Source organism: Odocoileus virginianus, chromosome 6 (assembly GCF_023699985.2).
Source record: "Odocoileus virginianus isolate 20LAN1187 ecotype Illinois chromosome 6, Ovbor_1.2, whole genome shotgun sequence".
In the NCBI taxonomy this organism is placed as follows: Eukaryota; Metazoa; Chordata; class Mammalia; order Artiodactyla; family Cervidae; genus Odocoileus; species Odocoileus virginianus.
The window spans coordinates 55507955-55580043 of NC_069679.1; the positions used below are offsets into that span (position 1 = coordinate 55507955).

Here is a 72089-nt window from a genome sequence, read left to right on the forward strand (position 1 = left end):
AAATGGCAATTGTCTGGGGCGGTAGCGTCATCACTTTGTAGTGCTCTGACTGGAAGTTGGTTCTGGGCACTGACCTGCAGAGGGCTTTGGGAGACCTGAAGCTTGAAACTCACTACTTAGAGCCATTTTTCAGGGACCAGGCACAGTGTATGTTGGTTCAATTGAAAAGTTAGTTTCCCGTGTTTAGTGTATGTACTGTTAAAGAGAAGCTAATGTGTGTTTTGAAGGCATCTGTAAGGCAGCTTTAATATAAATCAAGTTAAGATCATAGTAATGGTTGTTATTATTACTGATAAACACTGGATATATAACATGTGCCAGCTGTGTGCTTCTACATGGATGCTCTCATTCAACTCCATAAGCACTCTGTAAGATACTGTTGTTATTGCCACTTTACAAATAAGGAAATAGGGTCAATAAAGGGTTATGCAACCTTCCCATGGTCATAGAGGGGAAACTTGGAGCAACCACAGTAATCTGGTTTTTAAAAACCTTCTAAAGATAATTTTGTGATCTAAGGATTGAATTTTCATTTATATTAAAATTCATTGTAATAAATGAATTCTAACCATAAGACCCAACTCTGGGGGCTCCAGACACATCTTCAAACAGTCTAGCTGTGAGAAAAGATACATATCTGAGAAAAGCGTTCAATAGCAGTGTGAGATCAGCTCCTTTCAGGAGTGTGATGGCGCAGGGAGTATTTGCTCTGCTTATTGGTCAGCTTAGAGGAGAGCAGAGGGACAGCATTGGGCACATGAGAGCCGATATGCAGGACCTGGACCACACACAGGTAGTCAGTTGAGACAGGAATATGGAAATTTTGGAAGGAAGAGGCAGTGGGAAAGAGATTGAAGAGGAGGAACCCCAGAATCTAGTGGTTAAGTCTTGCTGTTTTTGTTCAGTCGCTAAGTCAAGTCCGACTCTTTGTGACCCCATGGACTGCAGCACACCAGGCTTCCCTGTCCTTCTCTATCTCTTGGGGTTTTCTCAAACTCATGTTCATTGAGTCCTTGATGCCATCCAACCGTCTCATCCCTTGTCACCCCCTTCTCCTCCTGCCCTCAATCTTTCCCAGCATCAGGGTCTTTTCTAATGAGTAGGCTCTTCACATCAGGTGGCTAAAGTACTGGAATGTCAGCTTCAGTATCAGTCCTTCCAATGAATATTCAGGGTTGATTTCCTTTAGGATTCACTGGTTTGGTCTCTTTGCTGTCCAAGGGACTCTCAAGAGTCTTCTCCAGCACCAAAAATTCAAAAGCATCAATTATTTGCTGCTCAGCTTTCTTTATGGTTCAACTCTCACATTCGTATATCATTGCTGCAAAACCCACAGCTTTGACTATACAGACCTTTGTAATCAAAGTGATGTCTCTGCTTTTTAATATGCTGTCTAGGTTTGTCATAGCTTTTCTTCCAAAGAGCAAGGGTCTTCTAATTTTGTGACTGCAGTCACTGTCTGCAGTGATTTTGGAGTCCAAGAAAATAAAATATGCCACTGTTTTCCACTTTTTCTTCATCTATATGCCATGAAGTGATGGGACCAGATGCTTTGATTTAGTTTTTTTGATTGTTGAGTTTTAGCCAGCTTTTTCACTTTCCCCTCTCATCCTTATCAAGAGGCTCTTTAGTTCCTCTTCACTCTCTGTCATTAGAGTGGTATCATCTGTATATCTGAGGTTGTTATTTCTCCTAACAATCTTCATTCAGTCCAGCATTTCACATGATATACTCTGCACAGAAGTTAAATAAGCAGGGTCACAATATGCAGTGTTGACATACCCCTCTTGCAATTTTGAACCAGTTCTTTTGCAATTTTGAACCAGTTCATTGTTCCATGTCCAGTTCTAACTGTTGCTTCTTGACCTAAATACAGATTGCTCAGAAGGCAGGTAAGGTGGCCTGGTATTCCCATCTCTTTAAGAATTTTCCACAGTTTGTTGTGATCCACAGTCAAAGGCTTTCATATAGTCAAATAAAGCAGAAGTGGACATTTTTCTGGAATTCTCTTGCATTTTCTATGATTCACAGATATTGGCAATTTGATTTCTTGTTCCTCTTTTCTAAATTCAGCTTCTACATCTGGAAGTTCTTAGTTCACATACTGTTGAAGCCTAGCTTGAAGGATTTTGAGCATTTCCTTGCTAGCATGTGAAAAGAGTACAACTGTATGGTAGTCTGAACATTCTTTGACATTACCTGTCTTTGGAATTGGGATGAAAACTTTCCTCTTCCAGTCCTGTGGTCATTGCTTAGTTTTCCAAATTTGCTGACATATTGAGTGCAGCACTAACAGTGGCAAAGAGTCTGCCTGCCAATTCAGGAGACACAGGTTCGATCCCTGGGTGGGGAAGTTCCCCTGGAGAAGGAAATGGTAATCTACTCCAGTATTCTTGCCTAGGAAATCCCATGGAGAGAGGAGCGTGGCAGGTTACAGTCTATGGGGTCGTCAAAGAGTCAGACGTGACTTTGTGACTAAACACCAACAACAAAAAGTCAATAAATGACTCTGGCTTTTCAAGGCTGGACAAGGAGGATGCCAGCCAAGGATCAGCCCAAACCAGGAACTCAGGAAGTGGGGCAGATCAGGGAGGGGCAGGGGACACCACTGCAGTTCACACTGGTTAGATTTGTGGCACCAGTAGCAAAGCCAGATGGGAAGAAGCACAGGACTAATATAGATCAGATCAGAGCTAGAGAGAAAAAGACTTGGGCAATGGTTGAACCCAGGGGAAAACAATCTTAAAGGAAAAAGAGAAGAAGCCAAGATAGAGCAGTGGAAATATTTATAACACCTTGAACGTAGACGGTCAGTAAATATTTGTCGAATGAACTGGGGAAGGTATTAACTGGAAAGTTCCCATTCGACAAACATTGAGTACTTGCCACCTTTAAAGCACCACACAGGGCCTGTGTGAATTAAACATAAGAACACCTCAGAGGCCTAGAAGGTGCCACAGTGTTTGCCTGCAGGGAGCAGAACCACTAGGACGAACATGTCATGGCAAGGATCTTAAGAGTGGTATAGAAACGTGAGTGTTGATTGCAAGGTCTAGCTTAAGCCTTTCCCATGAGTTATAGATTAGGATGGTCCTTATCATGAGAGATACAGTCTCCAGAAGGGAACATGTTCTGTCTTTGGCACTAATTAACCAATGGCCTCTTTCTTGATTATTGTGGTTGTAGTTGTGTAGGGAGCCATCTCTCTTCAGGCCCTGGACAAGGTGGCCTGAGAGTCTGAAAAGATGGCTTAAAGTAGGGTTACATGTTATTCACATATGTTAATAGTGGTTGAACTCTAGCAATGTCTTTTTCTTTCTTCCCTCAAGAAAACATGACTCTTTTTTGGGGGGGGTGGGTAGCTGCATGGCATGTGGGATCTTAGTTCAGTGACTGGGGTGAACTAGGGTGAACTCACACCTCCTGCAGCAAAAGCATGGCATCTTAACCACTGGGCTGCCAGGAAAGTCCCCCGGAACATGACTCTTTAATGATGTATGTGTATTTTTTTATTCCCAGAATGTGCCTTATGACCTGCCTTTTCCTGGAGGAATCATGCCTCGCATGCTGATAACAATCCTGGGTACAGTAAAGCCCAATGCAAACAGGTAAAGAGCAAAATTAGCAAGTCTAACATATTGATTGATTGGTTTTTGGAATAAAGGGTGATCTGTTTTAAATTTTAATAGAATTTTAAAAATTACATTTAGAATCTTGGCTATACCATAGTTTGTGATTTTCCCATAAATCAATACACAGTCTCACCAAGAGGACAAATCCCTCGCTGTCTTGTGTTTTTCCCAGAACCAGAATAAAAATTTGTGAGGACAAAGAGGAAGAGCAGAAAAACCCGTTCTGTTGGTTCTTCCTGGCAGGGAAAGCCTTAGAATTAAAGGAAAGTAGACCCTTTATGATATAATGTTTGGATATCCCTCCACCTCTGAGCCACAGATTGTCTAAAAAACAAAGCCCATCAAAAATTAGGGTCAAAAAGAAAAAGATGCCTAGTTGATCTGACAGCTTAAATATTATGCCTCCTGTCCTCATATTGGTGCAATCTCCCTGTAGCTGTGAAAGTCATGATACACTCTCAGATTTGTGAGCTTGTTGCCATTTCTGTTTTCATACTGTTGGCCTGGTCTACAGATGATAAGTGACAAGATGGGGAACCCCAGTGTTCTGAGTGGACACTATTTACTTAAAAGGTTTGAAAAAGCTTTACAAGTTAAAGTTTTAACTTGTCAAATTAATTGATCAAAATAAACCAGTCTTCACCACTGGTACTGCTTTGGTTGAGGTGAACTAGAAGGGGCTAAGATTTTGAGCTCACTTTGGAAAATCCATGCTGATTTACAGCTGCGTTGGGACACCAGACTCTGGTTATCACCACTGGTTATATTTACATATAATACAAGCAGGCTAAGGTTATCCTGAAGCTGTTCAGTCTGTCTGTCCTTGAGGTTGGTGGTACCATTAAAGCTCCTACAGCCATTAATTAATCTGTTTCTGGGTCTTTTAGACAATGCACAAAAGGTACAAATTCAAGCTGTGTACACAGGTTTATTTAATTCTGTAAACAGCCTCTGTGAGTGCCTGTCACTTTGATCCTGGTGAATCAGTGGGAGCAACCTCCTCTGTTACCAGGAGGTGGACAGGTTCTGAACAGATCATTTTACATTCAGCCAACCAGTTCACTCCACCTCCAGCCAGCCTCCTCTGGTTCTATGTGGTAGTCACTACCTTAAGTTAGTTCTTCCTTCCACACAGCCTAGACAGCTTCTCTCAGCACAGTACTTCCCTACACAGTAAAACTGGTCTCACAGCAAGTTACAAAACATATACTCATATATCTTCTGTGTACTCATCCACCTTTCCTCCCAAAATAACACAGGACCCACAGCCCTGACCCTGTGCAGGCAGCACTCATAGTTGGGTAGTATCTGCTCTCCCGAGGCAGCTGCTGTCAAGCAGAACCACAGTGGCATCTTTGCCTTACTTAGGACTATCACACTAGAAAGGTTGGGCTTCTCAGGTGGCTCAGTGGTAAATAATCTGCCTGCCAAGCAGGAGACAAGGGTTCTAATCCTGAGTCAAGATCTCCTGGAGGAGGAAATGGCTACCTACTCCAGTATTCTTGCCTGGGAAATCCCATGGACAGAGGAGCCTGGCAGGCTACAGTCGATGGGGTCCCAAAGAGTTGGACACGACTTAGGAACTACATCACCACCACCACCACCATCACCACTAGAAAGGTTAGAGACTGTGGCAGGTTAAAACCAATTTTGGTTGAAATGATTAAAGTGGTGGTAAACTGAGAAATGGATTGCTTTGAGCTGCAAAATCTATGTGAGGAATCACATGAAAGAAAAAAAAAATCCTTAAAGTGGTAGAGATGACAATTACCTTTTCACTGCTGAGAAAGTACAAGCATTGCATATTAAGTCAAATACAAGTTCTATTGCCATTTGACTATATTGATTCTTTCCCTGTGAATTTAATCATTGATAGTTGGATGTATCTGTTACTGGGTGAATGAAAACACCCAAAGAATCATTGTTAATAGGTCTAGAATACAGACCTTGCTTTAAGACAAGAGCTGCTTTTTTTTTTTTTTAATAGAACCAGCTGCTTCTGATATTAGTGCTCTGGGGAGCACACTTTTGAGAAACCGTGTGGAGAGGGTAGTGCTTTAACAGCAGAGAATTTGTGTTTGTATTAACATCCAAGGAGAGAGAACAGGATAGAAAGTTTACCCAGCACTTCCATTAATTCCACTTCACATCACAGAATATTTAACATATTTATTATTATGACTTCACAACTCAGCAACAGGATACTGAACATTAACTATGTTATCTCATTCTTGCTGTTTTAGGACTAGGTTTTCCAGTTAACCATGAGGAAACCAGGGATTTGATAGCACTTTATGTGGCTGGTTTACTTTTAACAGCGGTTGAAAGTAACCTGTCAGGGCAAGAAAGAGGTAGCTGTATTTCCATAATGTCAGGTATAAAGTGCCCTCAAAGTGGCCCCAAACCTCTGCAGGGAAACCTTGACCATGTTTATATGTAGAGATAGTAAAAAGGGAAATACAGGTGAATAAGATATAACCAAAGACAACAAGGCTAAAACCTTAACACCTATTGTCTTGTTTACTGTGGGATACTGTGGTAGTATGTCGAGTATAGTAGTGGCCCTTATCTGAGGTTTTGCTTTCCACAGCATCGGTTACCCAAGGTCAATCACAGTCTGAAAATATTAAATGGAAAATTCCAGAAATGAACAATTCATAAGTTTTAGGCTGCCCACGTTGTACACAGCATGGTGAAATCTCGTGCTGTCCAGCCCCATCCTGCTGTACATCTGGTCTATTAGTTATCAGATCCACTGTCATGGTACCCTGGTGCTGTGTCCACATAACCCTTATTTTACCTAATGATGGCCCCCAAAGCAAGAGTAGTGATGCTGGCAATTCACGTATGCCAAAGAGAAGCTATAAAGGGCTCTCAAAGTGAAAAGGGGACAGTGCTCAATTTAATACGGAAAGAAAACAATTATACACTGGGGTTGCCAAGATCTACAGTAAGTACAGATCTTTTGTCCATGAAATTGTGAGAAAGGAAAAAGAAACTCATGCTTTTTTTTTTTTGGGGGGGGGTCATACCTCAAACTGTAGAAGTTATGGCCCCAGTGCATAAATGTTCAGTTCAGATGGAAAAGGTATTTTGATACTATTCATGGTTTCAGCCATCCACTGGGGGTCTTGGAACACACATCCCATGCATGAGGTAGAACTACTATACTTTGCCCAGTATACTTTCCAGTTTGAACCCATTCTATGATTTATTTGCTTTCTGTTTAGAAAAGTGTCCTGTACTTTATAAATGATTTGCTCTTTAGAAAAGTATGTTCTTCACTTGATACAAATGTACAACTTGAATCATTTTACTAACTGTGACTTTTGATTTAAAACAGACTTGCTTTAGATTTCAAGAGAGGGAATGATGTTGCCTTCCACTTTAACCCACGCTTCAACGAGGACAACAGGAAAGTCATTGTTTGCAATTCAAACCTGAATAATAACTGGGGAAAGGAAGAAAGACAAATGGTTTTCCCATTTGAAAGTGGTAAACCTTTCAAAGTAAGTTATTGCTATTATATATTGATAATGTCTATTTCTCATGGGGAATCAAGCTTAAACCACAACACACTGGAAATTAATTTTCATCAGTTGTCCTGGGACACCTGACCAGTACATCTGCTCCCCATCCCAGGGGAATGGTCTCAGAAATAGTGGCGCATTCCTCAACTCCATTTAGGCACCTCACCATTGTCCTTGTTACCAGCTCTCTGAGTTTAAGATTTTCTGGAAATGAGAAACATAGCATCTTTAATTTAAAAGGCAGAAAATCTTTCTTTTTTTGGCCGTAATGTGAGGCATGTAGGGCAAATCTGCTCCCCCTGCAGTGGAAGCAAGGAGTCTTAACTACTTGCCAGGGAAGTCCCCTAGAAAGTCTTTGATATAATTGGGCTGAGAGTTAATTCCTTAAAACCATAAGGTTAGCATGGCAATCGAAACTAAATTTTTTAAACTCTAAAATTAATTCATGCTTGTTTATGAAAAGAAAAATTTACAGATTTTTTTTTTAACTAAAAAGTTCTCCATCCTTTAACCCTCCCCCATCTTCACAAATGTTACAAACGAATATCTTTCCAGTGTTTTCTTGTGACAAGCAACACATTTTTTATTTTCAAGCATGGCTTCAACAAATATTAGGTCCACAGTGTTGGGTTAGGGTTGACTATACAGTGGGCAATAAAACAGCTGGACCATCCGCTCCTCAGGGGCGGGACCAACAGGGTCTGTATTCTACATCTGGTGGACATTTCCTTCTCAGAACACTGTCACCTAATAACACTTCATTGCTTAGAGATGCAGTCATTCAACCAGTACCCTACTGATGAAAATTTGGAGTATGGAAATATTACAAACAGATAAAACCTCGAAAGCTTTATTTATTTTACTAAAATACTGTGATAACTAGTCCTAATACATCTTTGCTTCCTAGAAGAGTAATTTTACTAAAAAAAAAAGTTTAAGATTTAGATGAAGATATTGCCAAAGTGCTGCTTCCAAAATGTTAGAATTAATGCATCCTCTAACTACTTGGAGATTATGTTTCTCTTACTCTTGCCAAAACTGGTTATTATCCATCTTTATAACATTCACTTCTCTAAACAGAGAATTCCTACTTTAGCATTTTTATTTTTACTTTCAGTGTTTGAGACCATACAAAAGCTTTAAGTTTTTATGTAGAGGAATGATTAATCTTTTCCTCTGTGGCTTCAATTATATATCCTTTTAACAATTTATCATTTTGTTCCATTTAAATCTTTGAATAATTTGGAATTTTTTTTTCTGGAAAGTTACCTTTTCTGACTTTAATTCATTCTACAAAGGATCAGAAAGATGAAATTTTTGACATCCAGAGCTTAGGCTAGACTGGTTTTAAAAGGAATGGGCATTTCTAACAGTTTTGTGTATGTGTCATTTCAGATACAAGTGCTGGTTGAACCTGACCATTTCAAGGTTGCAGTCAATGATGCTCACTTGTTGCAGTACAATCATCGGGTGAAAAATTTTGGGGAAATCAGTACGCTGAGAATTTCTGGTGACATAACTCTCACCAGTGCTTCGCACACTATGATATAATCTTAAATGGGCAGATACTTTTTTAAAGAAATGAATTTGAACGTAAACCTTACACATTTAAAAGTTTCATGTTAAGTATGAGTGAAAAATTTTACCTTTATTCATCAATGTCCTTCTTGTAAATCACTGATTTAATAAATATTCTAAGAGTTACTTGTCTTTACATGTAATTTAATTGGGGCAATTTATTGTTAAGTCCAGGACTTAAAGGAAAAAGAAATATGTGGCAATGTTAATACTGCATTAGAGCCTCCCAGTTTTCAATATTTGAAACTATATTTTTAAAAAGAAATCAGGAGTAAATACTACCACAAAATTTACCTCTCTCTTCTAGAGTTTGGTAAAAACCAATGGATACTACAAAAAAAATCATTCTCCTATTGTCTTACTTAAGGAAACATAATATATTCAGGAAATAAGAAAAGCAAAGTTTATATACATATGACCTTTTGGACTTCTTTTAACTGTTTTATCTTTCTAAACTATACTTCACACTATCAGATCAGTAATTTATACCAACATCAATCTTCCTGTGGGGTCTTTTGGTTTAATGAAATCTCCAGATTTGTAGAAGGAAAAAAGTAGGTTTTTATTTGGAAATTCCATTGTCAATACTGTATCAACCATGCCTTTCTGCCCTTCTTCATTACCAGGAAGGTCAAAGGTTAATATAATTTCAAAACTTGGATATGCTTAGACCACTTCATTTTATAAAAAACCAAAATATTATTTGATCTGTTACTGTTTCTCCAGTACCATCTTCTCAAATAATCTATTGGCACAGGTTGTGTTCCCCAGGAGGCAAAGAGATCAGAACGCAGGAGGTTTATGAGGAAGTATATGCCCCTTTTTTCAACAGCTGTGAAGACAAGAAAGTACCCGACTGGGCAGAGAGAGAAGTGGCGCATCCATGCCTCAGTCTACCCTACAGGGATTCTGAGCTGGGCTGATCCTTTAGAGTTGTCAAGAGGGGGACAGGCCTTCATATTTTCACTTCATCCCATTTCGTTTTTCATTTTTGGAAAAGCTCTGGTTCTACCCAGTTTTCTTTCATTTTATCTTCAAAGGTTTTCTTAATACCTCACAATTCTAGAATCCACTAGCCCAAGGGCAAATTGATGGCTGCCTACCTGACTCATTCCCTGCTACCTAATAGTCCTGGTTTTACCCAGGTATAACCCCAGGTAAAGCAGGGGATCCTGATTAAGTAAATCCCAAATGAGATGCAGATGGAGATGTGGCATTAGTTGGCCTAACCAAACTAAAAGGAAAGACATAGCTCTGATTACCACTAGCAGCCATCTTATCACCCCAAAGGACCCAGCATTAGAGATGCTGACACCAAGGATGCCAGAATGAACTGTGAACAGATGTTGGACCTTGATGTATCATTGAGCCATTGACTATAAAGTGCCTGAAATCACCATGACAACATTATAATAATGAACTTCCTTATTGTTAAGCCAATTGGAGTTCATTGCATTGTTACTTAACAGCCAAAAGTTTTCTAAGTGATTCAACAGTACATCTTATTAAACCTAAAAAAAAAAATCACGTTTACTGACTGACATTGTTTTATTCTCATCTACTTTTATCAGTGGCAACCCACTCCAGTATTCTTGCCTGGAAAATCTCATGGGCAGAGGAGCCTGGCAGTCCACGGGGTGGCAAAGAGTTAGACACAACTGAGCATGCACACACAGACTTTATCCTTGAGGGCAAGTATTATCTTATTGTTATGTTACATATTGCTTTATGTATGTTCTAAGTCTTGGGTTGCTCTGTACTCATCTCTTTTACATGGTCACGGCCCTGGACCCTTAGAAAACTCCCAACTTTGATAATACTATCTTTTCTACAAGCCCAACACAACTTCCTCTGACAACAAAAGTGGATGTGCTTTTCCTTTCTTGTTTGGAAGGCCCTCATCTTAAAGAATTATTCATAAAGTTGCTGCCTGTTTGGTGAATACCTCCAACACTCACCTCATTTGCAAACAGAAATACCTGGCCCCAGGTCTGATGGCAAGCTTTCGCTACTATCAGTCATCTTAGTGCTCTGTTGTACTGATGGCCCTGTCTTCTACAATCCTATAGTCAAGAGTTTTATAAAGGAGAAAGTATTTCAAATATACTGATGGATATCTAAAGAAACTCAACATATGAAAAAGCAATATGCAAGCTATTCAATATCAACAAATTTAAGAGTTCAAACTAAGTATAAAAGAATGCAAATATTTGTTAAAGTCTAACATTATATTTCAATTAAAATGAAGAATGTTAGTAAGCTCTGAGTAGGTATACTTAACTTTTAAGCTTATACATTTTACACAAGAGAGGCAAGGCAAGTATATTTTTATTCTGCATTGGTTAATATACAACATATCCCCCCTTCCCTTGAGAAACAGTATCATATCTAAAACACACTTTGATGAACACTGAGTATTAAAATATTACACAATCATTCCTCAGAATCCTGAGGGGGGTGGCTGGATTGGTCCCAGGATCACCCCCTCCCCTCACACACACACAGATACCAAAATTCAAGGATGCTTAAATCTCTTGACAGCAGGCCCTCAGTATCCACAGGTTCTGCATCCACCTAAGGAGGGCCAACAGTCTACAAGTGGCTTGAACAGCAGTGAACACAAACACTCTTCAACTTTTCAGTATTCTAAGAATATAGCATGGAAAACATGAAGAAAAATGTCTGGATTTATTTTTAAATTCAAAATTCTTCTGGTTGTTCTCCACTGAGAGGCCTCAGAGGTGAAAAGGAAATCAGGTTACCACCAAAGGAAATGTGTCTGGTCTGTTCTTGATGTCTTCTCTCCATCTGAGTGAATGTATTACTGCAGTTTAGGCCTGGCTAGAGAAGAAATTTAGAGAAGCCACTAAAGTAACTATCAAGAGTTTTACCAAGTGAGTGTTCAATCTTTCAAATTTTCAGTGGATTAATTAATAATATAAATGACATTTTTTGTACACAATGATAAAATTCTTAGTAACATAATGTTATGCTACCCTCCATGGATCTAATTTCAAAATATATATATATTTTTAATTGAAAAGTATATTAGGAATATATACCTTATATTTGGAACCTAGAAAAATGGTACTGATGAACCTATTTGCAAGGCAGGAACAGAGATGCAGACATAGAGAACAGACTTCTGGATGCAGTGGGGAAGGAGAGGGTGGGACGAATTGAGAAGTACTGAAACATAGATTATCATATATAAAACAGCTAACTAGTGGGAAGTTGCTGCGTAACACAGGGAGCTCAACCTGGTGTTCTGTGACAACCTAGAGGGGTGGGACGGGGTGGAAGGTGAGGGGGAGCTTCAAGAAGGAAAGCACGTGTGTATACTTACGGCTGATTCACGCTTTTGTGTGACAGAAACCAACACAACATTGGAAAGCAATTATCCTCCAGTTAAAAATAAATTAAAAAAAATAAAAAATTTTAAAAAGGATACATGCCTTAAAAAGTGACAGACTTCAGTAACACATGCAGGATGAGTAAAACTGAGGCCACTTATGCAGATTCCACACATCCTAGTACACATGATTGTAATTAACAGGTATTTTACTGGTGTGATCCTGCCAGGATCCTTCTCTTTGTTCTCCCTCAAGCCCTACTTCAGGTTTAAATGACGCACAGAGCTAGTAATAATGTGGGTCTAAAGGTATACCTATTAAAAAAATCCTAGAATATAAATCCTAATATTTATGGGAATGGAAAATAACTCACAGGGAGACTAAGTTATAAGATACTAAGATTTATCAACAATAAATGTATAACTGTGAAGCAATTTTATTACTAATATATCAAAAACAATATTATGATTAACTTCTAGACTTACTTATAATATCATATATTATCAGAACCAATCATTCAGAGTTCAGAACTGGGAACAAGATTAAATCAGGTTTCTATAAACTGGTCTCATGCTGAAATCCCTGTCCTTTAAGTGTCAGCCTCTGAGTAAAGAAGGCTAAGGCCAAGAATGAACAGTGCACGTCACAGTAATCATTCTGCTCCTGAGATACAGGGAGCCCAGAAGGCTGAATATGGAGAAGGCAGCCTTAAAACATAATAAAAGTCAACATAGTCAGAGGTCCGTAAGGAATTAGTGGCTTTAGAAAGCCAAGCCTTTGTCAGGCTTCGTGAGATTAGCAAAAACTGTTGCTGTTTTATCCTACATTTGCCTTAATGAATTTTTTATATTCTGAGATTCAAGATTAGCAAAAAAGCCCATTCCCTGACTCATTTTAACAATTGTTCCTGGAAAATTTCAAGGTAAGGCTGTAAACCAGAGTTGCTGACCCTGGCTACATGAATTGCCTGGTGAACGTCCAAAACCAGATCACTGAAATAAAAATATCCAGGAGTAGGGCTGAAAAACAATGCTGCAAACACTCAGTAGGCAAGAGAGCACTCTTCCATTTATGTCCTACTATTCAGTGCCAGCATCCATGAATACGAATCAGACAGCTCTGCCCAAAGAGAAACTTATAGTTAATAAGGGAAACAGATTTCTGAAAGCATCATATGTTTTAGGAATACAGTATTGTTTATTCATATTATACTCTTAAAAAAGAGATTAAATGTGTGTACTGCATATATTGTATGCCTGTGTCTACAGAGAAACATACAAGAGATGAGAGCTTTTACAGGAAGGCTTCACAGACAGGCAAATGTTTGAACTAGACTTAGAGGCAAGAAGTCACTAAAAAGTAAAGGTTGGGGGGCTTCCAAATAAAATAATAGGACATAAAAATAGCAATCTAAAAGAATTACAATGAAAATAAGCATTGATGACTGAAGGTAGGATAGACATTTTCTTCTCAACTGTATACTTCAAAAGGGTATAACTCTTGCCTTATCTTTTTCTTGCATCAGTGAGAAATACTGAGCATACTACATATTCAAGTATTCAACCAATTTGTCACAACAAATTTGATACATAAACCATGTAGGGAATTAAATCTTCAGTTTAATACCAAGGCATACTATAAAGTATATGAAAATTTTTTTCCCATTTGGAGAAAAAAATGAACAAAAAAGGACTTCAGAGTAAACACTGACAAGATGTACATTTTAAACTGTGCATATAAACTGAAAAATAACACTCATTTTATAAAACAAATCTAGAATACAAAGAACTTTTCAAATAAATTGAAAACTTACTGAATCAAGAAGATGGCATTCAGTAGTTAGACTTTTATTATCACATAATACTGAAAAAAAAAAGAATAATTTTTAACTTTTTAAAGAATATTCTTGCAGTTAAGAGTTGTTAGAAACAAAGACTCAAAAGATATGAAAACTTCCAAATATCAAAGGCAAAGAAAAGTGTGGGCCATCTTATGCTATAATATCTTTTAAAATGTAGTTAAATTTCTTTGTAAAATCCTCATCCTTAATTTTAGTATAATAAAAGTCTTCTCTAAATAAATCTCATGCTTGTAATTTAAAGGTACCCAAAAGATGCTGTAAGAACATAGCAGGAGTGTATTAAGTGTCTGCCCAATGTTATAAAGTTTATTTCACCTCAGGCCCCAACCAGAACAGCACCATAGGGTAACAGGTAAAAACAGGAGGTGAAACCATCACACATTACATTATAACATAAATACGAGCCATTTCCTATTGAAGAACAATCACAACAAAGTAGGTAAGAAAAGGTATTAGGGCAGAAAAAGAGGATGTTTTTAAAGAAAGGTTTGAGGCTCTTTGATGGAAAAGAAGAGGACTAAAAAAAGTTTCAGGGAATTTTTCTAATTCTGAGCCTTCACAAACAACAAAGGACCCCAGATATTTAGGTCTAATGAAAAGTGCTCCTGCCATCCAACGTGGATTAGTATCTGTTGTTGATTTTAATCAAAATCAAAATCAACCTGTTGATTTTTAATCAAAAGAGTCTGGGGTGGAGAGTAGGGTACCACAACACGAATTAATTCTCATTAGATATTTATAGCAAGTATCCAATTTCTCAACCATCATTCTTGGAAACTATATCCAGAAGTGTTTACTATAATTTATACTTTAGGACAAGTTCATTTATTTAACGAAACCTTATTTAAATACATTAAAAAGACCTCACCTGACTGAGAAGTTTTCGTTTCTTCTTCCCATGAGATGTTATTTTGTGACTGTATATTTTTTTCAGGGCTAATCATCAAAACATCCTGTGTTGTAACTGAATTTAGTTCCATTCCTTTCACAACATCTGAAATTTCTTCCTTTTTGTTGGTATTAATATCATCTGCTACTTTGACAGCATGGAGAGCCAAATTCATTCTTTCACTAGATAAACAACCAATCTCAAAGTTTATCTTATTCATACCCTGGAAGTAAAAATGGTTTTTATATTTAATTATCCAAAATCAAAATAAACATAAAAAGTCTTGTCACTATTTAAAACAATAATAGAGGGATGACATTCTGAGCACAAGCTAAAGAACACTATAAATCCATCCTTCTATCTTGCTTCTTGAACAATGAGATCAGATAATATTATAGCAACAGTATAACTGAAGGAAAGTTTCTCAGCAAATACCAATATCCCAGTTCAGAGATTGACATTCTATGTAAAGGGCCAGGTGTATGATGGACTCTTGAACAATAAGGGTTTGAACTGCAAGGGTCCACTTAGAATCTTTTCAGTGGTAAACACCATAGGATCTGCAGTTGTTGAATCTACAGATGTGAAACTACTAACATGGAAGAACCAATATAAAGAGTGGGCCAACATAAGTTTTATGTGGATTTTCAACTGTGCAGAGGGATGGCACACTCCTCCTGCTGTCGTTTGTGTGTGCGCTCAGTTGTGTCCGACTCTCTGTGACCCCAAGGACTGCAGCCTGCCAGGCTCCTCTGTCCATGGAATTCTCTAGGCAAGAATACTGGAGTTCGGTTGCCATTTCCTACTCCAAAGAATCTTCTCGACCCAGGGCTAGAACCCAAGTTTCCAGATTCTTTACCACTACACCATCTGGAAAGATCTCTTTTGTTCAAGAGTCAACTATAAATATTTTAGGCTTTGTAAGCCAAACAGTCTCTGCCACAAACACTGAACACTCTATCACTGTGTTTTGAAAGCAGCCAAATACATAAATGAATGACGGTGGCTGTAGTACAATAAAACTTTATTTACAAAAATAATCTTGATGTAAGTTGAAATACAAATTGGCACTATGGTCTCAAACAAGCCAAAGGTCTTTGAAATAAGAACTATCATTTCATATGACTAATTAAGATTTCCAATGGAAATTTTGGGGGTTGTTTATGGAGTTACTATATATATTGATACAAATAGAGAACATCCTAGGCTACCTAATGCATCAGAACAGGACTTACATGGTTTATTTTAATTAAATCTTGTAAACCAAGACACTTAGCATCTTCTCCTGTGCTGTTTCTGAAAAAGAAAAAAGAAGCACTGTACTCAGAAAATTAAACATATTGCTGTCTTGATTTGTTTTGAGACTATCCTTTATGGGTCAGAGATGGACCCTCATCTAAGATCAGGCCTGATCCAAATAGATTAGTTTTGGATGATAGCTACTATAGGATGGCCTTAGAAACCAAATGCATTTTCCCCAGAACACTTGCAAGTCTTTGACCATGCTGGTCAGTCTATTGGAAATCTTTTGAACCTCAGCCAAATCCAGAGCCACATACTAGGGAAGGGTAAGCTAAAGCTTACTTCTAGGGGATGGAAGCAGCATGCAAGTGTTGTAAATCTGGAGTTGGCTATATTTACTTGTTAGCTACAGCATGATACATTCAAATCCTGAAGTGCTTAACTCACGTTTTATTAGAAACATCTGTCTCAATCTCTTGGAGTCATTTTTTTTTTAAAGTATACTCTATTTTTCTGGTTTTCAGCTTCACTTTGCCTTGATTGTACAAAGTTGTTTGTAAAAAGGCTCTTTTGAGACTATTTTTAGAAATTAAAAAGTAAGGAGAAGTCCTAAACAGCACTTGTAATATCACTTAAATACAATTTTGGATCTTCTTAGTACAAGATAATGAACTGCAGGATAAGAAATGACGATAAATTGGTATCTTATGATCCACAGATTTTTAAAGATTCTAAAGTATTTTAACTACCACAAATGCTAAATATACTTTGGCTTACATTAAAAACTAGAAATCTTATAACTTGTTCCATGAAATACTTATGAAGAGAAACTTTCATTTGTTTCCCCTATTTCAAGTTATAGGGTGTTCTCAAGGTGAATTTGGGTAACTTACTTTGCAAATTTTCTCATTTTTCAAAAATGGGGATTTAGTACCTCACCTGGTTGTTTTGAGGACTGAATGAGATAATATATGACAGGAACCTAGAACCATGTCCAGCCTATAATAATTTTTTTTTTTCAATTGGAACTAATTCCTTTATTAAATAAGCTTCATTTGGGAGCTGACAGCCTCAGGAGGAAATACATCTTGCTTTTGCAGAGGTCAACATAGTTCAGCAATGCCCAAGCTCCCCTTTCAGAGAGGTGAACCTCAGCTTAGAGGAAGGGCTGAGGAGGCTTCCACCTGAAGGTGACATGGAGAAGTAGTAATCACATGGCAGCCAGTTCAGGAGCAAACCGAGTGCATGGCCACCTGCTGCTCCCCTGTGCCCTGCCAGGAGAGCGCTGCGAAGCAGAGGCATCCAGGTTCCCAAGCGGGCGCCAGCAACACCTCCAAGGCAGACCTGGGGAACCTGAGGATGAGGGTCCCAAAGTAGTCCCTGCAGAGGCTAAGAGTCTGATCGGGAATAGAAGTAGACGGGGGTGGGGGCATGGTGTGTGTGTGTGTTTCAGTCGTGTCTGACTGCAACCCCATGGACTGTAGCCCACCAGGCTCCCCTGTCCATGGAATTTTCCAGGCGAAAATACCGGAGTGGGTTGCCATTTTCTCCTCCACATAATAATTGTTCAGTACATATTAGCTCCCCCTTGTCTGCTCTGCCATCTGTCAAGTCAGGATTCCCAAGGTACTTTCCATAAAGGCTGGTACAAAAGTGCCTACTTCCTAATGACCCTGCAGGGAGGTAACAGCACTATTTTATACATGATGAAACTGAAGTTGAGTTAAAACTTGACTTGAAGTTTCATAGTATGTCTCATGATTGATTTTGAGCTCAGATGTGTCAAGCACCAAAACTGCATACAAAACAACACTATACTGTTTAGCACCAAAGAACACTATATTGTTTCTTTTCTTTTCAGTTCTGCAGAATTTATTTTATCCATATAGATATGACCATTTCCAAATCTGAAATCTGAAGCCTTAATTTCCTCATTTATAAAATAGAAATACTGCCTATATGTTACCGGGTCACGTGAAATTTAAAAATACATGTGTTCCATACTTAACAGGTTAACAATTGGAAATGGTATTTAATGTCTACATTCTGTTAAACTCTTAGTAATAACACATTAAAGAAATACCTGTTTCCAGGAATATTTGAAATCAAAGTCTTATCAACAGGTTCACTTTTGGCACCCTGAGGATCAGGATTCTCTGGTGATGTAGTTTGTCTTAGAAGGCCCATCTCAGCCCTGGTCTCAGACACAGTTTTGCTGACTGACTTAGGTGTTTTAAGTCTTTGAGAAAGGCATTCAGAAGAAAGTCCTAGAAGATGAAAGAAATCATCTCAACACCAAAAAGCTTTTTCATTCATTTTTCACTATAGTTAGACAGACAGTGCCAATTCTTCCTACTCACCTACCAACTAGCCTCTTTCTCCTAGAAAATAATGTTTGTTAGTCAAATGCCTGAGACTTTCCACACACACTAAAGGCTTCCTCTTAACATTTCACTAATATAAACAGTAAAGAGATAATTTTCAAAGGGAGAACACTACAAGGACAAAGCATCCTCTTTTTTTAAGGTCAGTGACTTTTAAAATTTGAAATACCATTTTCAAGGACAGACGAAACTAAAGAAGAGACAACAAAACAGGAAATTCTGGAAGTGCAATATAGATGGATGAGTCATATATTACCTAGTAAACCTGAGAAAATAAAGCCTAAGCCACCAGTCAGGAAAGATGTGAATCAGCCCAGTTTATACCACAGTACCCCTCAAAAAGAATTGGTGGTGTCAAGAATCACTAGGAGCAGAGGTAAAAACAGGAAGATTGGTTCAAAGTCAGTTTAAAAAACAGTTAAGAGTCCAGACTCCTTTCCTCATTATGCACAGCTGGGCAGCTGTGAACAATCCCCTCCCACCATGAAGATAAAAAAAAAACTAGAGGCTTATTTCCCCAAAAAAGTTGAAATAGAGGGTCTCTGGTTTAGGGGATACAATTGAAAGATGAGTATTATATGGAAAAGGGATGAAATGAGTATTTTTAAAACTGTTGATACCCTCAGTTTCCCTCCCTCCATGTAGCTCCTGAAAAGATTGGCAGCCAGAATTATACCCTCCAGGCAGCAGGTTGGAAAGATCTCTGGAGAAACTGACTGCAGCTGTCACTTCAGTCGTGTCCGACTCTGTGTGACCCCATAGACGTCAGCCCACCAGGCTCCCCCATTCCTGGGATTCTCCAGGCAAGAACACTGGAGTGGGTTGCCATTTCCTCTCCAACGCATGAAAGTGAGAAGTGAAAGTGAAGTCACTCAGTTGTATCCAACTCTAAGTGACCCCATGGACCGCAGCCTACCAGGCTCCTCCGTCCATGGGATTTTCCAGGCAAGAGCACTGGAGTGGGGTGCCATTGCCTTCGCTGGGAGAATCTGACTAGCCCATGAGAAAAGACTTAAGTACAGCATAACAATGCAGCTAAATCATCCCACAGTAAAGACCCTACCACCCATGCGCTGCCGTGCAGAGCCCTGCTCATAGTCACGAGCAGGCAGTGAACCACCATTAGACACCCAAGGGAAGCCTCCGATACAAGAGACAGAAACAAAAACCAAAAAGATAAGAGTATTTTGGAACAAATATTGACTCTCTAGGAGAATACATAGAAGTTATCATTAATGTCTACAGAAAGATAAGACAGCACACTTAAGAAACAAGCACAGAATGTTATAAAACGGAACATCCAAAGAATGAGAAAGAGCTCTTAGGAAATAAAAACATCATCAACAGGAAAGTTGAAGAAACTCAGGAAGTAGAAGAAAATGACAAGTACAGGAAAGAATGATAGTCTATTACTAGGAGATATGTGCTTCTCGAAGAAAGATCAGAGAGAACCAAGGAAAGTATATCAAAGAAATAATCCAAGAGAAAAATCTACACTTTATTTATAAAAGGCTATAAATAATATCCAAAGATTCCTCTAAGCACTGGAAGTGGTGGCCTTGAGGATATAATAAATAGGGGCTTCTTGGGGGACTTCTGTTTATAACAAATCTCATATAACCTATGTGTTGTATAATTAAAACTCAATTTCAAAAAGATAAATTTTGGTCAAAAACCTTGATCTCTCTGGTCATAAGTACCAAGATGGGACATGAAAAAACATATAGCAGTGAACCCATGGTCCTGGAAACTACTAGGCTCCTTGGAAAATAAGTAGCAAGGAGTCATGTCATTAGCAGTGAGGCAATTCCTGGGCATCCAGGGAGCGCAGCTGCTTAGAATAAAGGAAACACATCAAAACCACACTCTAGGTGTGATACCTAAATTGATTGGGAGGTTATAAAATACTTGGTGATAAATTTACATTTTAAAGTAAATATTAGATAGCAACTCAAATTTATTGTCAGAAATCTTCCTACTGGACACAGTTAGATAATAGAAAAAAAAAAAATCCCTCCTGCTAATTAGTACTTAAAGAGGACTTGGTCTGTCTCTCCTTGGAAATAAACATCTAGCACTTAAAGCATTAAAGGAAGTGTCTACCAAGATTTAAAGAACAGATTACTTCAACTGTGACCTCTCATTTATGGCTTACATTTAATTTCAATCTAAGTAAATAAATTCAATCTAATAAAGATAGCCTATGAAAAACAGGTACTGAAAAACACAACCAGTTAGAAAATTATAAGAAATAATGACTTCCTAAAGTATTAAGAGCTGGTTACATGGCAGTATTTTAAAATCAGGGAATTGGTACTTTCATTACATTTCAAAAACATTGGAGGAAATTTTTCATTCCAAATGAAAATGAAACCAAACTTACCTTCCATAAGCTATTTCTCAGAAATCACAATGAAAACATATAAATCTTCACATGAAAACTGTTCTTCAACTCTTACACAAGCGTCCATCCAACCCAAGTATTTCCCTTAAGTAGTCTCAGCAGAAAAAACTAACCTGAGAATGATTTAATGGGACTTTCAATTCTGAAAAATCCAGCATCAAACACTATTTTATCCACTTCCTTTGGCATTACAGAGGCTGCTGCCTCAGCCTGTTCCTCCTGCTTAATTCTCTCTCTCATTGCATTTTTTATGGCAGCGAGGCGATTTCTAGCAGCAATTCTTCCACCGTCATCCTGTTTGGGTTTACTTGCTATACTTGAGACAACTTTTTTCTGTAAAGAGAAATTATAACATTTATTAAAGCTACTCATTATCATCTAAAGAATCTGCCTCCAAGGCAGAAGATCCAGGTTCGACCTCTGGGTTGGGAATATCTTCTGGAGAAAGGAATAGCTACGCACTCCAGTATTCTTGCTTGGAGAATTTCATGGACAGAGGAGCCTGGCGCACTAGTCCATGGGGTCACGAAAAGTTGAACATGACTGAGCGATTAATACTTTCACACTTACATTATCATTTTATAAGAAAAACAAATAAAGCATATGTAAAATATTTAACATGTTCAATATGTACTTATCAAGCTCCTAGCATGTGCTAACATGCTGGGGTCAAAAGTTAAGGGACCAAGTTCCTGCTCTCAAGGAGCTCTCAGCCTCATGGTGGAAGAGCTAGATAAAGACAGTGAGAATGTCATGTTAAAACTAAATTCAGAGGGCTGAGTTTATGAATTAATCAACCTTCAGAAGCACCAAGAAAGGTTTCCAGGAAGTCACACCTGAGCTGAAATCAGAGACAGGTGAGCTATGAGATGGGGGGTAAGGGGAGGGCTAGGCAGAGAGAAGGGCCTGTTTGCAAAACCAGAGGTGAAAAAGCACAGAGGAGGTGGCATGAGGTGAGCACAGCTGATCAGAATCCTTCACATGTGGCCACTTACACAGAGGACAAAAGAATAGAGATTGCTGATGAGTTTTAAGCAGGAGGTGAGCATTATCAAATGCTTTTTAGATAGGTCTTTTAGAAAGGTCACTCACTCTGTGTCCAGCCTGGAGAACGGACTGGAGGGTTACAAGCCAGTTAGGAAGGAGACTACTGCAGTGATACCGGAAAAAGATGCTAGTAGTTAAGGTTAAGGAGGGGAAAAAACGGAAAAAAGTAAACAGATTCAAGAGATGTTTAAGAGGAAGAATTGAGAGGGCTTAGCAATCTTTTAGACATGCAGGGGTGAAATGGTGAAAAGCAGAACGGATCACAGAAGATAACCAGGTTTCCATCTTAGACCCCTGGAGGGATAGTAACACCATTCTCTGGAACAGGGAAACATATGTGTGTGCAGATGATTTCAGTTTGGGATATATAGCTTATATATATCTTAATACTTTAAGTATTACTGTGTCAGCAGTAAGTGTAGTTTGAAATATAGATTTGGGAATCACTGCAGGGTGGGTACTACTGCACATGAAGAAAGTGGAAGGAGGGAAGAGAGTTGGAGTAGAAACTTGAGCATCACAAACACTTAAGGGACAAGTGGAAACAGAAACTTGCAAACATGACCGAAGAATGGATAGAGGTAGGAGGAAGATCAGTGGAAAATAATTTCAAGAAAGAGGAAGTAGACTGTATTTAATAATGCAGAGGGACTAGATTTTATAATTAAGTGTCTAATAACTGCAGAACTAGTGGGTCAATAACCTTGGTTATAACTGTTCTAGAGGCCTGGAGATGGTGAAGCTGAATGGCAGTGTGCTGGAGAGGTAAATGGGAATCAAAATAGTAAAGACAGAGTATAGGGAACTTTGTGACTGGGAAGAAAGAAACGGGAATGAGAAAGGGAAGGTACAGATAATTAGAGGGAGATGTGGACCTCATAGGTTTAGCTGTTTTTGTTTTTTCTAACATAAACAAAGATAAGACACCTAAACATATCTAAAAACAGATGGAAAAAAGAGGGAAAGGTAGAAAACAAGGCTAAGTGATGACATGAGAAGTCAATAAATAGGAATCAGAAGGGAATGGTATCAAAGTATAGGTAAAAGATAAATCTTATTTGTTCCATAGCTTAACAGTAGCTTATAAATAAAGCAGGAGGAGAGAGACACCTGGTGATAAAATGCAGAATTACAAGGCTCTGCTATATTGCCATATTGCTACAGCCATGATTTGCATCACTGGTGATACTGATGTTTCAAGGACTAAGTACTCAATAAGAAATATCCACAGTGGCTTCAAAATATTCAAGCATCCTTCATTGTTCAGTACATTTAAAACTCATTTGTTTAATTTTGTCAGTGTCCTTAGAGCCCTTGTCATAACAATTAGCAAAATAATTTTATTAAAAGCTTTCTTTAATACTCTAATATCTTAAATTCCTAAGGAGTCAAAACAGTTTTTTATCTAGACTACACAGCATAATAAAGTACCAATCTAGAAGTCTAATTTTATAACCACAGGCATTTTTCTAAAATCTAAAAGGAAAACTGGAGGTTTAAGAAGTGCTCATCTGAACCAATGAGTTTAAAACATTACTAGAAGGCTTCCCTCAGAGAAGGCAATGGCAACCCACTCCAGTATTCTTGCCTTTAGTATCCCAGGGACGGGGGAGCCTGGTGGGCTGCCGTCTATGGGGTCACACAGAGTTGGACACGACTGAAGCGACTTAGCAGCAGCAGGTTTCCCTGGGGCTCAGTGGTAAAGAATCCGCCTGCCAACGGAGGAGACACAGGTTCGACCTCTGATCCGGGAAGATCCCACATGCCATGGAGCAACTATGCTTGTGCGCCACAACTACTGAGCCTGTGCTCTAGAGCCTGGAAGCCACCACTATTGAGACCATGTGCCATAACTATTGAAGCCCACCCACATATCCTAGGGCCTGTGCTCCGCAACAAGAGAAAGCAGCACACTGCAACTAGAGTAGTGCTCCACTCACCACAACTAGAGAAAAGTTCACAAAGCAATGAAGACCCAGTACAGCCAAATAAACAAACATTACTAGGGAAAAAATCTACAAATATATAACACTGGAATCTATCATGATAAAGTGAATTTCACAGAGAAAAGTAATAGGAAATGTTACAAAATAAAATGTAGGGAAAAAGACAGACATTCTAAAGAGTCATTGCTCCTCTTTTCTATTTAATATTCTTTCATTTTGAAATATATCACTCAAAAGAGACACACAATCCAGTGTACTGCATAAAAACAGGGATTCTGGAATGAGCAAGTCTGGCCTGAAACCTAGCTCCACCTTGGGCAAGTAACTTAATCTATTCTGGGCCTCACATCCCAGATAACAGTACCACCTCAATAGGACTGTTGAGGATTAAATGAGTTAAAACACGTTAAGTACCTGGAACAACATCTGGCGCATACTAAGCATTATATAAATAATTTACTTCTACTATGTATAAACACAATTTAAAGAATAAAACACACACACACATACCCACTATTGAGCACCTCAGAAGCTCTCGGGGTGCCCCAATTCCATCACAGCCCCTATCATTGCTCCCTCCAGAAATAACCATCATGAATTTTATGTTGTTCATTTCCTTATTCTTTCTTCAAAGACAATCATGACATTGTAAGCAATATATGAAACTTATTTTATAAAATGATAAAAAAAACTGAAGCTAAATGTTTTTGAAGCTGGAAAATAAAAATTCTTTAGAGTAGAAGAGTCTATATTAGAAACCCACAGACTTACCCGAAAAACTTTTTTGCTTGTATTGTTATTGTTTTGCCATTCAGATTCCTCAAGTTTGGTTAGATTGCTAAATTTTTGGTTTACGTCTTCTATCTGTTAATAAATAAAGCACAAGTTTATCAGATCAATGAAAAACCACATTAAAATTACAAACTAATAAACCAAAGCTTCAAAAAAATTGAGAATGGCAACATAAAATTAGACTAAGTCATTCTCAATTCAGTATTCAAGTAAAAAACTCTTATGGTAAAATTTTTTATTGTTATTTTTTGTCTTATAAACCTCTAAAATCTACACAATGGATGTCATATATGAATAACTCTCCTAAATTACTTTTTGATTACTAAAATGCTAAGAGAGATATCCTAAATGTTTTTGTTTCCTGAATTACACAATCTGAACACAATCTTTCTCTTTTTTACAGTTTATTTATCCATTCTTTTACTGAAGGACATCTTGGCTGCTTCCAAGTTTTGGCAATTACGAATAAAGACGTTATAAACATCTGTGTACACGTTTTTGTGTAGACATATGTTTTCAATCATTTGGGTAAACACCAAGAACTGTGATTGCTGGATTACATGATAAGAGCATGTCTAGTTCTTTGAGAAACTGCCAAACTGTCTTCTAAAGTAGCTGTACCATTTTGCATTCCCACCAGCAATGAATTAGAGTTCCTGAGGCCTGCCATGCTCACCAGCATTTGGTGCTGTCAGTGGTTTGGATTTTTGCCATTCTAATAGGTGTGCAGTGGCACCTCATAGTAGTTTTAATTGGCAATTCCTTAGTGATCTATGACGTTGAACTTTATCTTTTCAAATGATTACTTGCCATCTGTATAACTTCTCTGGCAAGGTGTCTGCTCAGGTCTTTTCTCCACATTAAAACCATTTTAAAGGTGGTTTTAAGGGTTCTTTGTATATTTTGATATTTGTATCAAATATCAGATATATAATTTGCAAATTATTTTTCTTCTAGTCTGTGGTTTGCCTTCTCATTCTCTTCACACAATCTCACCTTAAAAAATTCAAAGTGATATCCCCATCCTTTTGATATTTCCAATCTCTTCCAAAGAGGTAACCACTGTCAATAGTTTGGAAAATTTGCTTTAAGTACCCTTACTATGTATTTATATTCATAAGTACTCTCAACCTCTCTCTCTCAAAAAAAGATTTAAATGTCAAAATGACTCAGGATTACCTTTATGATTACTGATTTTCAACAAGGTGCCACTGCAGTTCAATGAGGAAAAGACAGTCTTTTCAAGAAACAGTACTGGGAAAATTTTATATCCTCAAGAAAAAAGATGAATTTAGACTTTTACCTACACCATACACACACCAAAAATTCCAAATGGCTCACAGACCTAGCTGTAAGAGCTAAAACTATAACACTTTTAGAAAAAAACCTAAGAGAAAAACTTTGTGGTTTGTGGTTAAGTAAAAAGAGTTCTTAGATATGATCCCACCATAAAAGAAAATTGATAAATTGAACTTCATCAAAATTAAAAATATCTGCACTTCAAAAGAAATTTTTTAGAAAATGACAAGCCAAGCCACAAATTGAGAGAAAATATTTACAAATAATACTTCTGATAAAGGACTTGTGCCCATGATATACTGAAAACACTTACCACTCCATAATAAAGGCAAACCAATGTAAAAATGGGCAAAATATTTCACCAGATATTTTGCCCCCAAAAATATGAACAGCTAATAAGCACATGAAAAGATGCTTAACATCATTATCATTAGGGAAACACAAATCAAAACTATTACATGACGAGATACTTCTCACCCACTAGGATGGTTATTCTAAAAATGACAGACAATAACAAGTATGAATATGGTAAAAAAGGAACACACCAATTGCTGGTAAGAAAAATGCTGTAATCACTTTGGGAAATAGTGTGGCAGTTCCTTTAAAAGTTAAACATAAATTTACTATATGATCCAGCAGTATTCCACATATCTACCCAAGAGAAATAAAAACATAAATCCACACAATATATGAATATTCATAGATGACTTCATAATCACCAAAGAGTGGAAACAATCTAAACATCCATCAGTTGGTTAAAGTTCAGATACAATCTACAACATGGATGAACCTCAAAAACATCATGCTAAGTGAAAAAAGTCACATACAAAAGATCACGTACTGTATTAGTCTACTTAATATGAAATATTCACAAAAGGCAAATCTACAAAGATAGCAAGGTTAGTGGTTGCTTGGGGACTAGGAATGGGAACGTGGATTGACTTGCAGATAGGCAAAGAGAACCTTTTTTTGGTGATAAAAGTATTCTTGGGGATTCTCTGGTGGTCCAATGGTTAGGACCCAGTGCTTTCACTGCTGGGGCCTGGGTTCAATCCCTGTATAGGGGTCTAAGATCCCACATGCTAAGTGGTAAGGCCAAATAAAAAATGTTTAAATAATAAAAATGTTCTAAATTTGGATCATGGTGATATTTGTACAACTCTGTAAATTTATTGAAAATCATTGAACTGAACACTTGAAATGGGCTAATTTTATGATATGTAGATTATACTTCAATATAACAACAACAACAAAAAAGTCCCAACAGCCAATTGGTTGAAGAGGCTCCCAATGGTCAAAGCTAAGAAATGAGCATCAGTAAAGATGGTAACTATAAACAATGAAAACACATCCAATATCTTTAAATCTATAAATTAATAACAATACTAGGAAATGCAAAATTAATTGATCACCATTGAAGTATACTAGTGAACCAACTCATCAATGTGAAAACTGTCAAATATATAAAAACTGGTCACAAAGTAATGCTTACAGTATGACTACATAAACACTATTCACAGGACTCCCCTGGAGGTCCAGCAGTTAGGACTTTGCCTTCCAATGCAGGGGGTGTGGGTTTGATCCCTGGTCTGGGAGCTTAGATTCCACATACCTCATAGCCAAAAAACCAAGACATAAAACAGAAGCAATACTTTAATAAATTCAAAAAAGACTTTAAAAATGGCCCACATTAAAAAAAAAATCTTAAAAAAAAAAAAGAACAAAATACTATTCACATCTGAGTCATATAGTTCTTGAAACAATTATGTTCCTTTACTCATTTTTTTCTCCAGACTTGTGTTTTAATATTTATTTATTTGGCTGCACTGCCTCTCGGCTGCAGCACACAGGATCTTCGCTGCAGCAAGCAGATCTTTAGTTGTGGCATGCAAACACCTAGTTGCAGCATGAGAGATGCAGCTCCCCAACCGGGGACCGAACCTGGGCCCCCTGCATTGGAGCACAGAGTCCCAGCCACTGGACCACCAGGGAAGTCCTCTTGTTTTGCTTTTTACTTGCTTAGTTGTTCATGTATGATATTTATCATTGATTCATTCTAAACTCTGCACAGTAAGTATAAATCTCCTCTGAATGCAATTTAAAAAACAAATCAGTATTTTACTCAGTTTCACTTTCCAGAATCAGGTATGGCAGAGCCTAAGACCCCCTGCTCTGCTTGGAACTGCTACTTCCTAAGCTTGCTGCACACATTCTTGGCTTCCCCCGGCCTCAATTCTCTTGGTCTCTTTCTGGGGATCAAACTCATCTTCTCCCCCATTCTTGGCTCACTCCCTCATTTTTGTGAGATACTTGCTCATTTCAGTTCAGTTCAGTCACTCAGTCGTGTCCGACTCTTTGCGACCCCATGAATTGCAGCATGCCAGGCCTCCCTGTCCATCACCAACTCCTGGAGTTTACTCAAACCCATGCCCATCGAGTCGGTGATGCCATCCAGTCATCTCATCCTCTGTCGTCCCCTTCTCCTCCTGCCCTAAAACTTTCCCAGAATCAAGGTCTTTTCCAACGAGTCAACTCTTCGCATGAGGTGGCCAAAGTATTGGAGTTTCAGCTTCAGCATCAATCCTTCCAATGAACACCCAAGACTGATCTCCTTTAGGATGGACTGGTTGGATCTCCTTGCAGTCCAAGGGACTCTCAAGAGTCTTCTCCAATACCACAGTTCAAGGCATCAATTTTTCGGCGCTCAGCTTTCTTTATAGTCCAACTCTCACAGCCATACATGACCACATTCTCATTTAGCTTCCTGAAAAAGAGTGCTTCAGAGGTAGTATCTGAGACTGTTGTGCTTGGAGAATGCCCATCCACTTGATTGGCTGGCTACAGAACTCCAGGTTGGAAAATTATCTCCTTTAGAATTTTGAGGGCATTGTTTTCCCAGTTTTATATGTTACAGTTGAGAAATCCAAGGCTATTCTGATCTTTGACCCTTTATATGAAACTTGTTTTCTCTCTGGAAGCTTCTAGAGTTTTCTCTTCATCACAAGAGTTATACAGTTACACTTAATGAAGTAAGCTGGTGTGGGTCTATTCTGATTCACAGTGTCGGGCACTCAGTAGGCACCTTCAATCTGGAATTCATGTCTTCCAGTTCTACTTTATTGATTTCCCATTTTTTCTGTACTCTTTTTCTGGAATCCCTATTACTTGGATACTATACTTCCTAGATTGGTCCACTTCCTCCATCCAAATACCTTTCTTATGTTTTTCTTGGCTTCTTTCTTTCAGGTTTGAGGCTTTCTTGAAATGTTTAATAGTTGTTGGCTGTAGGTTCTTGAAATGGTGTTTTATATGCTTATTTCTAAAACATGCCCAAGAAGCTGGAAACTGTCATCTCCTCCCATGCCTTTACTAATCTTCCTAGTGATTCCCTCTCTCACAGCACTTTTTACATTAGATTGGAATTCCTCTGGGGCAGAAAATGTGCCTTATTTTATCAACTCCTAGTACAATGTCTAGCACACAAAGGAACTCAGTAACTGCTACATGAACTCAACTACTAAAGACTAGATTTCATTCTCTCACATGTAGAATCATTATAGATTATTCAACAGTTGAATATAACTCAACTTCCAACCCAAATAGAAAACACTGATTATATGAGGGAGAAGAAATCGGTCATCACATTTTGACAGCACTTTACAGTTTATAAAGGTACTAACATCTCATTTATTAGGTTGGTGCAAAAGTGTGGCTTCAGACTGTGAATTTTAAATCATCATAACTAGCTCAAACACATCTTTATTAATCAAAATAGGAACCATTACAATCAACACATTTTTGCCAACAAGAAATAAGTTTGCTTATTCCTGTAGCATAAAAATATGTGCTTTGGGATTTGATGAACACTTGGAACACATTTTTTGCATCCTGCTGATTGCGAAAGTGTCTTCCCTGCAAAAAGTTGTCGAGATGCTTGAAGTAGTAGTAGTTGGTTGGCAAGAGGTTGGGTGAATATGGTTGCTGTTGTTTAGTTGCTAGGTCATGTCCCATTCTCTGCAACCCCATGGACTGCAGAACACCAGGCTTCCCTGTCTTTCACCATCTCTCTGAGCTTGCTCAAACTCATGTTGAGTCAGTGATGCCATCCAACCATCTCCATCCTCTATTCTCCCCTTCTCCTCCTGCCTTCAATCTTTCCCAGCATCAGGGTCTTTTCTAATAAGTCAGGTCTTTGGCCACCTTTCTAATAAGATGGCCAAAGTATTGGAGTTTTAGCTTCAGTATCAGTCCTTCCAATGAATATTCAGTGTTGATTTCCTTTAGAATTGACTGGTTTGATCTTCTTGCTGTCCAAGGGACTCTCAAGAGTCTTCTCTAGTACCACAATTTGAAATTCTTCAACATTCAGCCTTCTTTATGGTTCAACTCTCACATCCGTAGATGACTACAAAGTCAGGCTAATATGGTGGATGAGGCAAAACTCCATAGTCCAACTTGTTCAACTTTTGAAGCACTGGTTGTGCAATGTATGGTCGGGCTTTGTTGTGGAGAAGAACTGGGCCCTTTCTGTTGACCAATGACAGCGGCAGGCATTGCAGTTTTTGGTGCATCTCATCAATTTGCTGAGCATACTTCTCAGATGTAATGGTTTTGCCAGGATTCAGAAAGCTGTAGTGGATCAGACCAGCAGCAGACCACCAAACAGTGACCATGTACGAGTTTGGCTTTGGGAAGTGCTTTGGAACTTCTTGGTCCAACCACTGAGCTGGTTATCACCAGTTGTTGTATAAAATCCACTTTTGGTTGCATGTCACAATCTGGTTGAGAAATGGTTCATCACTGCATAGCATTCTAAGAGAACACAACACTTCAAAACGATGATATTTTTGATTTGTGGTCAGCTATTGAGGTACCCACTTACTGAGCTTTTTCACCTTTCCAATATGCTTCAAATGCCAAACAACCAGAGGACGGTCATCATTGAGTTCTTTAGCAACTTCTCCTGTAGTTGTAAGAGAATCAGCTTTGATGATTGCTCTCATTTGGTTCTTGTCAACTTCCAATGGCTGGCCACCGTGCTCCTCATCTTCAAGGCTCTGTCTCCTTTGCAAAACTTCTTGAACCACCACTGCACTGTACATTCATTAGTAGTCCCTGGGGCCAAACGCATTGTTGATGTTGCGAGTTGTCTCCACTGCTTAATGACCCATTTTGAATTTGAATAAAAAATAAATCACTCAAATTCACTTTTTGTCAAACATCGTCTCCATAGTCAAAAATAAATATAAAATAAACAGCAAGTAATAAGTCAGGAAAAAACATAAAGTGAGAAATCTGCATTAAAAATGATGCATATTTTTAAAAAATGATGTATAACTTAATCATATTTATTAAGAATGTATTCTGATATCAAACAGCAAATTTCAACAACAGAAAAACCACAATTATGTTTGCACCAACCCAATAATATTACAGGTACATAAGAAGCTACTTTTCTTTGTTCTTAACTTTATTTATTTTTGGCTGTGCTGGATCCTCGTTGCCACACAGGTTTTTCTCTAGTTGTGGCAAGCAGAGGCTACTATCTAGTTGTGGTGTGAAGGCTTCTCATTGCAGTGGCTTCTCTTGTTGAGGTTCATGGGCTCTAAGGCAGAATAGCTGCAGAAGTTGGGGCACATGGGCTCAGTAGTTGGGGCTCCCAGGCCCTAGAGCACAGGCTCAATAGCTGTGGCACATGGGCTTAGTTGCTCCAAGGCATGTGGGATCTCCCAGCTCAGGGATTGAATCCGTGTCTCCTACACTGGCAGGTGGATACTTAACCACTGAGCCACCAGGTTAGGCCTAGAAGCTACTACTAACCCTTTAATACTACTGGCAGGGGCTTCTCCAGTGGCTCAGTGGTTTAAAAATCTGCCTGCAATGCAGGAGCTGTAGGAGACTCGGGTTTGATTCTTGGGTCAACAAGATCCTCCAGAGGAGGAAATGGCAACCCACTCCAGTATTCTTGCCTGGGAAATGCCATGGACCGAGGAGCCTGGCAGGCTACAGTTCATGGGGTTGCAAAGAGTCAGACATGACTTAGCAACTGAGCACATATTACTGTTAACTCATAAAAAAAAAAGAAAGACTCAAAGTTAATATATTCAAAATATTTGACCACACACCTGAAAATTAACCATATCCCAAAATCCATCCAGATCTGTACAAGTAGTCTCCTTTTCACCTCGTTTATATTCACAATTGTCCACAAGTCCTTCAAATTGTTTAAACCTTTCTTTCATAAGGAGTCTTGTTTGACCAACTGCTGTGCGAATAAGATCTTTAGCTAGAGGAAATACAAGGTTTTTAAAAGTTAAACGACAAAACAAGATCTTTATTGCAATCCAACCAGCTGATCAGGTGACCTCATTCCAAATATCCTACAGTTAAAAAATCAAATTCTTACTTTATAGCAAAACAAAAAATATCTACTACAAAACTTTGTCATACAAATACAGAGCATTTACTATCTGTTTCAATTCCTGCTAAAAATTAGCAATATACATTCTCATACTCAACAACCACACAGCAAAGCGTTCTACCTCTCCTTGTATTTTATAAGAATTCAACCTTAAACAACTTACATCAATATCTTAAACAACATCAGTATCTAAGGACTTTGAGCTGGCAGCACACAAATGACTTTTTTTTCCAAACAGCTTTCCTGAATAGGCAAGATTATGGAATTTTTCAGAAAATTTGATCCATATTGATTTGAGCAATCTTCATTCAAAAAATATTTTTGTATAATTAAGCAATATCAGACATAGTTGTCATTCATGGAATCACAGTAAAAAACATTTAATAATAAAATTGGCAAATGTCTAACTCTTAGGAATGATAGTCAATAATCTAACTACTTACGTCTTTTACGTTAGGTACCATTTTAGCAGAGATATTAGTGAACATACATATGAAATATGTATGCCAGATGTATTTCATATGTCATATGAAAAATTCTTGCTATTCTGAATAACAATGAAACTATAAAGTTGGACAATACTAGATTTTTATATTTCAGGTAAATGCAACCATATTAAAATAAACAAAGCTAAGACATTAAAAAAATATAAGTGTTCTCTCACCATCATCTGGAATGTCCAAGTCAAGTTTTCTGTCCCACTCAAGGCAGTGTGAAGTTAACTTTTCAGTTTCTGACCGGAGAATATTTCTACAATGATGACATACATTAGCATTATGACACTTACACAACATTGATTCCCCAGAGCTGATGCTTAGCTGTTTTATGAACTGTGATATATTAAAATCCATGAATACACATTAATATTCTATGTCCATCCTTCTACACCTAAAACTTAAGTGGATGGTTAATGCTAAGAGCCCATTTTTCAAGCTAACATTTCCAGTTATTTCTGTTCTTATTTTCAAATGCTGAGAAGAAGAATTAGACATTCCTTAGTTCTGCTCTTAAGTTATTTTCCGTGGAACTATGACCAACCCAATTGCCAGGAGTGAATAAGATGAAGCTAAAAGCTGTTAAGTCTCAAATTACAGTGATAAGGCCTTACAGATTCTACTTGGCTTTGCTTATCCAAAGACAGTGGCATTCTCAAGTGGGGTCAGTTTTTCCTACCAGGCAGCATTTGGCACTCTCTAGAATCATTTTTGATAATCATGAACTAGAGGAGTGCTGCTGGCCAGGGATGCTACAAAACAACCTATAATGCAGAAGACCCCACAACAGGAGTTAGGCAGCCTAAAATGTCAATAGCGCCAATGTTAAGGAACCCTGGCTTAAGGTAAATTTAGTATGCTTCTTTACAAAAACATCTGAGCAGGAAAACTGAGGAGAGTTTTTCTTAGAAGACAAACTTAGGTGTTTAAATCAATGGCAGCAGAGAACAGCTTAATTAATGAGAGGAGACCTGACTTAGATCTGACATTATTTAGTTGGGTAAATTGCTTACCATCTCAATGTTTCAGCTGAACAACACAGTAGACTAGTTAACCTCTAAAAGACCTTACAATACCAAAACATTATACTCTAAAAACAACTGAAGTGGTTCCCAAACATATAAAAAGATACTCATTCATGAGAGAAAGAATGACTATTAAAACAAGAGGAAAGGGAGTTGCCTGGCGTCTCAGTGCTTAAGACTCTGATGGTTTGATCCCTGGTCAGGGAACTAAGATCTCATGCCAAAAAAAGGAAAATAAATAAAAAATAAATAAAACTAGAGTAAGATAATATTTTTATTTATTTGATTGGTAAAGTTCAAAAATTGTTAATATTGTATTGGAAATGGTATGGGAATTTTCTTGCTATATTCATCAAAAAATTGTAGAATAATTTTCTGTATGATGTGGAATATAAAGGCCTTTCTCAAAATGCACGCCTCTGATATGTTTCCAAGGCATTTAGGTGACATGTTTAAGTTCCCCAAACAGGAACTTAATTTTCAATTCAGAGTTAGAGAAACATAATCCTATCTCACGAGTTGATGGGCCACTGAGCCTCTTATCCATTTTTTTTTTTTAAATAAACTGTAATTTGGTTCTTTGGGGGATGGGGAGGTATGAGAAAGTAGGAACTCTCATACCATGCTAAAGGGAATGCAAACTGAGGTCCTCATATATTTGCACATGAGAGAACTGAAATATATACAAGGTTGTTCTTTGCAGCCTTGATTATAATAGTACTAGATTGAACCCAATGTAAATAATCAGCAACAGGGACTTATTTAGTAAATTATGGTATATCCGCATTATTGGATACTATGTGACCTTTAGAAAACACACACTAAAAAAAAAAAGGAAAACACGCACTCTAAGTAACATGAGAAATCTTTTTAAGTACTAAAATGGAATGTCTGTTACAGTTAACACTACATGAAACAAAACAGCATGCTATTGTTTATATTACAAAAAAGAAAAAATGTTTGTTATTCTACATATGCATTATCTAACTCTGGAAGTATTCACAAGAAATGAACAACACTTGCTTCTGTGGAGGGTTCGAACTATCCCCTGTGAGACAGATTTGGGAAAAAAACTTCTCACTTGTATCTTTTACTACCTTTTGAACTGGGAACTAGTCAGTGAAAAAAAAATTATTAAAATTTAAAAGATAAATGAAAATCACCGGAATTCAGTTTCCCCCAATTCATCTATTACATTCAGGCTAAAAATAGTTTAATCCTGGATTTAATTGTCTACACATGAATACAAAATTCTTATACTTAGAACAAATGGACAAACCTGAAATATGGCACATCATGTTGTGGCTGAGATAACTGATCTTCATTTACTTCAAGTGATGGGACTTCTTCTTTTACTGAAAGGCTATTTGAATTTTCATTAGTAGTTTCATTTTTATTTGAGACATGTTCTATAGATTAAAGAAAATATTACATATAAATTTCAAAGCAGCCACTCACAAAATGATGTTCCCCATAAGACAAATCTGTTTAAATCTTACAATTTTTTCAATGTGAATTTTCAAATTTTATCTCTGACTTAAAGATACCATTCACCACATATCTCTAAAGTGCCTCCCAATATTCATCTCTTCAAACTCACATTTATTTTCTCAGTCTGTACTCCTCATTCCAACTCTCTCTCTCCAGATATTTTCCCCCATGTCTTCCCATCTTTCCTGACCCTGAGATCACATTCCTGGGCTATATGTTGAAAAGGGCTAATAAACCTGATAAATCACAATTCAGAAAAGCAAGTAAAAAATTAATTAAAATTCAATACCTTTACTCCAAACTGTTAGAGAACTCAAAGGACACTGTGATTTACTTGAATCTTGAGGTACTGTTTTGGCAGAGAAAGTTTTACATTTTTGTGCCAAGATTTCTTTTGTTGCTTCAGTCTTATCACTAAAAACAATAGTAAAAATATACTTCTTAAAACATGACCCTCATATGAAGGATTTCAAAATGATGTTGATTTTTAAAAATCTGAGATTAAATAGAAATATATTTCTAATTTTTTTAAATGTGTCTTTTCTGGACACATTTAAACACCTATAGTGGGAACGTCTGTCTTTACTAATTATGAGATCCAAAGATTACAAAGATCTCTTCATGGAACATAAGCACTCTATAGTCTTGCATGCTGCTGAGCAGTTTCTAGTAAATTTGTTGCCAGCCAGTCTTTGCAAAACAACCATGCTGTTTCTATTAAAGATTCCAACTGATTTTCCCTCACTTGCAAGTTAATTATTTTTGTCTTTACAGGTAATTTTTCTAAAGTAAAAAAAGACAAAAAACCCCAAACCATTTCTGAGCTACAATATTACAGTTTCTTTCTTCTAAAAATTTATTTCTAAGACTTTATAAAAAGATCATGTATTAAAAGCAAAAAAACCCCACAAAGAGTACCATGAAAATACTGATAAAAACAATGTATAGGAAATGGTAAAACTGTCTAGTACATTACTGTACCCTTTTGAAGAATTTTTTTAAAAGACCAAATTTTCATGATTTATAATATAAATACATATACATAATTTACTAACTAAACATTAACCTTTAAAAAGCACAGGACAAATCTAAGAAAGGTGCTTGTTAACCATCTTAGCAAAGAATTCATTATTAACTTTAAATTCTTACACTTCTGTGTTTAACGGGGTCCAGGTATAACTGGGTGTCAAGAAAGCATTGGCACTTCTGGGAGTCATAGGTGTTACTTGATAGGTCTTCAGACCATCTAGTGGCTGAAATATAAAATCTTTAGGTGCAAAGGAATTCTTCCCTTTCATTTTTGCACTGTTTGTCTTAGATAAATTTTCCATTTTTGATAAGACTCCATCTGGATTCATTCCATTTGTTGCCCTGGTTTGTGAATCCAAAGTATTTTCTTCATTATCAACTTTAAAAGAAATGACCTAGATGGAGGGAAACAGAACAGAGTGAGAATCTCTCTCCTGGGGATATATTCAAGCCAATTTTTACAGGTCTGAAAATATTAGAGTTGAGATATGTGTCCCATGTATGTAATTTAACAAAGAAAAATAAATACAGTTAAATGTAAATATGAAATCAGTAGACCAGCTAACTAAACCATTGGTATGATCCAGAGAGAGAGAACCAATCCTCATTAAAAAGACTAAATAATAGATTTTAGGTATTATGGCAAATTAAAATATATGAAAACTAAGGTGGAAAAATTACCCAACTAACAAATACCCATCTTTTTATTTAAATTATGTTGATAATGACAATGATTTGAGAATCAGAAATCCAGTGTTTATTGGATGACTATTATTGTCAAGGAACAAATCCTCTTTTACAATAACCTTGATTATAAATAAACTTATCCTATGAGAAAAATATCTTTCAATGTGACATAGTGAGATTAACCAAATATAATGTGATGCTTATTTTGTCAACTTAATTATTTGATTTTTTGTAAAAATAACCTGATACTAGTTTTAGGCATGCAACATAGTGATTTGATATTTGTATGTATTGCAAAGTGATCTAGACAATAAGTCTATGAACATCTGTCACCACACATAGTTACAATTTCTTTTCTTATGATGATAATTTTATGACCTATCCTCTTAGCAACTTTCAAATATACAACACAGCATTATTAACCATAGTCACCATGTTATTACATACCCAGACCGTATTTACTTTGTAACTTTTGACAACCTTTACACATTTTACCCACCCGTACAAACAAAATTTTTAGAGGATTTTACATTTCTGATTTTTAATTTTCAGTTAAGAATCTAGCCACATTTTTTTTTTAATTTTTAAATTTTTAACTGGAGTATAATTACTTTACAATGCTGTATTAGTTTCTGCTGTACAACATAGCCACATTTCTTATACTTCGGTATAACTTTCTTTTTTTTTAAGGTTAAGGAACTATAGCATTGATTATAAACCAAGGCACTGGGGCCTCAAAATGTGACTCTTTTCTGAAGACCCTATAAGGTACTATGCTAGACACTGTCAGAAACATTAGAGTATTTCGTTCTTAAAACTACTCTTTTGTAGGTATTATGTACTGGACATGGGAAAACAAATTCATAGCTTGCCCAAGGTTATATTGCTAATAGGACAATATTCAGACTCAGGCCTAAGTGAATCCAAAGTCAATACATTTCACCCTACTCCATCCTCTCCTAGCGAGTTCCCACATGAAAGTTTCTGTCAGCTGTGTTTCTATCACTTTTCTCTATTTCCTGTTAACCAAATTATGCTTTCTCTAACTATAAAACTCTGAGGATAAGACACCTGAAAAACGAGTAAAACCTCCTGATGCTTCTTTATGGTTCAAGAGGTTTTAAGACACAAGGCAAGTCAACTTCTTGAAGCAGTTCTATATGCTTAATTTCCATTTTATGAAAGTAGCAATGAGATTTTCAAAGTATCTAGTGATAAACAGATGTTTATACTCTACCTTGTCAGGTTTTGTTCCTATCTTTTTGGCAGGTTTTCCTTGATTTGGTGCCTTTCTGTCTGCTTCATTACCTAAAATAAAAGTGAAATAAGACACCCATTTTGACTAGATAAAAAAATGCTGCATTAAAAGTACAAGTTTAAAAAAAAAAAGTACTAGGTAATTTGGGAAAGGAAAAAAGGCTTAATAGAAATGTATAGCTTAAAGGAGGTTATGATCAAAAATCATATTAGAAAATAGGATAAAAAGAGATGAAATATCCTGTTTCAAGTGCAGGCCATCTGTTTTCAAAACAAAACAAAAGGTGTTAAGGTATTTTACCTTTTGCCTCTAAATATAAAATACATATTTATTACAGAAAATTAGAAAAAATTGTAAAAAGCACAAAAACAAAAATTTTACTAAAGTTTACATTACTCAGTGGTAATCACTGTTGACAATGCAGAATATGATTTTCCAAAGTTCACATTCACATACATATTTCATTACAGAATTTCAATCATACTGTTCAGGATTTTACCTGTTTCTCTTTGCCCACTTAATATCATTAACCATGTCATTAAGTGCTTTTTCATACCTTGTTCTTAAATGATTACACTGCAATCCACCAAATGATGGACTGTAATTTATTGGGGCCATAAATTTTTCACTTTGAATCACTGCTTACACCAATTCGGCATTTCAACATTTGAGCACCCACTGTGTGCTAAAAGGATTATCAGGGCACAAAACCTGCCTTCAGGAGTTAGAATCTCCCATTTCCTCCTGTCCTACTCAAAGAAGTATATAATGATCTTAAAAACTGAACACAAAAACCCTCAAGGATCAAAACATAATCCTAGTTCAGTCACTGATCAAGAAATTGTTCTTACCATTAATGGCCCTTGTCTCTGGCTTTCTTGCTGCTGTAGACCGGATTTCTTTGACAATCTGCTTTGCTGCTTGAGTAGATGATCGAGTCATTCTCACTGGCAGCATTACAGGTTGTACAGCTGTGAGAAAAAAAATAAAACTGAATGCTTTTGGTGGTTTTAAATTATTGTGGCAATATCAGAACTTACAAAAATTGCTAATACTTCTACCTTTTTTCTCTTTGTCCAACACTTTCTTTTCAGAAGTCTGCCTTTGATCAGGTCGGCTTGCTCGAACATCAATCCCATTATCACTCTATTTAAAAGATAAGGTATTAATTAGGTGATTTAATTGCATAATGAACCAAACCACATTTTTAAGGTGTAAACTGACACCTCATTTGAAATCTGATACTGTAAATGAACCAGCAAAATATCCACTACCCTAAATGAGATGAAGAAACAAGTTTTCCATTACATAAATTTCCTAACAAACTTTTTCAGAATCCCAGAATTTAGAAAACCTATTTAAAAAATAACTGACTATAATCTTCTGAGACTCCTTAAACACAACAGGTATCTTTTTATCTAGAAAATTCCTCCCCTGGAAGAAAGCTCTTCCCCACAACTCACTCTTCTACTTCTTGAAAATCTGCATTTAAACCGCCACCATCTCAGTGAGGCATGATCAAAATTCTACCCTACACCTACTTCAAAATTCTCCATTTCCATTCTTTCTTTTCTTTCATCTCCCCCATAATACTTTTGACCATCTGACACACCTCATGGTTCTTTTTTTTTTTTAACACTATGTCTTATGTAAAGTCCTTGAAAACAGGAAATTTTGTTTTATTCACTATTATATCCTAGAGCCTAGAGGAACGTGACAGTCACTCAGATTCAGTAACTACATGAAACAGCTTCATCACCTGACAAAGAAGCACACTGTTTTTCTCCTTGCCCACTTGACTTGACTTTAGTAATTTTCATAGTAACTTTATCCCTAACAGTGTTCTGAAGACCCATAAATTTATAAAACTCACCCTATGTGCTTTATATTTCTATCTGTGCTTCATGGTGGTGACATGGGATACATAATAAAAGCCCAGTAAATAAACAAAAAAGAATGTGTCACAGAGTTTAGTATAGATCTCATAAAGGATGTCTGTGCAAAATATTTTAAGTGACTGTTTCCTTGGCATGTAGCCAAATCTGCTGTCACCATACAGTAGCATTTAGTCTGGTACTATTAACTCTAGTAAAATAATCACTATTGCTTAAAGCTGATATTAAATTAAAAATAAATTTACTTACTCAGAAAAAAAGTACAATTTGTCATTTTAGTAACAGTGATCTACTAAACTACCAACTGTACCTTAGTCAGCTCCATTTGGTCTCTGGCCTTTGACCTTGTAATCCGTACAGAAGATGGAACGGCCTTAAAACAGTCAAAAGGAGATAAAGTTTAAAAAATATATTAAATAAACTGCAAAATTTATTTCCATGTCTCATGAAATAAAGCTCCTATTTTATTTATTTATTTTTGAGCAGCTGCACAGCATGCCATGTGGGATCTTAGTTCCCTGACCAGGGATCAAACTCTCACCTCCTGAATTGGAAGCTTGGGGTCCTAATCCCTGGACTGCCAGGGAAGTCCAAAGTTCTCATTTTAAAATTATAAATAAAAAAATTTACATTTTAAATTTATATTTTTATATTAATCATTTATGGCTAAAAGATACTTGCTAACTTAATGTTGTTTTTTTTTTTAACTTTTGTGGGGTTTTTTGGCCATGCTGCACAGCTTGCGGGAACTTAGCTCCCTGAAAATGGATTGTATCCTAGCCCCAGCAGTGAAAGCACCAAGTTCTAACCACTGGACTGCCAGGGAACTCCCTAAATTACTATTTTTTCTAGTACTGGTTTGATTTAAAATATATTTAATAGCTTCAAAACTTACTCATATTTTTCAATGAGGAAAGAGAAGAAATTTCAAAGTTATTAGGATCCTCATTAGTATGATTAGCTGGACATATTTGGAATGGGGTAGATGAACAAACTGGGAAGATTCCCTGGAGTAGAAAATGGCAACTTGCTACAGTGTTCTTATCTGGAAAATTCCATGGACAGAGGAGCCTGGCGGATGACAATCTATGGGGTCACAAAGAGTCACACACAGCTGAGCGACAAGCACACAGACGAACAAACTTGAGTATTAGGATCTTTTTTTTCTGTTTATGAAAAGAAACTGTACAGCTGTACTGTACAGCTTACTTCCCCTAGCTTTGACAATTTGCCTTCAAATCTCATGATTACACAGCTGTTCATTGTCAGTAAGAAAATGGAGACCTGATCAAAAAATGTGGGAAAAAATTGAGAAGATTGATTAAAAAATAAGGTATTTATCAACTCTATAAAATTTCTTAAGAAGCATAATCAGACTTCTCTAGATGAGAAGTCATTTTTCTTCTCCAAATCTCAATGAAAACCTAGTGCTAAAGAAATTAGGCTTTTCTTAACAGTACTTAAAGGGATTAAAATTCAGCAATGGCTATTGCCTGAACAAAATGAAGAACAATTATTGACTCCTCACTGAATCATACTATTTAACACAATGATGGGTCTCTTGTTCCTCTTACACATATTTCTTATCATATTTTAAAATTTGTTTACAGTATAGATCAATGAATGCTGCTGCTGCTGCTGCTAAGTCACATGTCCGACTCTGTGCGACCCCATAGACAGCAGCCCACCAGGCTCCCCCGTCCCTGGGATTCTCCAGGCAAGAACACTGGAGTGGGTTGCCATTGCCTTCTCCAATGCAGACTCTTAGCAACCCCATGGACTGCAGCCTACCAGGCTCCTCCGTCCATGGGATTTTCCAGGCAAGAGTACTGGAGTGGGGTGCCATTTCCTACTGCGAGACCAATGAATGGCATCCTATATATTCTTGAAAAGACAGCTTAAGTCTAATCCCTTCCAAGATGTCTTCTCTGATGTTCCTCCAATGCAAACAGTCTCTCCTTCCTCTAATATATAGAACATATTTATCTATATCTTTCCACTTGAACTACATTCTATTAATTTTGGTCTCTTCTACATTATCCTAAGATCATACAGAGTAAATAACCAAAGATCTGTTAAATGAATTATTGAGATTCACGAGGCCTAAAAAAGAAGCAGTATCTTGGGGCTTTATATTATTCAATTCTTAATTAAATCAGGAATGAGTATATAGTCAATCAGATCAATTTATATGTATCTTTAAATTGCAAAGCACCAGACTACCTAATCTACAGTCCAACTGATCTGTTCAAATTTCATCTTTTTTTCTTAAAGTTTTAAATTTACTTTTTAATTGGAGGAAATTGCTTTAAAATGTTGTTGGTTTCTGCCATATAACAATAATTATATATATATACATATACATATATATATACATCTCCTCTCCCTCATGAGGCTCCCTTCTCTACCCCCACGCCACCCCCTCCAGGCCATCACAGGGCGCCTGGCTGGGCTCCCTGGGTTATACAGCAACTTCCCACCAGTTCTCTGCTTTCATGTGATAGTGTATTTATGTCAGTGCTACTTTCTCAATTCACCTCCCCCTCTCCTTCCCCCGCTGTGTCCACAAGTCTGTTCTCTACATCTGGGTCTCCAATCCTTCCCAGTAAATGGGTACCATTTTTCTAGATTCCATATAAATGCATTAATATATTTGTTTTCTCTTTCTGACTTACTTCATTCTGTATAACAGGCTCTTGTTACCTCACTACCACTGACTCAAATCCACCCCTTTTTATGGCTGAGTAATATTTCATTGTTTATACATGTACCACATTTTCTTTATCCATTCATCTGTCAATGGACATCTAAGTTGCTTCCTGGCTATTGTAAATAGTGCTGCAATGAACACTGGGGTATATGTCCAACTTCATCCTTGACTTACTAATCATTCTCTTTACATCACCCTTCCCTTTAGCATTTATTCTCTTGTCATCTGATCAGTCCTTTTCAACCTATCACTGCCCACCTGAAGCTGTTCTCTAGACCTCACTCAGATAATTGTACATATTCTTACTGAGTGGTTTCATTTAGTCCTACAACTTAATATCACATTAAATTAACTTAACTCCTAATATCACATCCTAAATCCAATCTTAGCATGAGTCTCTAGCCTGATTTCCAAATAGGATTTTTTTAAAAGGTTATTAATATTCACCCACTTAAGCTTGTTCCTTTTCTTGCCTTTCTCATCTCTTTTAGCAGCAGCAAAGTTTGTAATATTATTTTTTTCCCATACATTCTTTCTTTAAAATGTATTTTTAATCAGAAGGTAACTGCTTTACATTGATGTGTTGGTTTCTGCCATACAACATGAATCAGCTATACATGTATGTATATCCCCTTCCTCTTGAGCCTCCCCCCACCCCACCCTCCTGTCCACCCCCTAGTATATCACAGAGCACCAGGCTGAGCTCCCTGTGTTACACAGCAACTTCCTACTAGCTATCTATTTTATACATGGTAATGCATATGTTTCAGCGCTCCTCTCTCAATTCATCCCCCCTTTTCTTCCCTTGCTGTGTCCACAAGTCTGTTCTCTACATCTGCATCTCTATTCCTGCCCTGAAAATAGGTTCATCTGTATCATTTTTCTAGCAATCCCCCTACTGGGCATATACCCTGAGAAAACTGTAATTCAGAAAGGCACATGTACCCCAGTATTCACTGAAGCACTTAATTACAACAGCCAGGACATGAAAGCAACCTAGATGTCCATCGACAGATGAATGGATTAAGAAGTTATGGTACCTATATACAATGAAATATTACTCAATCATAAAATAAACATGAATTTGAGTTAGTTGAACTGAGGTGGACAAACCTAGAGTCTTTTATAAAACTTGTATTATTGCTCAAACTATTATCTTCAGAACAATCACCTTTAACTCTTCAACTTCCTTTACCTCTCACTACTTACTTGAGGTCACCAGTCCTGTCAAATTTCTCTCTTAAGATATCTTATATGACACCTGTTAGAAAGGCCATTATCAAAAAGACAAAAAATAGTAAGTGTTGGTGAGGATATGCAGAAAAGGGAGCCCTACTACACTGTTGATAATGTAAATTGGTGCAGCCTCTATGGGAAATAGTATGGAAGACCCTCAAAAACTAGAACTACCATATGATCCAGCATTTCCAATTCTGGGGTACTTTGAAAACACTGACTCAAAAAGATATATGTACCCCATGTACACTGCAGCATTATTTATAATAGCTAAGTGTCCATCAATGGATGAGTGAATAAAGAAACTAATAGTCCATTTGTGTGTGTTAATATTATTCAGCCATGAAAAAAGAAGGAAATGTTGCCTTTTATGACAACATGAATGGACATTGAGGGCATTATCCTAGGTGAAATAAGTCAGACAAAGACAAATACTATATGATCTTACTTACATTTGGAAGTTTAAACAAATAAGCCAGAGAAAGACAAATACCATATGACCTTACTTATATTTGGAAGTTTAAACAAATAATAATAAAAAACCCAACCTCCTAAAGAACAGACTGGTGGGGGGACTTCCCTGAGGGTCCAGTGGCTAAGACTCTGTGTTCCCAATGCAGGGGGCCCAGCTGTGATCCCTGGTCGGGGAACTAGATCTAGCATGCCACAGGTAAGAGCTGGAATGCTACAACTAAAGATCCCACATGCCACAACAAAGATGTTGTGCCATAACAACCCTGCATGTGCCATAACTAAAGACCAGTGCAGCCAAATAAATTAATTAAATTAAACTGAAAAAAAAAAAAAAGAACAGACTGGTGGTTGCCAGAGGTGCAGGTTGGGCAAAAAGGGTGAATGCAGTCAAAAAGTACAAACTTCCAGTTTTAAAAATAAGTCAGTCCTGGGAATATAGTATTCAGCATGGTGACTACAGTTAATAATACTATACTGTATGTTTGAACATTGTCAAGAGTAGACCTTAAATGTTCTCATCAAGAGAAAAAAAATTTTGTAACTATGTGTGGTGATAGATGTTAACTAGACTAATTACGGTGGTCATCTTATAATGTATACAAATAATGATTCATTATGATGCACACCTGAAATTTATGTCAATTATAGCTCAGAAAAAATGATGTCTTAAACCTATTTCTTCTTTTTAAATCAATGGCCCAGTCCACTTATCTCCTTTCACCTAGTCTATGTATAGAGAATAGTCATAATATATGATTCACAACTGGTCTTCCCATCTATAAAAGCTTGCCTTTCTAGACTATAACCCTCAAGGCAAGGTAATCTTCCCGAATATTAGTTTGATAACAGTACAATCTCATTTATAAGCCTCCCTTAACTCTGCATATCCTATAAGATAAATGCCAAATACGCTGGCACAGCATTCACTGTTTAGCCTGACTCTACCAGGTTTTTTCCAATCTCTCCCCTGGTTTTATCCAATCTCAACCTACCAGCAGTTACATCAAGAGACTCTGTTTTCATCTTCACAGTTACTATTATGTCATTTCCACCCCTATCAACTAGGGGACTCAGGGAAATGATTATTTTAGTCATCTAATCTCTTAAAGAAAATACCAGTTAAAAGCAACTATTTCTCTGTATCAAGTTAGGATACTAACCTTTTTTGGCTCAGCTTTCATAGCATTCTGGTTTGAGAAAAGAAAACAAGGCATATCAGGTCTATAAAGACCTACTTTAAATACTCCTCGTTTAGCTTTCTCTCTCTGCTCTTTCAATTTTTGAAGTTGTTTTTCTTCTTTGTATTTTTGGAGCATCTGTTTTCGTTGATCAAAGACAACAGTTTTTGTTGACTCTAAAGTAGGAAAAAAGAAAAAACAGTATATAAAATATTTCAGATAGAAAATTAGGCAAATAGCTTAAGTTCTAACTTCAACTGTTGCTAAAAAGTGCTTTTAGTAACTTCTTGTTAATTCCTTAGCACTTCAATTTATTTCCACCTCTGTTTTAAAATTCCTATTTCTTTTGACTTCACTTGCTCAAATATCTAATTGCTTGCTATGTACTAGGGATGTACTACTTCACTTTTAAATTAATTAGCTTCTGTGATAGCCAGACTCCAAGCTGATGCCCAGTGATTCTCACCTCCTGGTAGTCATGCCTTTTGTCATCCCCTGCCATCTGAATAGGGCTGACCTGTGTAACCAAGAAAATACTGTGGAAATGCTGGAGAAAACTCCATGACTATGCAGGTTAGATCCTGGGTTGGGAAGATCCCCTGGAGGGCATGGCAACCCACTCCAGCATTCTTGCCTGGAGAATCCCCATGGATAGAGGAGTCTTGAGGGCTACAGTCCATAGGGTCACAAACAGACACAACTGAAGCAACTTAGCACATACGCATACACTCTTAGATCACTTGCTCCGGGGGGAAGCCAGTGGCTACATGGAACCGTCGTAAGGAGACTCAGGAAGCCCCATAGAGATGTCCACGTGACAAAGAACTAAGGCCTCTGCCAAAAGCCAGCACCAACTTGCTGGTCACATGAATGAGTCACTTTAGAAATGAATCCTTTATAACAATCAAACAGAATGATAGAAGCAGATCTCCAGTCTCAGTCAAGCCCTCAGATGCACCTTGGATAACATCCTGACGGCAGTCTCCAGAACCATCTAGCCAAGCTGCACTCCTGACCCACAAAAATTGTGTAAATGAATAAACATTTATTGTTTTAAGCCACTGAATTTTGGGATAACTAATACTATTTCTTTCTTTTGATATTTGGGCTCCCTGTCAGTTTCTTTAGCTCAATTTAGGTTTTCTACATAAATCTTAGGTTTCTTTAAACTATGAAGCATTTTACAATACAATGCTTATTATATTGTTGAAACATTTTTATATGAAAAATATAAGTGGCTACCATGTGTGAGCCATTTTTAGGTAGGAAGAATAAGTAAGAAAATGTCTGCCCTTGAGGGGCTCAAGGGAACACAGTTTCAGTTTAGCATGAAATAAAAAGGAGAATGCACATAATAAAGAATCAGTACAACAGCTATCTGGACAGATCAGGAAATGCTTCCCTAAGATAGCATACCTAAAAAGCGTTCAGAGGAATAAGTAAGTGTTTGTCCCCTGGGTAACGATTAAAAATAATCCATACGTAACTGCATAACTGAGTAAATTTACTACAAAAAGGTATATACTTAAAATGAGGGAAATTTATAGTATATAAATTGGACCTTGATAAAATTGTTAAATAAAAGAAAACCCCGGGCAGAGTACAGAATATGCAAAAGCACAGATGATCAAGTGGTCAGTCATCAACAAACGCCTTTATCTTCGACTTCTCTGAAGGTTCCGCATAGTTCTTGATTGAACTGAAACCTGGCTCTCCCCTGAAGTCACTGCTTCCCTAGTTGTCCTCTCAAGAGGTTGACTGTTTTTTCTCTCACACTAGAGTATCACTACACCTAAAGAGGAGAGATGACCTCATTGTTGGTTCCTGATTAGTTCTTCTTTTTCATGTAAAGATCCCAGCTTTATGTTTCGCGTCATCAGATCTAACTACCGAGTATCTTAAGCTGTTTCCATGTTTGTTTCTCCTTCCTTGAAGGCTTTAGCTCGTGGCTCACTGTCATTGTCTCCATTGCTACTCTTGCACAAATCTTGAAGACTCATCCAGTACCCTAGCTTCTCAGTTCTTAGGTGTTCTTTCTTCCACTGTATCTCAGGTACCTATTCCCATGATCACACCGAGACTAGTATTTCAACCTTTCTCGTGTCATGGCACACATAAAATAACATTCACAGACCACACTGCTTGTGGTCAAATGCAGCTAACCAGCCAAAGAGAGAGAGGTCTGATCAATCCAGGCCCTGCCAGAGACTTCAAGGGCTCAGAGGACCAATTTCCTGTCACACCTGTATTCATTCATGAGATAACTAGGCATTTGAGATCTCTTTATTACCGATGAATACTGTATGTCCTTCATAAGCCCAATTTTAAGAAATCCACTCTCTGATTACCATATCTTATCTCTCCAACAATTCTTTGGCTCCACCAGGACATACCTACACGCTCCTGATCTACGATCATATTTTCACTGTCTTTCACCTCCCTCACATCAAGTGTTTTCATATCCAATTTAGAGCCCATGATTTATCATCATAATCACTACTTCAGCTTTTTGGCCCCTCTCTCATTCTGGCAAAATCCCAATTCCAATTAAACGCCTCTTTATGTCTACTTCCCACCTGCAATGCACACATGAATATGGCTGGAACAGCACACAAAATGCATGCTACTTCTTTCCTTTCTACAGTTGACTCCATATTCCTGGGTTCCACATCCACAGATTCATCCAATTGTATATGGAAAATATTCAGGAAAAAAAATTCCAGGGGATTTCCTAGCAGTCCAGTGGTAAAGAATCTGTCCTGCAATGCAGGGGATGCAGGTTTGAACCTTGGTCAGGGAACTAGAGCCCACATGACACATCTAAGATCCCATATACCACAAGGAAGATTGAGTGCCACAAGTAAGACTCGGCACTGCCAAACAAAAAACCAAGATACCATGTATAAGTTGGCAACACCTGAATTTATATATCTAGCTCAGACTTCTCCTCTGAACTCATCTTGGATATCCAACTGCCTTTTCAAAAATCTCCTCTTTTACATCTAATAAGCATCTTCAGTTTAACACATGCAAAACTGAACTCTCAATCTTACGACTCCCTCAGTCTTTCACAATTTAGTAAATGGCCACTTCATATTTTTAGGTGCTCAGGCCAAAAACTTTGAAATCATCTTGATTCCTCTTTCTTAGTTACCTACATTTATTTATTTATTTAACTTTTTGGCCTCTCAGCATGTGGGATCTTAGTTCCCTTACCAGGGATCGAACCCTCACCCCCTGCAGTGGAAGAGTGGTGTTTGAACCATTGAACCTCCAGGGAAGTTCCCTTGACCTCTCTTTCTTTATCAGGTCCTACATTGAATCCATTAAGAAATCATATTGGTTCAACCTTCAAAACACATCCAGAATTCAACCAACTATTTTTGCTGCTGCCACTCTGGCTTCCCTGGTGGCTCAGATGGTAAAGAATCTGCCTGCAATGCAGGAGACCCAGGTTCAATCCCTGAGTCAGGAAGATACCTGGAGAAGGAAATGGCAACCCACTCCAGTATTCTTGCCTGGAGAATCCCATGGACAGAGGAGCCTAGTGGGCTATAGTCCACGGGGTCGCCAAGAGCTGGACATGACTGATCTACTAACACTTTCACCACTGTGGTCAACCATGAACTAAATTATTGCAACAGTCTTCAAGCTGGTCTCTCTGAGGCTATGCTTGCCACCCCACAATTTATTCTCAACACAGTAGCCAAAGAGATGCCTTTAAGTCGTAAATCAGAGAAACACTCATTAATCCATTAAACATTTCATATTTCAGGGTAAAAGTCAATGTCCTTATAATGATGGCCCTCAGGGCTCTCTGGGAACTTGCTTGCTTTCTCCAGCCATGCTTCCCTATTCACTTTCTCTGGAACACACCTGGCCCACTCCTACCTCTAGGCCTTTGCAAATGAGGAATAAAAGACACTTTAATAGCAAAGTTAAATTTCATTTGAAAGATTTTGGCTGAGGAATGAAGTGTTTGAGAGGGTCTGAGTAGAAGCAAGGAGACAACCCAGAAGGTAATAACATCACCTTTTCTCACAGAAAATATCAGTTCTTTCTTCAAAGTCCATCTTATTCAGTTCTATGACCCAGTTTTCATTTCCTCTGAATTCTTAACAGATGCTATTCTTTACTCTATCCCCCTCAACGACTAACCCACTTCCTTTGATCTTCAAACATAAACTATCACTTCATCTCAAAAACAAAAACAAAAATGCTACAACATATTAATCCAATTACTTTTTCTCACTTTCTTTTGGAATCACAAAAATGACAAATCTAGAAGAAATAGTTTTAGCCCATCCCTCCCTTTTACAGAAGCAATTAAGCTTTATATGTTGAGTGTCTTGTGCATGTCAAACATTACACTGGTTCTGGAAAAAAACTGAAGCAGTTAACACTTATAACAACGTGACATCTCATTTCTCTATAAAACTTCTAAGACTTTATCACTCTCTGCCATTTCTTCAAACTTCATCTTTGCTTTGTTTCACTGCAATCTAGCTCCTAGTACCTGCTATATAAACACAGCTACATAGGAGTCCAATGACTCATTCTGCAAATGCATGCCACTTTCCAGTTCTCTTCCTTCCATTCTATAGTATTGCTTGCCTTCTAAGACACTCATTTTTATTATCTTTATCTTTTGCTGAGATCATTCCTTTCTTTTTAAACTGGTTCTTCCCCTCCTAAACACCCCAAATCCTTCTAGGTAAACTACAGGGATGAATTCTTTGATTTAGTATCCTTACTTTGTGGATACTTCAATCAAGCATATCCATATTTTTTTTTAGTTGCAGCATGCAAATTATCATAATCAGTTATATTTTTATATAACCCTTATCAACTTGTCTTGTTAACGTTTATCTTACCTAAGCTCTAGAAGAAATTAGGGTTCCTACAAGGCCATATAGGTAAAAAATGTTTTAATACTCCATAGGTGAATGGCGTTAGCCTAGATAGGGATGTTCAGTCTTTGCTTGAAATAGGCAGTACTTAATTATGGAAAACAGTTATTTAAAATGGTATTTCAAAACTCCATTCTTCTGGTCAGGGTTTTTTTAACCTGACCAGGTATTAAACCACTCTTCTGAGGTAATAATACTCTCAGATATTACTCTTCAAAGCATTTGAAATTACAATCAATCTTTACTTACTTGGCTTGATAATGGCCTTTTCTGGAACAAGCTCTTGAGATGTCTCATCTAATTCAAGAAGACTTCTACTTTCCAAGGTTGGAATGTTGACATCTTTCAAACCAAAGTGTCTATTTCGTTCATATTCCTTATGTCTGTTTTCTTTCTGAGACAGTGATTTTCTATGAGCAATTTTAGTTCTAATCATGTCAGTACTTAAATCCTTTCTGTGCCGACTGGCAAAATGTGATGAAGACATCCTGTCAGGAAAAAGAGAGAAAGACCAACTTACATGGAATTTCATTTTATATTTTAAAAATTTAAGATTCCAGTTCACTTCCTGTACCACTCCAGAGCTTTCGGAAATAAAAATGTTAAAATACAAAATGGAATAAACATGTGACTTAAGAGTGGGAAGAAAGTTATCAAAAGAGAAGATACTACAACCTGTTTTGGGGTTCTGAATAGGAACTTGTTTGACAGGTGAAATGAAGTCCAGGAAGCCAAGGTCTGGAATATAAAAAAGAGGTTCGAGGCTTACCATAGAGAACATTGCAAAATGTATGCAGTAAAGGTGAAAACAGGGAAAAGTAAGTGAAGGACAGTATACAGAATAGTTGCCTTAACCTTCCCCTGATGATGAGTGCAGGCAGCCTGGCACTTTTTCTCAACCCAGAAGACAAAAAAAAACACAAGATGCCTATTATATAGTAGAGAAGATAAATAGGCAGTCAAATATGAGATTGAGAAAAAAGCATTTTCAGAAGTACCATAATGATGCAGAAGGATAACCATATGCTTGCTTTGGTGAGACAGAATAAAATTCTTTTAGCCATGTAAGAGGTCGTATAGTTTATTTGGCATATACTCTTTTCTTAGAAAGATCCCTGAGAATGTACTGAAGCAAAACAAGAGAGAACAAGAAAGATGATGTCATGGGTTCTAAGAAACTGTGGATCAAACTGAAAATGAGTGAAGTCACTCAGTTGTGTCCCACTTTTTGCGACCCCATCAACTGTAGCCTACCAGGCTCCAACTGAGGAACAGAATAAAGGAAACTGGAAAATCTAAGGGCCTCACCAAAACAGCTAGTGGAGAGAACAACTAAGCCAAACTGGAGAAAAAGGACCAATTCTCCAACTTGCCAACTTAAAAGAAAACGGCAGGGAGGGAAGGATGGAAAGTCTGTCACTAGGAATTTTAAAAATATATAAGCACATAATGCTCTTCAACAACAAGAATAACTAAGAAAGTACCCTAGAAAACTGCACATAAAAATCTGCATAAGAAGTGAGGCAAATTAAAATTAACAACAAGAATAACTAAGAAAGTACCCTAGAAAACTGCACATAAGATGGGGAATACATGTAAATCCATGGCTAATTCATTTCAATGTATAACAAAAACTACTGTAATGATGTAAAGTAATTAGCCTCCAACTAATATAAAAAAAAAAAAAAAAGAATGAAGAACAACAACAAAAAAATCTGCATAAAAAGTGAGGCAAATTAAAATTCAAGGAATCAACAGAGTATAAAATATGAGAATTCATCTGACCTGAATGACTCATTAGAAAACACCCTGATGCTGGGAAAGATTGAAGGCAGGAGGAAAAGGGAACGATAGAAGATGAGATGGTTGGACAGTATCACCAACTTGATGGACATGAGTTTGAGCAAGCTCTGGGAGTTGGTGACAGACAGGAAAGCCTCGAAAGATGCAGTCCATGGGGTCACAAAGAGTCCGAAACGACTGAGCGACTGACCTGAATGCTAAAAACATTCTCCTTTAAGAGTCCAGAGGAAGCGATAAAGAACTGTGCTTTTTATTAAGAACACTCCTCTACTATGTGATTTACCACTTCTCACAAATACTATAGAACACTTGCTCTCCTTGCTGCACAGCAGGCCAATGAAGGGGAGATGAAGTGTAGAGGCAAGGACTTTATTTCAGAGAGCTGACCAAGAAGATGGTACACTAATGTCTAGGGTTCTGAACAAAGGCATTTTAGTTTAAGAGTCAAGCAGAGGGGTAGGATTTTCTGAGGCAGGCCATTATGCATGATTATAATAACAAAAGCAACGGAAAAGCAAGTCAAAGAAACAGTTCCAATCTGGAGTCAAAATTGGCTTTTCCTGCAACAATATTAAGCAGCTATTAAATAAAAAATAAAAACTATATATTAGTTATTTAAAATACGGCATAGCACTGTACTGTACACAGCAAAGCGAGCAAGGACTAACACTGACGGCATATTTTATTATCATCTAAATCCTAAAAGGTAGTATAACTACCCTTATACAGATGAGGTAAATTAACTGCCCATATAAACACTATTAAAAGGTAGTGGAGCTGAAATCCCCAGCCCCGTAGCCCGGCTCTTCACACACATTTAAGTTCTCTACCCTTGACTGGAGTTTCTTCCAGCCTGAAAGTCTAGAATGCCTTAGTCTTGCTTGCCCAGGGATTGTCAACCCAAGCGTTTCACATAATCTGTAAGGAGCTACTGGAATAAAGTTGGGGCCAAATGCCAATTACGCCCCGGCGGTGAAATGCTGCTGCTACACAGATCTTGGCAACAAATATTTACTCTTCCGGAGGACTGTGTCAGCAACTTCCGGAAGGAGAGGTAATTCGGTCCTAGAAGAAGTCTCCCCTAAGCGTTCATAGCTTTGCCGCCAGTCCTCGGACCCTTTTATGCCTTCTAGAAAGAAATGAACCGTGTCCTCCTCCAGCTCCCCAGCAACCACCTACCTGAGGCAGTTTCTAGCGTTAAACCTCAACCAAACTAAAAGGAACTCTCTGGGCCTGGAAGACCACCGCCGCCTCCGAAGAAGGAACGTCTATCACAAGAATCGAAAAAATTCAAACTTCCCGCACACAGCCGCTGATTGGAGGTATTTTAACCAACACTTCCGGTAAAAGTAACCGCCTCTTCCCTTCGATGAGGCTCGCTATTGGCTCGCTCCTTGCCATATTTGGACTGATTGAAAGGTGAACGGACCATTCAAAGGGTAGGTGTAAGCGGACTCTTTGGGCGTGTCCGGGATGCTATATTGATGAAGGGCGGAGCGGTGGGAGGGCTGGACCGGCTAGGGGCGGGAGTGGCCGGCGGTTGACCGTGGCTTACGCTTGAGTCCGTTCTGCAGCTAGCTGGCCCTCGCGAGTATCGGAGAAAGGACGGATGGAGGAGAGGGGAGTCAGAGTTTGTAGGGCTTTTCGTTGTTTTTCATTTGCAGGGCTTTTTAATGTCCTTGTTTAATTACATAAATCAGCTGAACTTAATGAAATATTCTCTTTGCTTAAAGTTTTAAACAAAGTTTTATTATCACACCAAATTGCTCCTTAAATCAATATTGGTTTTATTACTTGTTACTTGCCTTTATTTCTCGTCTACTTTAAAAATAGATATAAAGTAATTATATAAAAAACATAGGTTTTTTTAGTGTATAATTTGATGAGTTTTGCTAAATGTAATCAGCTGTATAACCACCAACCAGTCAGGATATGTGAGCATTTTCATAACCTTTGAGTTCCTCAAGCCCCATTCTAAATCTTCTAGCGTTTAGGTGATCACTCTTCTGATTTCTGTCACGTTAAAAATAGGAGTGGTAGGTACTCTTTCCTGTTTGCCTCTCTCTCAGTGTATTGTTTGCAAGATCCGTCCCTACCTTTGCATGAATCAGCCATTATTGCTGAATAGGATGGTACTTACCTAGAGCCAGACATCCTGGAATGTGAAGTCAAGTGAGCCTTAGGAAGCATCACTGGGAACAAAGCTAGTGGAGATGATGGAATTCCAGTTGAGCTATTTCAAATCCTAAAAGATGATGCTGTGAAAGTGATGCACCCCATATGCCAGCAAATTTGGAAGAATCAGCAGTGGCCACAGTTCAGGAGAAAGTCAGTTTTGATTCCAATCTCAAAGAAAGGCAGTCCCAAAGAATGCTCAAACTACCGCACAATTGCACTCATCTCAGTGTCAGTATCAGTTCTGTTGCTCAGTCATGGCCGTCTCTTTGCAACCCCATGAACCACAGGCATGCCAGTCCTCCCTGTCCATCACCAGCTCCTGGAGTTTACCCAAACTCATGTCCATTGAGTCGGTGATGCCATCCAACCATCTCATCCTCTGTTGTCCCCTTCTCCTCCTGCCCTCAATCTTTCCCAGCATCAGGGTCTTTTCAAATGAGTCAGCTCTTTGCATCAGGTGGCCAAAGTGTTGGAGTTTCAGCTTCAACATCAGTCCTTCCAGTGAACACCCCAGGATTGATCTCCTTTAGGATGGACTGGTTGGATCTCCTTGCAGTCCAAGGAACTCTCAAGAGTCTTCTCCTCTCACATGCTAGTAAAGTAATGCTCAAAATTCTCCAAGCCAGGCTTCAACAATATGTGAACCGTGAACATCCAGATGTTCAAGCTGGATTTAGAAAAGGCAGAGGAACCAGAGATCAAATTGCCAACATCCATTGGATCATCAAAAAAGCAAGAGAGTTCCAGAAAAACATCAACTTCTGTTTTTTTGACTATGCCAAAGCCTTTAACTGTGTGGATCACAATAAACTGTGGAAAATTCTGAAAGAGATGGGATTACCAGACCACCTGATCTGTCTCTTGAGAAAATGTACACAGGTCAGGAAGCAACAGTTAGAACTGGACATGGAACAACAGACTGGTTCCATATAGGAAAAGAGGTATGTCCAGGCTGTATATTGTCACCCTGCTTATTTAACTTATATGCACAGTATATCAAGAGAAATGCTGGGCTGGATGAAGCACAATCTGGAATCAAGATCGCCGGGAGCAATATCAATAACCTCAGATATGCAGATGACACCACCTTTACGGCAGAAAGCAAAGAAGTACTAAAGAGCCTTTTGATGAAAGTGAAAAAGGAGAGTGAAATGATTGGCTAAAAACTCAACGTTCATAAAACTAAGATCATGGCATCTGGTCCCATCACTTCGTGGCAAATGGCGAAACAGTGGAAACAGCGACAGATTTTCTTTTGGGAGGCTCCAAAATCACTGCACATGGTGACTGCAGCCATGAAGTTAAAAGATGCTTGCTCCTTGGAAGAAAAGCTATGACCAAACTAGACAGCATATTAAAAAGCAGAGACATTACTTTGCCAACAAAGGTCCATCTAGTCAAAACTATTGTTTTTCCAGTAGTCATGTATGGATGTGAAAGTTGGACTCTAAAGAAAACTGAGCACTGAAAAAAAAAAAAATAGAAAGTTGAGCACTGAAGAATTGATGCTTTTGAACTGTGGTGTTGGAGAAGACTCTTGAGAGTCCCTTGGACTGCCGGGAGATCCAACCAGTCCATCCTAAAGGAAATCAGTCCTGAATATTCATTGGAAGGGCTGATTTTGAAGCTGAAGCTCCAATACTTTGGCCACCTGATGCAAAGAGCTGGCTCATTTGAAAAGACCCTAATGCTGGGAAAGATTGAAGGCGGGAAGAGAAGGGGACAACAAAGGATGAGATGGTTGGATGGCATCACTGACTCAATGGACATGAATTTGAGTAAATTCCAGGAGTTGGTGATGGATGTGGAGGCCTGGCATGCTGCAGTCAATGGGGTCACAAAGAGTCGGACACGACTGAGTGACTGAACTAAACTGAAGTTTTCCATTGAGTAATTTGTTGATGGATATTTGGGTTGCTCTAGTTTTAAGCTATTATGAATAAAGTGGCTGTAAACAATATTGTACAAGTCTTTTTGTGGGCATGCTTTATTTATCTTAGAGAAATATAAATATGGATTTTTTAAAATACTGAGTTCTAATTAACATAGTATTAGTTTCAAGTGTACAGTATAGTGACTCAATATTTTATACATTGTAGAATGATCACTACAATAAATCCAGCTACCATCAATCACCATACAAAATTGTTATATAATATTATTTACTATATTCTGTGATGTTTGTTTTATAGTTGAAAATTTTTACCTCTTCACCTATGTGGTCCATTCCCCCCACTCCTTCTCTTGACAACCAACAGTTTGTTCTCTGTATTTATGAGTCTGTTTCTGTTTGTTTATTCACTTGTTTTGGTTTTTTTAGATTACACATATAAATGAAATTATATGGTATTTGTTTTTCTGTCTGATTTATTTCACTTGGCATATTACCCTCCAGGTCTATCCATGTTGCCACAAATGACAAGATTTCATTCCTTTTTAATGGCTGAGTAATATTCCATTGTACAAATGTATATCACATCTTACTATACCCACTCAACGATCAATGGACATTTAGGTTGCTTCCATATCTTGGCTATTGTAAATTAGCTACATATTGCCATGGACATAGTGGTAGGGCTTCCCTGGTGGCTCAGTGGTGAAGTATTCACCTGCCAAGCAGGAGATATGGGTTCAATCCCTGGGTCAGGAAGATACCTGGAGAAGGAAATGGCAACCCGCTTCAGTATTCTTGCCTGGAAAAATCCCATGGACAGAGGAGCCTGACAGACTACAGTCCATGGGATTGCTAAGAGTCAGACATGATTTAGTGACTAAACAACAACAGCAAACATAGGCATACCTATCTTTTCAAATTATGTTTTCATTTTCTTCAAATAAATACCCATAAGTGAAATTGTTAGATCATATGGTAGTTCTATTTTTAGTTTTTTGAGGGAACTCTGTACAATTTTCCATAGTGACTACAATAATTTACATTTCAACTAATAATGCAAAAGTGTTCCGTATTCTCTACATACTTGCCAACACTTGTTATTTCTTATATTTTTGATAATAGCCATTCCAACAGGTGTGAGGAGGTAGTTCTCTGTGGTTTTGATTTGTATGTCCCTGATGATAGGAGTGCTAAACACCTTTTCATGCGCCTATTGGTCATCTGTATGTCTTCTTTGGAAAAATATCTATTCATATCTTCTTGTTTAATCAGGTTATTTATTTATTTTTTTTTGATGTTGACTTGTGATTCCTTTATATATTTTGGCTATCAATCCCATTTTGGTTTATCTTTTGCAAGTATCTTCTTCCATTCATTAGGTTGCCGTTTTGTTTTGTTGGTTTCTTTCACTCTGCAGATTTTTAGTTTGATGAAATCCTCTTTATTTTTTGTTTTTATTAACCTTACCTGAGGAGACATATTCAAAAAACATTGCTAAGAAGAAAGTCAAAAAGGTTACTACCCATGTTTTCTTCTAGGACTTTTGTGGTTTCAAGTTTTGCATTGAAATGTTTAATCCATTCTGAGTTTATTTATTTATTTCCATGTTTTGGCCACACCATGTGGCATGTGGAATCTTAGCTCCTGGCCAGGAATTGAACCTGTAACCCCTGGGTTGGAAGCACAGAATTTTAACCACTGTACCATCAGGTGAGTCCCATTCTGAGTTTATTTTCTTATATGGTGTAAGAAAGTGGCCCAATTTCACTTTTTTGCAAGTAGTTTTCCACTTTCCACAACACCGTTTATTGAGACTATCATTTCCCCATTATTGTTCTACACTCCTCATTCTTGCCTCCCTTATAAATTAATTGTCCATATAAGCACGGATTTGTTTCTGGGCTCTCTATTCTGTTCGATTGATCTATGTGTCTGGTTTTGTGCCAGTATCATACTATTTTGATTACTGTAACTTTGTAGTATAATTTCCAGTCTAGGAGTGTGATGCCTCCAGCTTTATTTTTCTTTTTTAAGTTTGCTTTGGCTGCCTTTTAATTATGAATAAAGTTTCTATAAACATTCTTTTACAAGTCTGTCTGTGAGCATGTTTTATTTATCTTGGGGAAATAGAGATGTGCTATTTCTGAGTCATTCTGGATATACTTAACTTTATAAAAAATTGCCAAGCAGCCTTCGAAAAGTGGTTGTACCATTTTACACCCTCACTAATGATGTTTAAGAGCTCCCGTTGTTCCACATGCTTGCCAATGTTCCGAGTTACCGCTATTTAATTTTAACCCTTCTAGTGGGTATAAAATTGTATTTCATCCTCATTTTGTATTTCCCCAGGAACTACTGATGACGAGCATTTCTTCATGCATTTATTGACTACTTTTGTATCTTATTTTTTCAAATTCCTGTTCGAGTCTTTTGCCTATGCTTTTAAAATGGAAGGTTATCTTTTAAAATTTAATTGTCTTTTTAGTATTCAATTATAGAAGTTTTATCTATTCTGAGTCCAAGTTTTTTTTTTTTCCAGATATATGTATTTTTGATAATTTTCCCTTTTTTAAAAGGTTAACTTTTTAAAATAACAAACCTTTAATTTTAGAATCACTTTAGATTAACAGAAAAATTACAAAGATAGTAAGGTGAGTTCTCATATGCCCCACATCCATTTCCCCCTGTTATGTTAGTACGGTATATTTGTTACAATTAGTGAAATGATACTGATACATTATTATTAACTAAAGTCTGTTAACTAAAGTCCATATTTTATTCATATTTCCTTAGTTTTTATCCACTGGTCTTTTTCTGTTCCAAGATAGTATATTACATTTGGTCATCATGTCGCATTAGACTCCTTAAACTATAGCAGCTTCTCAGACTTTTCCTTATTTTTGGTAACCTTGACAATCTTGAGGAGTACTGGTCAGGTATTTTGTAGAATGACCCTTAAATAGGAATTTGTCTGATGTTTTCTGTATACTTGGACTGAGATTATGGCTTTGGGAAAAATACCATAGAGGTGAAGTACCTTTCACATCATATCACATCGAGTATATAATATCAACATGACTTATTACTGTTAATGTCAACCTTGATTATTTGGTTGAGGTAGTGCTTGTCAGATTTCTCCAGTGTAAAATTACTCTCTTTCCCCCGTTCCGTACTATACTCCTTGGAAGGCAGTATGAGCAGACCACACTTAAGGACTGGGAAGTTATGCTTCTTGAATACAAACTATGAACATAAACTGTTTGAAACTATTCTACATGGGAAATTTGTCTCTTCTCCCCAGTTATTTATTTAGGCAATCATTTACCTTAGAACTTGTGGTCATTTATTTTATGCTTTGGGTTATATGCTAATACTAACTTTATTTTGCTGCTCACATTGTTATAATTTCAGCCATTGGTAGCCTTTTCAGTTTGTTCCTCCATCACCTGGAACACGTCCCCATTGTTGAGGGTTTTTGTCTGTCGTTTGTCTGTTTTTGTTTGTTCTAGTATTACTTTACTTTCTGACTCTACAAGATGCCCTATGCGTGTGTATTCAGTCACTCCGTCATGTCTGACTCTGTGCGACTCTTGCGGACGGTAGCCCGTCAGTCTCCTTTGTCCATGGAATTTTCCAGGCAAGAATACTAGAGTGGGTTGCTATTTCCTTCTCCAGGGGATCTTCCCGACCCAGGGATTAAACCTGTGTCTCTTGCATTGGCAGGCAGATTCTTTACCACTGAGCCAACTGGGAAGCCCATAAGATGCTCCACATTCATCTTATATTTTCCTTGCCCACTGCTGGAATCAACCATTTCTGTAAGGAGCACTGTTTCCTCTGACTGGAGCATTGTGCTAGAAACCAAGATCTGGGCAGTAGTTATACTCTTTGCTACTAGGGAGTTTCTCAGGTGATGGAATGAAGGAATATACCTGTCTAGACTAACATATATATATACATATCTATAAGTATTTCTATATATAAACATCTGTATATATTAAGCTAATCATGAGTTCATGCTGATGTCTCCAACCCTAATCCATCACCACATGGATCATTCTAGCCTCCTCCCCTTGCTTATCTGTAACCTCCCACCCTTACAGTAGAAAACCTGGCTCTGTTGGTTGCCTTTGCGTTTTCTTAGCATCATTGGTGAGCAGAGGGTTTAAGTTTGATGAAGTCTAATTTATAAATTTTTTCTTTTATCCTTAATGCTTTGTTTCCTCTCTGAGAACTCTTTGCCTAACACAAGGTCATAAAGTTTTCTCCTATGTTTTCTTCTCAAAACTTGATAGTTTCTAAGCTCTGATGCTTAGATATGTGATTCATCTTGAATTAAATTGTGTGTGGTATCTCCAATCTTTTCTCACTTTTTAAATACATTGTCCAACATCATATATAAATAAAATTTGTACGTATGGCTATTTGTGGAAAAGTTCCCCCTGCAAAAGCCTTGGGTTATATTTTGGAGTTAACTAAAACTAAAACATTTTAGTACCTTACGGCATATAAAGCAAAACATGACATATGGAAGGATGCAGCCATTGCGTGTTCAATCCCTTTAGCAGCAAGCGTGAGACTGGCAGCCTTGGTGAGAACAATTTCAGCTAAAGGATGGTAGCATAAACCATACGGCAATGATGCAGCTTCAGTGGAAATGACTGAAGGCTTCCTTGAGAGCTCAGTTGGTAAAGAATCCACCTGCAATGCAGAAGACCCCAGTTCAATTCCTGGGTTGGGAGATCCCTTAGAGAAGGGATAGGCTACCCTCTCCAGTATTCTTGGGCTTCCCTTGTGGCTCAGCTGGTAAAGAATCTGTCTGCAATGCGGGAGACCCGGATTTGATCCCTGGGTTGGGAAGATCCCCTGGAGAAAGGAAAGGCTACCCACTTCAGTATTCTAGCCTACTGAAACACACACAGAGGGTATAACAGAAGGATTAGTCATTTTAGTGATGGAAAGGATTTTGAAGATTAGTGACTTGTCCAGAATCTTACAGCTAACTAAGTAGCAGAGTCAGAACTCAAACCAAGGTATTTTCATCTTCCTGGTTGGAAACACAACTTGTTTAATGTTGATTTGAGAATGGAAAAGAGCATAGGCTTTGGAGTCAAATGGATGAATTTTAAAGTTGTCACTTCACATTGGGCAAGTTTTCTGCACTTCTCTGAATCTCCATTTCCTAATCTATCTCTTAGGAAAATATTGGGAAAATTAAACAAAATAATGAATTCCAATTCTGCTTCCTACCAAGATGCTGGCAAAGTAAAGTTACTAGCTCCTTTCCCCAAGATTAATCTCAAAGGAGCTACAGAGAGAGAGAGAGTGAGCAAGAGAAAAGCAAAGTTGGCTGCCAAACACCCAAATACCATGGAAATAAAAATTTCTGGGACCATATGGTTGTTCTGAACTGGTGTTTATGGGACAATGCATACAGCATGGGGCAGGACACAGTGGAGGATAAAATCAGAGAGAAATTGTTTGGCTTTTGCATCATCTCTATTCTCTTGGAGCAAACTGCACCTGCTTCTATATAGCAGCAGATACAGAGAGAAAAATAGAAATAGAAATCTTAACATAAGCAAATACCTTTGAAATATTTGTTGTTATTTAAAAACTGCAACCAAAGGAAAAAGAAAACATATATTTAAATTAAGCTAGAATGAAACTGTCTAGATAGTAATAAGATGTGGAAGTTTGAAGTAAAGGAAAAACAAGTGATATGAGGATGTCATAAAATTCTTGTCCACTATATAATTTTTTAAGTAGAAAACACAGGAAAAAGTGAGATAAATTGAAATTGCAAATTAAGGTGACAAAAAGTTATAAATATATCAATAATTACAGTAAGTATAAATGGAGTAAACAAGGCAGAAGATGGTTGGGATTTTGGAAATCCAGATGTATTCTGTTTAAAAGACATATTCACAAAGCAACACATGGATATTAAGAATGAAAAATAAAAGGATGGTATATACTACATCAGGCTTCCCTGGTGGCAGTTGGTAGAGAATCCGCTTGCAATGCAGGAGACATGGGTTCAGTCCCTGGGTTGGGAAGATCTCCTGGAGAAGGAAATGGCAACCCACTCCAGTATTTTTGCCTGGAAAATCCCATGGACTCCTGAGTCTGGCAGGGGGTCCATGGGGGTCCCTAGAGTCAGATACAGCTTAGCAACTAAGCCACCGCCACCACCACTGCCACATATATTATGTCATGCAAAAACTAACTAGTAGAAAGCTGGTACATTGTTAAGAATGGAGAAGATCATGGTGGACTGATAAAAGATTCTGTTCACCAAGCTAGAGCAGCGTTGAGACACGCATAAAAAAAAGCGAAAGTGTTAGTCAGTCAGTCTTGTCCAACTCTTTGTGACCTCAGGGACTGTAGCCTCTGTCCATGAGATTCTCCAGGCAAGAATACTGGAGTGGGTCATCATTGCTTTCTCCAGGGGACCTTCCTGACCCAGGGATCAAACTCAGGTCTCCTGCATTGGAGCCAGATTCTTTATTCTCTAAAATCAACCAAGTTAAAACAATTCTTTTTAAAAATTAAAATAGATAAAACTCTAGCAAAACTAATTCAGAAAGAAAAATATTATCATGAATGAGGATACACAAAGGGGACTATACATACTATTTATTACCGTGTAACAAGTTGTCCTTAAATATGTAGCATACAGTGACAACCATATTACTTGTTATTGATTCCATGGACCAGGAATTCCAGCAGATATCCATGGGAAAGTTCATCTTTGCTTCATGTCTGTGGTTACAGCTGAGATGGCTTGGTTAGGTGCTGGCAAGGATGGATGGAGTCTCTCTTTTCATTCTCTCATCTTGCTTTCCCCATAGAGCAAGAGGCTTCAAGATGGTCTTGCCCACCTGTGTGGGGTCTTGTTGCTGACCATCAACTGGAGTCATCCTTTCTACATGGTTATTCTCTTATTTTCCAGCACATTCTTCATTTGGTCTCTTTCTCCAGCAGACAGTTTTGGACTTCTGTACATGGCAGCTAAATTCCTTCTCAGCAAATGTAGAAGACTTCTTAAGATCAAGGTTTTGAAGTCCAAGAATGTCACTTATACCTTATTCTACTGGTCAAAGCAAGTCACAAGGCCAGCCCAGATTCAAGGAGGTTCAATCTTATGGGAAGGGTAGCAAAGTCATGTTCACAGGAGAGTGGACACAGGGAGGAACAATTCATTGGGAGCCAGTTTTAGCAATCTCTAGAGAGACATAATTACAGATAAAGTTCTAAAAAAGACAAGAAGAGAATACCATTAAGACCAATATGCCAATTTTGAGAACTTAGATTAATGAATAAATTCAATAGAAAGCTTAAATATTCCTATAACCAATTAAAGAAGTGAAAACTGTGATTACATATGTTCCTATTAAGAAAACAGCAGGCCCAAATGGTTTTACAGATAAGTTCCATCTAACAGATTCCTCCCCCAACTCAGTTCATGGTAAATTCAATAAAAGGAAGGAAGCTTGCATAAAAAATGCCATTTTCCTTACTAAAAATAAAATCAATAACCTGCAATTTTCCCACTGTAAGTGGTGGCAGTAACTACATTTCTCTGAAATATATAAACTTTTTAGGATCTTTAGCCCACATGGTGAGTCCATTGATTACTTGTAACTGAAACAAGCCTGGTTTATGTTCAAACAGGACTTTATTTTAAATGCCAGGGTATTATGAAGGAAAATGCCTGTCATACTGTATTTCTTAAAACATTTTCTGTTCTAGAGAAGGCCTGCACAGTTCTAGTTTCTTAGTAAAAGAGCCATTTCTTCCTGGGGTATGTGAGATAACTCATTCAGAGAAGGCCATCTAAATGGAGATGTGGCTTTACTCTTTCAATAGCAACATATTTTCAGACAACATAACAACCTCAATAATTAAGAAAAATGTACATATATAGTGAGCAGAGAGGGGTTCAGGTGTGTAGTATCATCTCATTTCATTACAGTAAAATGGGAAAATTCCTGGCTAAGAGTTAAAGCTGGATTTCAGTCTTAAACCATACCAGGATTCCATGCCTTCACTGCTAAGGGCCTGGATTCAATCCCTGGTTGGGGAACTAAGATTCTACATGCAGTGGGGCATGGCTAAAAAAAAAGCATAGGACAATGATTGCAAATCTTAGACATGTTCATGTTTATTTTGGGGAAATGGTGGCTAAAAACTTTAGTTCTCCCACATGCAAACCACGGGAATGATATCTATCTACAAGCATACTTGATAGAGTTGTGTTAAGGATGAAATGAAAATAATACATGTGACAATGTTCCAAAAACTGTAAAGTCTGTATACATGAAATCTGATGTTGTTGTTAAAGTACTTTTAATTGGGAAAAAGAGGGAAATGATATTTACAAGTGACAGTCAATTTATGCTATTTTTTGAAAATTACTTATTAGGCTCTTCTGATAGAGGTCTTTGGAAAATATATGTTTCCTAACAGTTGTTGTCCGGGGGTAATTGTCCCTTTTAACAAATTCAAAAATCATGCTGGTAGTTTCAACAAATACAATAGGAATGGAAGAAGACAGTGAACCTCTGGAACAGAAGAAATTATTGGACTTCTATGGAATTTTATTTATCTATGTAATATTTAGGCACTTCTAGGTTAAACTACATAATGGAATTAGCCAAGGCAGCAAGTTCTTTTAGTTGAGATTTTTGCTATCAGGAGAACACATTCTTCCCAGTTTCAGAAACATTTTTAAGTAAATAAGTACAAGTCTGCAAAATTCTTGTCCTTTCTATAAACTTAAACTTTGCAACACTTATGATATATTCAATATAAAATAATGTTGACCTAAATTCAGAATGGTATCTTAGTGCTGAAAATTAATGAATAAGCAATTATTGTAATTGTAGAAACCCTAAAATAAAAAACTGTCAAGAGGTTGTGGAAAAGAGTCACAGTGCCACTTAAAAATATATCAAAATTCTATTAGTATGTATTCTAGGGTAAATGAATATGCATAGAAGAAGGAATGCTGTAAATAAATTGGTAGTTTTCTGTGTGGCAGGCAGAATTATTTTTAACTGGTGACACTCTAAATTAATATAATTGGGGGGGAAGCATTTTGGCAGTACGTACCAAGAGCCACAAAATCTTCAGAGCCTTTTTGACCCTAAAATGCCACATCTGATGGTTTACCACAAAATCATGCCTAAAGACATTCACCTGTTCCCTGAGAATGAAAAACCGGAAGCTATTTAAATGTCAACAATAGAGGAATGTAGTGATTAAGAGTCTAATCTACATGATGGCTTATTATGCAATCACTAAAAAATGTAACTGTGAAAGCCAAACAACCACATAGAAAAATGCAGAGGGTAATTCCCTAGCAGTCCAATGGTCAAGATTTTGTGCTTTCACTGTCAAGGGCCTGGGTTCAATCCCTGGTTGGGGAACTAAGATCCCACATGCTGATCACTTAATCAGCTACTGCTTATTGAATGCCTTCTATTATGATTAAACTAAAATTACTGAAATTTTAATGAAGACTAATAACCTCTGAATGTTGTACTGTTTTCAGTTTTTAAAAATGATACTGGGTTTTTTTATTTTTTACTTTTGAATGAGTACAGTCTTAGTTGGATACTGATGAATTGTGCCCTCCATAAGAACCTCCATTCTTCTAAGAAGAGGATTCTGTTTCTATCTGGAGCAATAGCATTATCAATGAGGCTTTAAAAAAAACTCACATAAGGAAAAAAACTGAATGAAATGGGAAAGTACCATCAAAGTAAAATGTTTTAAAAGAAAGCAGAATACAAGTTATAATATTGTTTTAATCCAGTTTTAGAAAGTAAAAATATTTATATCTAATTATAGTAATTGCTAATAGTTAATACGATCTTGCTTCCCTGGTAGCTCAGCTGGTAATGAATCCACCTGCAATGCAGGAAACCCCTGTTCGATCCCTGGGTTGGGAAGATCCCCTGGAGAAGGGAACAGTTACCCACTCCAATATTCTGGTCTGGAGAATTCCATGGACTGTATGGTCCACTCACAAAGAGTCAGACACGACTGAATAACTTTCACTTTCTTTCTTTTGTGCCAGACAGTGTCCTGAAAGTGCTTTACCCATTTAATCCTCACAAGAACATAATAAAGTAGTTAAGGTTAGGAAACTGAGATACAGAGAGTGTAAGTCATTTGCCTTAAGTAACCTCCTCTAGATCACACATAGAAAGTAAACAAAAAACATTTGGAGGAAACATAAAAATATTACTAATTCTTAGGTCTAGAGAATAGATAATTTTCATTTTCTTCTTTGGTTATATATTTTCCTATTTTTTTCTACAATGAACCTATATTGTATTGTAATCACAGTGTTTAAAAATAAAATCTTCAAGTTTTAGAATCCATAAAATTGCTCAAAATATAGTAAGTGGAGTGCTAAAAGTCAATATATTTCAATGAGCATGCAAAGAGCATTAGCATTGACTATTTGATGACTTTTCCTTGTAGCTTGAATGGGGAAGTGAGTTTACTTAGGAAATGCATAGACAAAATCAGGATGTTCCTTTCAGTGAGTGTAAAACACCTTAGGATTACAGTTGGAGCCTATTTCATGCATATATCCTCCCATGGGAATATACACTATTTTAATTTTGCACAAAACTTCTCCAGAATGAATCTAATGTGTATGTATTAATCCAGTTCTGATCTAAAGAAAGAGCATTGCAGAATCAGCAGGACTGCTATATGGTAGCTGGCTTTCTACTTTAAGTCCCCACTATAAACAACCACTGCTGGCCCCTATCTAAAGGAATAGCACTTCTTTGTGTGTGTGTGTGTTTTATTTTTAATTGAAGGATAATTGCTTTACAATATTGTGTTAGTTTCTGCGGTACATCAGCATGAATCAGTCATACGCATACATATGTCCCCTCCCTCTTGAACTTCCCTCCCACCTCCCACCCCATCCCACCCCTCTAGGTTGTCACAGAGCACTGGATTTGAGCTCCCAGCATCATACAGCAAATTCCCATTGGCTATTCTGTTTTCTGTATGGTAAGGTATATGTTTTGGAAAAGGAAATGGCAACCCACTCCAGTATTCTTGCCTAGAGAATCCCGTGGACAGAGGAAGCTGGTGGGCTGCTGGCCATAGGGCTGCACAGAGTCGGATACGACTGAAGCGACTTAGCATGCATGCATGCATTGGAGAAGGAAATGGCAGCCCACTCCAGTGTTCTTGCCTGGAGAATCCCAGGGACAGAGAAGCCTGGTGGGCTGCCGAGTGCGGGGTCGCACAGAGTCAGACACGACTAAAGCGACTTCGCACCAGCAGCAGCAAGGTATAGGTTTCTGTGCTACTCCCTTAATTCATCCCACCCTCTCCTTCCCCCGCTGTGTCCACAAGTCTGTTCTCTATGTCTGTGTCTCCACTGGGGATACCACTTCTTAATGCCTTGACTATTTGGCTATATTTGAATCCACATCTCTCTGACTTCAGTGTTTATGCTCTTTCTGGAATACCAGGCTGCTTCTCAAAATACCATACCATACAGTTTCTTTTTGACTTCTTCTTCTTCTTCTTTTTAATATTTAGCTTTATTTATTTATTTGGCTGCACTGGGTCTTAGGGCTTCCCTGGTGGCTCATTGGTAAAGAATCTGCCTGCAATGCAGAGCCGCAAGAAAGTAAGCTTGATCCCTGGGTCGGGAAAATCCCCTGGAGGAAGGCATGGCAACCCACTTCAGTATTCTTGCCTGGAGAATCCCATGGACAGAGGAGCCTGGCAGGCTACAGTCCATGGGGTCACAAAAGAGTCAGACATGACTTAGCAACCAAACAACAAGAAAATTTCAATGAAAATCTACAATCAAAATTGAGATCTGCTATACTGGATTTTGAAACCTTGGTGTAAAAACAGAGCGTAAGGTGTCTAACATTATTTATATTGATTCTGTATTGAAATAATATTTTAGATAAATTGTGGATCCATTGAGTTAAAATATACTACTAAATTTAATTTCACCACAGTTTTTTCCTCTTAAGCCCAGGTGCATCTTGTTGACTTAAAGGTTGACTCCAGGGTATCCCAGTGGAACAGCTGGGGGCTGCTGAATGGGAGAATCCCATCTGCTCCTCAAGAAAGGCCAAACAGTGCCACGAGCTGGAGGGGGCTGGCATGAGATCCTGCCCACCTCCCCGTAGCCCCGAAGCAGGACACTGGCTAGTCCTGGCACTCCCACTGTACAGGTAGCCCACTGGTACCATTGCCTGAGGGGCCCTTTAGTGGGTCTCTTTCTGCAGGGCCAGTGGACCAAACTTAAGTCTCCAACCTTACTGAAAAATATTTAAAGTATCCCTTCCCTTCCCCCCATGGACAGAGGAGCCTGACAGGCTATAGTCCATAGGGTTGCAAAAGTCCAACAAGCCTATGCTCCTGAGCATGAGCCAGACCCTCCCCCCACCTGAAATTCACAAAATAATAATACCCTGAACGCTGGAGAAATGATTCTGGCAGCAGCCATGCTGCCTAATGGCCACCTCCTGCATGCTGGGCCCTCTGGACACGGCCCATGGCTTCATGGCCCTCTGGCTTCAAGGACCCAGGCTGAGAGTGAGGCCGACTGCTGGTCTGTGAGGCTGGCCTCAGAGCAGGCACAGCTCTGCTTGTCCCACCAAGGCCTGGCCACTCACCAGTTTCTTTTTAAGGTGGCTAATAGAAATATTTAAATGGTGTATGTGGCTCTATCACATTTCTACTGGAAAATGCTGTCATAGTTTATGAGAAACTTGGCCGTTTTAAATATCAAGGAGAATGGAATGTCTCACTCCCTGTGAGTTACTTCGACACAGGGAAGCAACCTCAATTTCCAACCCAGAGCTTCAGAAAAGAGGTAAATGGTAGTTTCCAAAGAAATAGTTGATCGGACTCGAATATTCCTAATAGAACTTTGAAAAATGTCTCCAGCTGGAGGAGGCCAAGGCCGTGTAAACAGTGTTTCTCCCCAGGCGATACAGCTCCTTTCCTTTGGAATGATCAACTGCATTTTTACCAGCATCCAAAAGAAAGACCGCTTTTAATTATAATACTGAGAAATAAAATGCAAGACACATTGCTATCAAAAATAATTAGGAACGACAAAATTAGCATTAGATGGTCACAACTATAAACTGGCAAAGTCTTTCTGGAAAACAAGCATAAGAGATGTTTCGCAATCAGTCTTACTTGCTTAAGTGTGGGTAATATGCTGTCGTGTGTGACTCTTTGCAGCCCCATGCACTGGGGCCTGGCAGGTTCCTCTGCCCATGGAATTTTCCAAGCAAGAATACTGGAGCGGGGTGCCATTTCCTACTCCAGGGGATCTTGCCAATCCAGGGATCCAAATCACATCTCTTGTATCTCCTGCATTGGCAGGTGGATTCTTTACCAGTGGCACCGCCTGGCTAGCCTGTAAGGGTGGGTAAAATTTCACTTTATTCTTTACACTGTAAGCCATTGCTTTGGATCAGTGTTTTCCACCAGATGCCATTTTGAAATTAAAAAAAAAAACAACTCATTCAAACTTTTCTTATTCTAATTATTGCTGCTTTTTGCCAACAATTAATTAAAATTTATTGATAATTCTTTACTCAGAAACTGTCTGAGAAAACATAACAGAAATGCACTTAATAGGCTGATTGAAAATTTTATTTGTAGATGCTTTATATAAAGTGACAAATATTTCATTTTTTATGGTGATTTGAACTCATAAAATATGATTAAAAACACTTTTAAAATAAGCTCTGTAGAATTTAAGCACACATCTCCAAAATCATATCTGAAAATATGTAAATACAGAGCTGACAGACTGCAAAGATTTCAAATTTCATTGACAAAGTCTGGAAGGAAATGCAAAATTGTGTGCACTTCTTTTTTATTTTAATTTCTAACTAGTGTTATAACAATAGCTTTTGTACAATAAATAATAGCTTTAAAATTCGTGTAAATAGCTGAATCTATGTCCCTGAGGATCTGACTAAATGTTCAATTTTTTAGTTATTTAAAATAAAATATCTTTCTTAAAAAGAAAATGGTTTAATTAATTGCTGCATAACTTATTATGTTTTATACATTACAAATCATTCTATTCTCATTAGCTATTTAAGCTATTTTGTTTGCTGTTGTAAATAATCCTTTAGTTAGCACATATTAAAATATCAATTTTTGGTCAAATTTTTTCATATCACAAAATTGTTTCTTTATTTCCTAGTTTTTATAATGCGAGAGCAGAGTGGTGTAATTTTTAAAAACCATTTTTTTTAAGACTGAAAGAAGTAAAAATACCTGTCAAACAGTGCAAAATATATACATTTACCCCACCCCCCCCCACCTGTCACTCCCATCACTGTCATCTCCATCTGCATGTGATCCCTTTCAGTGTATTTAAATTCCCGATCACTTCTTAGGAGAGCATCTCAGATAGGGAATCAAATAACATAGAAATGATAGAAACAGTAATAATATCACATGTTGAATCTTAAAAAATCAAACTGGTGAATATGGCAAAAAAGAAGCAAACTCAGAGATACTGCTTTGTTAAAACTGAAGTTGAATAAAAATAAATGGGAAAAAAAAATTAAAAAAAAAAAAAAACTGAAGTTGAACGGTTCTATGAAGACCTACAAGACCTTTTAGAACTAACACCCAAAAAAGATGTCCTTTTAATTATAGGGAACTGGAATGCAAAAGTAGAAAGTCAAGAAACACCTGGAGTAACAGGCAAATTTGGCCTTGGAGTACGGAATGAAGCAGGGCAAATGCTAATAGAGTTTTGCCAAGAGAACACACTGGTCATAACAAACACCCTCTTCCAACAACACAAGAGAAGACTCTACACATGGACATCACCAGGTGGCCAACACCAAAATCAGATTGATTATATTCTTTGCAGCTAAAGATGGAGAAGCTCTATACAGTCAACAAAAACAAAGCCTGGAGCTGACTATGGCTCAGATCATGAACTCCTTATTGCCAAATTCAGACTTAAACTGAAGAGGGTAGGGATAACCACTAGACCATTCAGGTATGACCTAAATCAAATCCCTTATGAATATACAGTGGAAGTGAGAAATAGATTTAAGGGACTAGATCTGTTAGACAGAGAGCCTGATGAACTATGGACGGAGGTTCGTGACATTGTACAGGAGACAGGGCTCAAGACCATCCCCATGGAAAAGAAATGCAAAAAGGCAAAATGGTTGTCTGAGGAGGCCTTACAAATAGCTTTTAAAAGAAGAGAAGCAAAAAGCAAAGGAGAAAAGGAAAGATATTCCCATGTGAATGCAGAGTTCCAAAGAATAGCCAGGAGAGATAAGAAAGCCTTCCTCAGCAATCAATGCAAAGAAATAGAGGAAAACAACAAAATGGGAAAGACGAGAGATCTCTTTGAGAAAATTAGAGATACCAAGGGAACATTTCATGCA

The 72089-nt window shown here is 37.7% G+C and overlaps 2 protein-coding genes across 5 annotated transcripts in view; one reads left to right on the forward strand and one right to left on the reverse strand.

Moving 5' to 3' along the window:
- LGALS3 (galectin 3) overlaps positions 1–8866 on the forward strand; it is a 17774-nt gene extending 8908 nt beyond the window's left edge. The window contains exons 4-6 of the mRNA XM_020883048.2: positions 3520–3608; positions 6976–7141; positions 8558–8866. Coding sequence (XP_020738707.1) covers positions 3520–3608; positions 6976–7141; positions 8558–8713 — 411 coding nt within the window. The 3' untranslated portion in view covers positions 8714–8866. The remainder of the gene's footprint in view (positions 1–3519; positions 3609–6975; positions 7142–8557) is intronic.
- A 2184-nt stretch (positions 8867–11050) lies between these two features.
- Positions 11051–53888, reverse strand: DLGAP5 (DLG associated protein 5). Of its 4 annotated transcripts, none has more exons than XM_070469379.1 (19): positions 53748–53887; positions 51015–51253; positions 45838–46031; positions 40568–40630; positions 39424–39508; positions 39214–39333; positions 38342–38412; positions 36538–36812; positions 35678–35802; positions 35177–35306; positions 33043–33128; positions 32083–32243; positions 24638–24730; positions 20987–21206; positions 18169–18352; positions 16079–16139; positions 14823–15066; positions 13907–13956; positions 11051–11581 (listed from the first exon to the last, which is right to left on the reverse strand). In XM_070469379.1, exons 2-19 carry the CDS (start codon positions 51250–51252, stop codon positions 11441–11443), a joined length of 2541 nt encoding a protein of 846 aa, XP_070325480.1. In that variant the 5' UTR covers position 51253; positions 53748–53887; the 3' UTR covers positions 11051–11440. The 4 variants fall into 4 exon arrangements, with proteins under 4 accessions (XP_070325480.1, XP_070325483.1, XP_070325481.1 ...); XM_070469380.1 differs by having other exon boundaries at positions 11410–11577; XM_070469381.1 differs by lacking the exon at positions 13907–13956 and having other exon boundaries at positions 11410–11581; positions 53748–53888.
- Between the last annotated feature and the right edge of the window lie 18201 nt (positions 53889–72089).

Bases quoted from the DNA above. Each gene is read 5' to 3' on its own strand.
- DLGAP5 (XM_070469379.1), bottom strand. From the start codon at position 51,252: ATGTCTTCATCACATTTTGCCAGTCGGCACAGAAAGGATTTAAGTACT. The intron at 21,207-24,637 runs GTAAGTCTGTGG...TTCTCTTTACAG, and splicing joins CAAGCAAAAAAGTTTTTCGG to AAAAAAGTTGTCTCAAGTAT. The intron at 18,353-20,986 runs GTTAGTTTTTTC...TTCATCTTCTAG, and splicing joins TCCCATTAAATCATTCTCAG to GACTTTCTTCTGAATGCCTT.